Source organism: Elaeis guineensis, chromosome 9, assembly GCF_000442705.2.
Source record: "Elaeis guineensis isolate ETL-2024a chromosome 9, EG11, whole genome shotgun sequence".
Taxonomy (NCBI): domain Eukaryota; kingdom Viridiplantae; phylum Streptophyta; class Magnoliopsida; order Arecales; family Arecaceae; genus Elaeis; species Elaeis guineensis.
This window is the reverse complement of record NC_026001.2, coordinates 53,254,580-53,326,668: the sequence shown is the minus strand read 5'-3', so window position 1 is coordinate 53,326,668 and position 72,089 is coordinate 53,254,580. Positions and strand designations below refer to the sequence as shown.

At 35.4% G+C, this 72,089-nt stretch overlaps 1 protein-coding gene across 1 annotated transcript; it reads right to left on the bottom strand.

The window, feature by feature from the left end:
• Nucleotides 1–44,012: 44,012 nt before the first annotated feature.
• LOC105035207 (probable protein phosphatase 2C 33) lies at nt 44,013–68,523 on the bottom strand. The gene is made up of 5 exons (XM_010910667.4): nt 67,254–68,523; nt 65,862–66,251; nt 65,519–65,636; nt 44,973–45,196; nt 44,013–44,816 (listed from the first exon to the last, which is right to left on the bottom strand). Exons 1-5 carry the CDS (start codon nt 67,515–67,517, stop codon nt 44,328–44,330), a joined length of 1,485 nt encoding a protein of 494 aa, XP_010908969.1. The 5' UTR covers nt 67,518–68,523; the 3' UTR covers nt 44,013–44,327.
• Nucleotides 68,524–72,089: the final 3,566 nt, after the last annotated feature.

The following is a 72,089-nucleotide window of genomic DNA, read 5'->3' as shown; positions in this document are numbered from 1 at the left end:
GTGAAACCAAGCGGCTGTTCCATATAGATATCTTCCTTAAGATGTCCATTTAAGAATGCCATTTTCACGTCTATCTACTATATTTTATAATCGAAATAGGTTGCAACAGCAAGCAATGTGCGGATGGATTTTAGCATGGCTACGGGCGAGAAGGTATCCTGATAGTCAATGCCTTCGCTCTGACTATAACCTTTCGCTACGAGCCTAGCCTTGAATGTCTCAATATTTCTATCTGCACCTATCTTTCTCTTGAAGATCCATTTACACCCAATAGGTACAATACCTTCAGGTGGATCTACCAAGGTCCAGACTTGGTTTGAGTGCATCGAGTCAATTTCTGATCTCATTGCCTCTAACCATTTCTCGGAGTCGATATCTGATATCGCCTCATCATAGGTCTTGGGATCATCACCATGAGCCCCATTTTCTGTGAGGAATATTTTATGTGCATCCTCTTGTATAGTACCTAAGTACCTTTCAGGAGGATAAAAAATCCTAGTCGATCTACGAGGTGGAAGAGGTTGTGTTAGGACTACTTCTGATTGATTTGGTTCTTCAGGTTCTTGAGCTCATTGCTCTTGGGAGATATTCTCCTTGAGCTTAATTATTCTCCCGATGCCACCATCTTGAATAAACTATTTTTCAAAAAAAATAGTATTTCGACTCACAATCACATTGTGGTCTTCCGAAATATAAAAATAGTATCCTAATGACTCTTTAGGATATCCCATGAACCGAGCTCTAAAAGACCTGAACTCTAACTTGTCCGCCTGCTGTCTCTTGACATGAGCCGGACAACCCCAAATTCTGAGATGATTCAGACTTGGCTTCTTACCATGCCATATCTCATATGGTGTGGTAGGAACGATTTTAGAGGGAACCCTATTCAATACATAAATTGCTGTCATGAGATAATATCCCCAAAAAAATTTCGGGAGGTCTGTGAAGCTCATCATGGAATGGACCATATCTAATAGGGTCCGATTTCTCCGTTCTAAAATTTCGTTGAGTTGAGGCGTTCCAGGTGGAGTCTATTGAGAGAATATACCATTATCCTTAAGATAGTCTAGGAACTCCTGACTAAGGTATTCACCTCCTCGATCTGATCGAAGAACCTTAATGGGCTTTTCTGTTTGTTTTTCTACTTCATGTCTGAATTCTTTGAACCTTTCAAAAGCTTCAGACTTGTATTTCATTAGAAACATATATCCATACCTAGATATATCATCGGTAAAGATAATGAAGTAAATGTAGTTGCCTCTAGCCGGCACATCAAATGGGCCGCACACATCCATATGTACTAGAAAAAGTAGGTCTATGGCCCTTTCCCCATGTCCCACAAAAGAAAACTTGGTCATTTTGCCTTGAAGGCATGATTCACAAACTGGATATGACTTGAAAGTCAACGAGCTCAATAGCCTGAATTTCTCCAATTTGTTAACTCTGTCTTCCGCTATATGACCTAGCCGTAGGTACCACAGATACCTATTATTTAGACTATCTCTAGGCCTTTTAATTCTTATGGCATTCATATTTTGTTCAATATTAAATACAGATACATCAACATGTAACTGATAGAGACCGTTAATGACAAATCCATTTGCAACTTTATTATTTTCATAAAAAATATTACAATGGTCCTTATGAAAGCTAATCACATAGCCTTCTTGTGCTAAACATGAAATAGAAATTAAATTCTTGCTTGCTGCAGGCACATAATAACAGTCTCTTAAAACTAAATATAATCCGAATGGTAATCACAGAGAGTAGGTTCTCACGGCCACAGCAGCAACTCTTGCTCCGTTCCCAATGCGTAGGATCATCTCCCCATCCCTCAGCCTCCTGCTCTCCTCAAGACCCTGCATAGAAGTGCATAAATGAGCACTAGAATCAGAGTCAAGCACCCAACTAGATACAGAAGAAATTGTAAGATTAGATTGAAGGAACCAGATCTAGGGTTTGAGGGTTAGATCTTGAAACTTTTTCAAGATCATACAGCGGAAGACTAAAATAAATCAAAATTTATTTTCTAAAATCAGAAAATCTCTAGATCTAAGATCCTATTACATGATTATTACATAGCATTAAATCAAAAATTAAAATATATAAATATAGCATGAACTACATGTTGATCATATCAACATGTTTCTATACTACATCTAATGTATGTATTAAACAATAGATCAGATCTATTACCTTGCAAGTTAGATGTTCTAACATTGTTTATCTAGGCTTGAGGATGATGTTGCAAGCCGCACATGCGTCCGGCCTCTAGGAGTCATCCACACGAGCCCACGAATCTCGATCAGAAGTCCTGCTTCAGAAAATCAGCACAGTATGCTAGTACTGCACTGATCCTTCTTTGATGGTTGATCAGGTGCCTCCTTCTTCTTGATTTGGACTCTTCCAAAGATGGAAAGTAGAAGGAGGAGTTTCAGATCTGAGACACTCTCAGGAAACTCAAGATGGAAGGAGGAAAGATATGAAAACAAAAACCCTAGAAGAAGACCCTCTTCTTCTTCACATTTTTCTCTCTAAACATCCAAACTTGCATCTTTTATATCTCCACGACCCAAAGGTATTTCTCTCTAATTTTTGGATGGCACAAAGGACTCTCAAATCTCTAATTTTTTCTAAAATTTCATGAAGAAACTCATCTTATATAGAGAGATATGATAGAGTCCTTATCTAGGTCAAACACCTAGTCAAGGCTTATCCAAACATGGCAAGTTAAGGGACGCCCAACTCTTGAGCACCTCCTTCATATTTTTGTGCATGGATCACCAAAAAAGGGTGCACAATGTATACCCTAAAAGCCATGAAAATTCCAAAAAAAATTTGGATAAATTCGGTGCAAAATTGAAAGAGTTTTGGATTTCTAAAACTCTATCTCATAGAATTCAAAATCCAAACTTATTCCTTTTAGATTTGATCCAAACCACCTTCCATGTAAGAAGAGAGGAGACCTTTTGTGAACGTGGGAGAGATCTGGGAGAGGGCTTTTGTCACACAAAATAAGTGGAGATTGGCGTTGAATAAGAGAGAGGGCGTGGAGAAGGCTTATGTAGTGCAAGGTGGAATCCTAGTCTTACTAGGATTCTGTCTTATGACTTGTTTTAATTTGGTTTCTCAAACCAAATCAAATCAAAATTAGATCAATATAATTAAAATAAGTCTTAACCCAATTAAGAACCTAATTTAATCAGATTAAATTAGATTTAAATCTGATTTAATTTTCTAATCAAATTAGAAATTAGATTGATCCAAGTCCTAGTTGAACTAGGACTAGTTTTTCCTTGCACTTGGCTTATCCAATAAACCAATTGGACTTGATCCAATCAAGCCCAAACTAAATCTAATTAAATCATATTTAATTAAACTTAATCTCAGCTGATTGGCTTAATCAAATTAAGCCAATTAGCAATCAAATTGCTAATCGATCCTCCTGTAACACTTGTACTGGGTTAAATGTCAATCGTATTGATCATTTAACCCTAGAACGATTCTTAATCGTTGATCAACCATCCGATCGGATCATGAACTCTAATGTGTGTGACCTCATAGGTTTGAACCTAAGTCGGTAGCATAGGAATAAATTTTTATACCAATCGAAGTGACCATCTAGCAACGGTACCCGACGATCGGATAGGTCGAATGTGTAGAACAACATCCGTAGAACCCATGCGGATATAATTTTCATATAATTCATCCCCTTGACCAAAATGATCATAGGACATCCCAGAGTTTAACTGTCAACTCTGATCAAGTTATCCACATTGTATTTCAAAATATCAAATCCATCTGATGGATTACCCTGGCCAAGGTTTTGCTAAATTGAAATACAGTGACTCATTCTTCTCCAACTCTTGGAGTGGTCAATCCCATCTCGATCACACTCTGACTTCGCAAGTACTTGACTGTGCCCAGAATCCTTCCGTCCCTAAATTAGAAATTTAGTTAGTCCAGTACCAAAGCACAGTGAGTTGCTTGCAAGTCACTGAGGCGATCTCAGGTCTAAGGGACACTTATACCTATATCCCATCAGAGACATTCTCGACAGCAGAATACTCTGAAGTTGGTCACGTTCAATGATGATGTACCCTTATATCTCACTTGTATGCCATACCAGTATCTCCACACTCCTTGGTTAAGAGGATAACCAACCCATATAGCCTACAGCGACCTATGCTCGATAGAAGCTATCGTCCTTATTAACAGCCTATCATTTGGTAGTGAACAGTTTTAAGGACTAATCGATAAATCCTCTCTTTATCGAACTTAAATAGTCCTAAGGACTTCATCATAACAACGGAGTTCATTAGAAGATGAAAGCTTATGATAAAAATGCCAAATATATTTTATTTATTAACAAATCAATTACAATACTTGGTTGCTCAACCATCAACAGCTTGACGATTGCTTTTTGGGACACATTTCCCAACATAGATTCGATAATGAGCATACCTCCAGAAGGACCATCCTTCTTATTCTTCAGGGTGGTCAGGTACTGTGGACAGTTCCGCTTCCAATGGCCGTCTGATTGGCAATAGAAATATTTTTTCTTATCAGCAGTCTTCTTCTTCGGTTCTATCCTTTTCCTTTTCCCATCCACCTGCTTCTTCACAGACTTCTTCTTCATCCCAAAAGACTTTCTCTTGGTAGAAGTCCACTCCACAGTAAGAACTGAGCCTTTTGAACCTTTTATTGAAAGCTCAGTTATAACCAACATGTTCATTAACTCGGCCAAGGTACACTGCATCTTATGCATATAGAAGTTCATGATGAACTGACCATATGCATCGGACAAGGACTGAAGGATCACATCAATCTAAAAATCTTTGTCTAAGATGATACCCAGCTTCTCAAGCTCCTCAAGGTCCTTGATCATTGTCAAACAATGATCTTGGACTGACTGCCCATCATGCATCTTGACCTTAAAAAGTCCTTGACAGACTTGATACTTGGCCGCGCGACTCTATTCACCAAACAACTCTTGTAGGTGAGCCAACATTTGGCGGGTAGTCAAAATATTTTCATGTTGGTGCTACAAGTCATCAGACATTGCACCCAACATGTAGTACCTTGCTTTGTTATCATCATCCATCCATTTTTTTAGAGACGCTCTCTGTTCAGCAGTTGGACATGCTGGCATAGCAGGTGGGTCCTGGTCCAAGACATGAGTCAATTTTTTAAAATCTAGAATAATTCTGTAGTTCCTTAACCAGTCCTTGAAATTTGGTCTAGTCAGTCTATGGGTGTCTAGAATTTTGGTCTGGGGGTTTGAGGCGGACATGTTTCCTATAGAGAGTCAAAAGTTTCTAGTTAGATTTTACAATCAGACTCAACCAATTTGTTTAGGATTTTCATTTTTAAACAAATTAGGCTTCCACTATTTTCTCAGATCCCTACACTCCCTTGGTAGAGATGTGAAAATCTCTGTGATTAGTGATTTCTAGTAGGTGGTGCGGTCTCATCGACTGGCTCATCACCTCACCTAACAGTTATTGATGATGGATCAACCGATGAGTGGACAACTCTTGTCCAATGATTCTCTAATCATGGTGCACCTAAAACTTGATCTCTAATTCATAAAGCTCACCGTGTCTGAGATATTACTCCAATCTTTAGTTAAGCCAAACCCACCATTTGCACGAACTAGATTTCTGATTGGGCCCCTCACCGTATCTGGAATATTGAGCCCAACTCATCCTCTAATCCATAGCATCCAATGCCTAATAGACATGGTTGCATCTTTTCGGTGCAACTGAGCCACTGTAACCAGTCGAGAACAATCAACCTCGGGAAGGGCCCGCACATCCACAATGGTGGAAGACCTAGACTTAAAATTTTCTTAGGAAGATTTGATTTAGGTCTCTTTAAACTAGACTTGACATAGTCATAACAATTATGACTAACCTAGTGGCATGGGTCAGCTCGAATTGTTAGCCACCTCAAATCAGAATTGGGTCGACACATATGGTCAGGTAAGTGAGACCGGTGGAAGGGATATGTCATTAACTCGACAAGAACGTATTTGAGTCGAGTAGCTGTCAATTAAAAATATTCGGTTGCATCTACCCAACTTACCTTAGACACCAAATTGTTGAACCAGAACTAATTGGGTTAGCTTACAATCCAGGCTCTAACCATTGAGCTATATTAGGTCTTAACTTGATCGAGTCACATCTAAATGTGATTCGACTTTGACCCAGACTTAATCCTATTAGGCTGGTCAATTATTAGCTTTCATAATCTCACCTAACCAACTCTTGATTCGATTTGATCAACCGCTAGACCTAATTGAGCTACCCAAGCTCGAACCCAATTTTATGAAAATATCTTAGATTTGAAATTCTCAATTTTAAACCTAATTTAATTTCATAAGCTTAATTCATTAATTAAGTTTGGGTTCATAAACAAAGTATGTAAAATAAATCCTAGGGTTTCAGGATCTAAGATTTTGCAAAAAAGTAAGTTTTGATTTCTGATTAAGGATGAACGTACGGCACCCCTACACATCATATGAATATCCCATTGAATGGGAAGAGAGAGTTTGAAAATCCTACTTCATTCTTATGATCGGACGGCCATGAGGAATATAAATTTAACTACAAAACTAGTTAGATCTAAATTAACATATCACATATACAATTTAAGATCTAACTAATACATACATCTCATGTATCAAAAATTGATCTAATTAACATGCTTTCAGATCTGATACATCACATGTAATATCTAAAAAATAAAATTTAAATTGAACTATTCAAAATTTAATCTATTCTAGACAAGTTACTAGAACAGTTCTACAACTAGTCTAGGAATGCATCAGATCAATTTTATGTAACAATTAAAAATTTATTTTTTATTTTTTGATCTGATTATAACATTTATAATATCAAAAAAATAAAAAATAAATTAGATCTAATTCATATTTTAATCTCATTAAAATATAAAACTATGAAACTAGTTATAGATCAAACTATTCCTAGTCTAGTCATGCATCTCATGCATGTTAGATCTTCTTAGATTTAATTTTAAATATTTTGATTTCAGATCCTATCACATCTGATGTGACATCTAAAATTTTTAATATTAGATAAATAAAAATTAAAATCAGATCCAAATTAGATCTGAAATAGAGCCAACAACCTGGCTCTAATATCGGTTGAAGGAAAAACTGCCTTTTTCCTTTGTAGGATCTTCCAGATTTCATCAAATCTGGGATGGAATAATTTAAAAAAAAAAATATTCTATATTTATTTTAGATTTAAGTCTCTAAATTTAATCTTCATATCTGATATTTAAAATCTAAAATTAAATCTAAAACTATGATGAAAGAAGAAGTACCTCGAGGGTAATCTGATTACCCTGTAGATGATCTCAGCACAGCCCGAGGTTCTGAAGTAGCCACACAAGTGCCTGGCCTCTACTGATATCCACTCAGGTAGGATCTAGAACAACTTCTCCTTGTGAATCTATGCTCCAAAAATCAGATCTAAATCTGATTAGGAAGATCTTCAAAAGCCTTCCTGAAGTTAAAGCAGCAGCCTGTCGAAGAAGTCCTGCAGCCTTTTGTTCTAGGCGTCACCACGCCTTTTCCTTGCACCAGATGAACGTCCAACTCCTTGGACATGAAGAGGGGAGAGAGGACAGCAGGGAGGACATGGAGAAGAGGGGAGGGGGTGACAGCTATTGGGTTTTTTGCATAAAATAATTTCTTCCTCGAAACCCTAGGCGCAGCAGGGTTTATATAGACCCTGTATGCTGCGCAATGCCACATCATTCAACCAATCAAAAAATTCCAATAAATTCTAAAAAAATTTTGATTGATGGAGTGATGTCATCTGATCATATTAGATAAGAATCCCATCTTATCTCTAAAAGATGGTGCCAACATTGGATAAGCACAAATAGGGTGGCGCCAAAGAGTCCATGTTTATCAGGACTCTTTGGTTCTTATCCATTTGGGACATCCACTTTAATCCAATTGGGCTCATGACATAATCTAATTATGACACCTAATTTAATTAGATTTTGATATGTGGACACTCCATAAAAATCCTCCAATGAGCCCTCTTCAGTTTAAGACCCATATGTCAACTTTTGACAGATGTCCTAAAATAAAAATGGTAGGTGCTAGGAATTAGCAGGTGTTGTCTTAAATTCATCTCATGAATTAAGATAAGCCTGAGTTGGACAAGCTTCATTTAGACTGAGAGAAACCTTCTCAAGGTTCTCTGGATGAGTCAAATCATATTTGACTCAGTAGAGACAGAAAAGATTACACGAGGAGAAAGTTAGGCTCAATCGTGTGCTAGCACGATTTCCTTGAACCTAATTGGATCTTATCCAAATCAATTGGACTAGCCTAATTGATGACATCCAGACCCTAACCCTTGTTTGTGTGATCCAGTTAGGTTCAATTCTGTATAATAATGAGATATGTCGTGATCTCATCATCGACATCATTGAAGCTCCTTTCGATGGACCAGAACTCTTCTGATTCAGATAATTAGAATGATCGATCATCAATATCATTCTAATTTCTTCCAAAATCCATCAGTGACACCTAGCAGTATGTGGTGGCAACCCATCTGAACTGAAGATGACCCTCTCGGTGCAGCTACCTGTGTGATTGAGTTCTTTTATCATGAGTCCCAACTGAATTAGGGTTAAGGTGAACTCGTCAAACCCAACATCAGTCATATGAATCAATCGATCGATCTGAGTCCGATGTGAAACCTTAATGAAAAAATCTTTTCCATTATTTCACTCTACCATGGCCATAGGCTTAAGGACTCGATCTTTTGATCATCATAGGACTACTCCTCTCATCTACCGAGGTTGATAGATCCCATCTTGGTGCGATCTAGTTCCTACAATGAACATGCTACAGCCAACATACACTCAGGGTTTCGAATGGCTAGGAGACCGAGTTATGGTGTAGTCAAACTATAAGACACTCAAGGTGAACCGTCGATGCACCTCAGGTCAAAGAACTAGACACACAACTGCAGCATCGAGCTAGTCATCGACGAGAAGGTAGCTTCCTTATGACTGCTTGATGTGGTCACGCTCAGTACTCTCATTCTCAACGAATACCTGTACTCTCACTCTGGTGTCTCCACACCGTAGACTCAAGATACATCTACCCTAAGAAAGCGATCGTACACTAACTTTTCGGATCGATCATCATCCTCATGATGATCCTATGGTCAGAAGCAGTTTATGAGTTAGTTATGTAAATTCATGTCTTAAATTTTCAACTCTTGAAAATATGAATTAACATTCTCACTAACTCAAAGGATGTATCACAGACACAATGTACATAATGTGATAGAAGAATAACCCTTTTATTCATTTATGATCAAAATTATAAATTTACCCTTAGATTTGTACAAGAATGTGTCAACCAATCTGGCATCTAGGGCACACATCTAACATGATGATCATTGAAGGCCCAAAGGTCTAATGCTTATCTGCTATTGAAATTATCATTCATAATATGATGACTTAGTCGAGTCTCTTTGTCAAGTGGTCAGATTAGCCGATCGAAGTTGGGCCTGATTATTTGCTAATTAGATTTATAAGTATGATCATGTTAATGGTTGGACTTAATCGGGACTTTTAGTGGAGGCCCATCGCCTACTGAAATGAAACTTGAGGTGAAACTTATTACGAGAAATTATTTACTAAAATAATTGGTTAAGAACCTACCCAGAGATGTACATGAGTGAGCCAGTCAAAGTCGGGCTCGTGTGCAGATTGTGTGGATTCTAGTGTCTGCTAAAGAATTAGAGTAATTCTTTGGATTGAAGGTAGAGGCTACCAATTCGATTAAAATAGTGAGAGAACTTTTAGACTAAAGTCTAAGTCTTTAGACTTAATCAATTTATAAACATAGAGATCTTGTATTTTTCTTTCAGTTATGACTAGATATCTATTGCTCCATTCACTGTTTGACAATGACTTATTTATAGGATCCAACTTCGATAATTGGTATCAGAAGTTGCAAATAGTTCTAGAGCATGAATAGATCCTAAATATGATTATGGATCTAGCACCTAAAGTTTTCACATCCAACACACATGATACAATCAAAGACACTTATTAGAAGTGTCCAAATGATCATATCACCATGTGATATTTTTTGAGAGTAGCAAAGAACATGAATTTAGTTGTAAATTTAATGATACTCAGTGAAAGAAAATTCTTCAAAAATTGAAGGAGTTCTTTCTCACCTCTGAAGATGTATCTTTAATGAGGCAACAATCTTTTGAGAAAAAAAAAAAAAAGGTGTAAGAGAGTCGTGCTTGAACTGATGAGCCCGAACTGACAAAAGAGTCTAAGGTTAATGTGGTTTGACAGAGTTTCTTGATCTGAACAGGCTAAGAAAGAGAAATCAACAAAAGATTGATAGACAAAGTACTTATATGATAACATCTTGTAATTTTTCTATTATGACACTACTACCTGGGTATTAGATATCAAAAGTTCATGCAAGTTGTTGCAATGACTTCAGATTAGTAGAAAGATTGGAAACAGTAAGAGGTTTCTGAATATTGGAGATGAAAGTTATGTTCCAATCTTAGTTTTAGGAATCATCGAACCTATTTCAATTCTAACAATATTGTTTTAGTGATTATCATAATTGTCTAATAATTTTTGTGATATCATTATGAATGATGTCAAAATCATGGTGGACAACTAAGAAATGACATTTGCATAACCTGTTAGTGTATTGTACATGACATATAAACTCCTTAAAGTAGATAATATCATGAAAGCCTACCTTCGGTAAGTTAGACTTGATCATTTAACAAGAATAAGATCAACAGGAGAAAATTCTCAAAGTCAATAATTATGAATCATTGTCAACCTATCAATCCTATCTTCTTAGTAAGATGACCGAATCACCTTTTATTGAAAAAGATGAAAGAGCCAATAATATTTTGAGTCTGATATATATTGATGTGTCAGATCTACGAACATGTTTGCCATAAATTTAGATTATTTGAAATATCCAAACAATTTCATAATAGGATAGAAAAATGAACTGAAAAGAGTATTAAAATTCTTCGATCAGACCAAAGAGGAGAATGCCTTTTCGGTGAGTTTTTGATATATTTAGAAGAGAATAGGATTCTCTTATTGTAATCGACTTCGTTAGATATAGTTTGATCCATGATAGGATTTATAAATCTGTCAGTCGCTTTTTAAGGTTATGCTCTTAAGACTATTTATCATGTTCTAAACTGAATTTCAAATTAATCAATCGCAAAGACTCCATATGAGATATGGACTTGACGTAAGCCGATACTTTCTTATCTTAGGGTTTGGAAGTGTTTGTTTAATGTAGAGTATTTGCAGATCGATTAGCTTGGATCTCGATCCTATATGTATTATTTTGTAGGATAATCTCAAAGAATCAAGGGGATATAACTTCTACCTTACTAAAGAATAAAAGTTGTTCAGTATTCCTTTTAGAAAAGTACCTTGGTAAAGATACTGATGCCTTTAATGTGAAACTTATGAAGTTCGACAAGTAGAAGAACCGACACAATCTAATGAACCCATAGAATTGGATTTGATTAGATCAAATCTAGAATCCATTATAAAGGCACCATTAAGGAGATCCGGTAGAGTATTGCATCCGTTGGATAGACACTTCGATATCTAGATCCAGGATGTGATCTTATTGAACTCGATGAGAACAGCAGGGATCTGATTACCTACATGGATGCCATACAGAGGTCCAACTCCGATTAGTGGTTTGGAGCCATAAAGTCCGAAATGGAGTCCATAATGGTTAATGGTGTATGGATACTCATTGATCCACTCGAAAGGATAAAATTCATAGGATATAAGTAGATCTCCAATAGGATCAAAGGCCGCAGATGAGAAGGTGGAGACCTACAATGCCCGTTTGGTTGCCTAAAGATATTGTCAACGTTATGGTATTGACCATAACAAGATATTTTCTCCTGTGGTAATGCTAAATATTTCAGAGTTGGAACATATATTTTAATAAATGATTAAAATACATAGCTTCATTGAGAACGAAGATAAACCCTATAAATACAAATAGGTTAATAGTTCTATGAGTATATTTTTTATTTTATATATAAATAAAATTCTCTTAATCAGGAATGACATTCCTTACATTATAGAGAATAAGGGTTTCGATGTTATCATAGTTCTCCATAAAGGACTTTGAAAAAGCATCTCTCATCCTAAGGATGAAGATATATAGAGAGAGATCTAAGAGGCTGCTTGGATTTTTCCAATCCAACATATATAGAATGTTTATGAGTAGAATTTATTCTATCATGTATACCATGTATGAGATTGGATATGGTATACTCACTAGGGTAGTGAGTGGATACGTGCAAGATTCGAGTGAGAATCACTGGAAGGTCATCCTTAAATATTTGAGCAATACTAAGGACTAGTGACTCGATTATGGAGAATCTGACTTTAAAAATTTATAGAGTATGACTCTAGTTTTTAATTGGATATAATAATAGCAAGAATATGTTGGAATACATCCTTACCCTAAATAATAGTGCAATCAACTGAAAAAGTTCCAAGCAAAATAATATAGTAAATTTAAATTATGAGGCTGAATGCATTGTAGCATCCGATGCTTGCAAAGAAGCTATATGATTGTAGAGATCTATTGGCAAGCTAAGAGTGGCACCCTTCAATGATGGTTCTACTGTATTGTACAGCACCAAGCCATAGCTTATATCTTAGAACCGAATTCTCATTAGCTTACTAAGTATTTTGCATCGCTATCACCTTATTCAAAAAATCTGTTAAGATAACGTCAAACTTTAGAAGATCAATAAAAGGAGAACGTGACCAACCCATTTACTAAAGTCTCAATATCTAGGAGTTCTGAGATGATAAATCAAAGATGGGTATATGATACTATACTAATTGGCTTTAGTCCAAGTGGGAGTTGTTGGGAATTATGTCCTAAAGTCAATCGTTTGATGATTGTGCTAATTATAAATCTATATGAATTGATCAATAATAAAAATTATTTAGCCTTTTTCATCATAAGGTTATATCATCTAACAAACTCTGATGTTGTGATGCAGTGATGGAAGGCTATTGGGTATAGTCAAGTACTTACGAAGTTGGTGTGTGAGTCAAAATAGGATTGATCTCCTCCAGATTATAGGAGTTAATGCATCACTGTGTTTCAATTGAGTAAAATTTTGGCCAGGATAATCCATATAAGGAGTCACAGGACTGATGAGGTTGAAACATAATATGGATAAACTGATCCAGATTGACAGTTTTATCTTAAGTTATCTTAAGCATTGAGGGTCAAAGGGATGAATTATGCAGTAACCATATCCTAAGTTCTTGAACATTGCTTTGCAATTATCGACACTATCCGGACATCGGTTATCATTGCTAGATGGTCACTTCGATTAGTATAAAAATTTATTTTCATACTACTAACTTAGTATTTAAACCTATGAGATCATACATAATAGAAGTTTCAGTCCAATCTGATGACTGATCGATGATTATGAATTATTGAAGGATATAATCATCAATATGATTGATGATTAACCTTATGTAAAGGATACAATAAATAATTTGCTAAAGATTAGTAAATTATAAGAAGATTGATTAATAATGAGATTGTTAATTAGCTCAATTTGATTGAGCAATAAAGTTTGGATAAAGTCTAATTGAATTAGATTCAATTAGATTTGAATCGATTAAGTTATGAGGTGACCTAATTGCTAAGGGAGATTAGTTCGTGATTTGATCAGGACTTAGGTTCAATCAATTTTTAATTTGATTAAAATTTAATTGAGGTGGTTTAGTACTTAATTAGATTAGGTTCTCATATTTAATTGGATTTAACCAAATGAGATTTGGTTTGGCTAAATTAGAACCAACTATAGAGTCCAAATCAGATTGGACTTCTCCCCATGCTCCACACCCTAAATGACGCCTCTTTTTCCCTCAATGCAAATCTGATTTTGTGTGAGATTTCTCCACATAAATATTGGTTCTACCTCTTCCTTTCTAACATCCAAAGATGGGATAAAATCTGGTTCATATGGTAAGTTCAAATTAGATTTGAAATTTGATTCCATATAAGGATGAGTTTTGATCTCATCCAAATTCTATGGATGCCAAACCAAGTAATGCCATTCTTTTTGTGCGACAAAAGGAGAGCATTCACCATGAAAAACCAAAGATGGATGTGAGGCTTTGTTGGAAAGGATTAATTAGTTTTTTGGAAATCAAAATCATTTTGAATTTGAACTAAGATTGATCCTTATCTAACCTCGCGGACACCCACCTTTATTTTGGCCTTTCTTTTGTGTGACAAAGTGAGAGGATTCACCGAGAGTTCTATCAAGAAAAATTGAGAGAAAGAGAGGTCTTTCTTTTGGAAAGAAAAGAAAAAAAAAGGTTGAGGGCATTGCACTTAGGCATGGGTTTTATGCTTGGCGCTAGCATTTTTGGGAGAAAGGAAAAGCAAAGAGAGAAAGGAGTTTCTCCCCTCATCTTCCACTCCCTATTCTTCTTCCTCTTAGATCAACCAACAACAGGAAGCTAGCACTCTTGAGAGATCGATCAGATCGGGCTTCATGTCGATTTCTATAGGGGCCGAATGCGTGTGTGGCTAGAAGAACCTGGAGACCTCAGTATTCAGCTACGGTAATCTTCGATCCGTACACAAGTATAGAGATCAAATCTCTATCATCTAGTAGATTAGATCTATTATTTTAGATGTTACTTTCAGATTATGCATGCATATTTTATATCATAAGGTCCATGCTTAGACAGTTGTAGATTAGATCTAGTGTATGGTAGATTAAATAGTTTAATCTATTTGCTTCCGCTGTAAGAAAATTTTTGAAAACCATGCATGAACTGCTCTAGCTTTCTTCACATATGAATAAGATTGATTGCACTTTGCCCAAATTGTTGGACATGTTAGTAAATACTAAAGGGGTCTTGAAAGGTTCAAGGGGTATGATTCTCGTTATAGAGCAGGCTGCTTCTACCAATAGAAAGTCTAATTGAAAGAAGAAGAAGCCCGTGAAGAAGCAGAAGATAGAGAGCAAGCCAAGAAGGAAAGTTCCCAATAAGAAGATCACTGGGCAAGTGTTTCCACTGCAGTAACCATTGGATAGCGAATTATCCTATATACCTAAAGTTTCTAAAGAATAAGGAGAACACATCTTTAGAAGGTGTGTTAGACCTGCTCATGAAACTATCACTTGTATATAGATGTATCTGTAAATATTTCTATGTAAGTAGTGAGTGCCATAGGATCTAAAAGATCCAAAGATGAGATGAACCTAAAGTATATGTGGCACATTAGGCCTGATCATATTGGAGAGGATAAGACGAACAGATTGGAGAAAGAGTCCATTTATGTGGGACACCAATACAAGGATGTGGCTGCTCATTTGAGAAATGAGTCCACTGAATTGACTCGATGAAAGAGAACATCTTATGGAAGCCTTACTTGCATGTCAAAGATGATTTTCTAAGTGGGAGTTGTGCAAGTGATCTTTAGACCTGAGACACCATGAAATCTTGTGCATATGAATTCATATTTTGGTTCATACTCAAATATGATTTTAAGACATGTACGTGTTCTGGATATAGTACAAGTGTGTATGAAGGTTGTAAGTAGGTCAACATGGAATCAATCACTCCTAGTAAGAGGAGATCGCATCCTGTGTATTCTCATTCATAGATGACTCAGAAAAAAGTTTTTTGGCCAAAAGTAGGAAGGAGATTAGAAAGAGTTTCTAATGCTTCTTCATTAGAGTCATCATTGATTAATTGAGAATCGATATGAATATATGTTTAAGTTTGACATGATTCCATACTCATGAACATATTCAGAGTGCTGGGATGATCGAAGGATTGTATTGCATGGTAACTTACCACTGAAGGGCATATTTGATATTTTCATTAAATTTTTATATCTTTTAGATAGTCATGATATGTTGCTAGACGTTAATCTTGACTTATAGGTTTTTAATCGAATTAAAGAGTTTAATTCGAATGTCAATTAGAAAGAGTTCTAATTACTGAAATCAGATTAGCTCGATTAAACCTAAATCGCTTAGATTAAATTCTAATCAAATTAGGTCAACTTGCACCCAGACCTACTACTAACTAGATGTGGAACCCAATGAGTCACACGCATATAAAAATTAGCCAAGGACCCTTTTTAAAAAAGGTTGATTGGAATTTTGGATTCAATCGGGATTTCGGTAAGCATGCTAGCACATATGGAATCCCTAGCTCTTTTAAAGATCAATTTGGTCTCATGCCTTGCTCATTTGCTAGCCCAACTTGGTAGACATTTGGGTCAGGTCAAGCCACCTAGAAGTAGCTAAAAAGAGGCACCATATCTGGTCTACATGCCAAATATAACTAAGAGTCCAACTTAAGGACTCTTGGCGCTAATAAGCAAAATGCATGCGCACTTTATTTGTGGCATAGAGAAGGACTAAGAATCCTTCTGTTTTGGGCCTCTATTTTTTATGGCAAGCAGATTAGATAATGAGCCACCTAGCACACCTTTTGAAGTATAAAAAATCTATTAGATTGTGCATGAAAACATTGCTCGAAACATTGCTACACACGTGATAGGTTTTTCTAGATGCGTGAAGGGATGCGAAGACTCCTTCTATTTAGGGAGTCTTAAGTGACTTTTTATCTAATAATTTTTGTGATAAGGATCAGTTTTAAGTATGATCATGTGGTAAAAATTTAAAAAATTATCAGATTAAGAAAGGTTGCTTTTCACACCCTTTTCTCAGCATGCATGCGCACGACAGGGAGAAGGTGCTCGCACGTCTCTTTGGTGAAGAGTCCTTCTCACATATGAACTCTTATCCAAATAATGTGTCATTTGGGGATGGCCTTCCTATTTGAAAGATTTATGTGGCAAAATTTTATGCTAATCTAATGTGTGAAGAGATACAAAAAGCATCTCATTCTGGATGTACATGCATGAGAAGGCAGGAATCGACGTATCACCCCCTGAAGAGTCCTTCTGTTTAAGGACTCTTAGATAAGTAATATGAAGACTTGATATACCTTTTCAGATGAGACATGCCTTCTCTGTTAGTGCTCCATTTGGGGCTATAAATAGGGGATGACAGATGGGGTGATCATTCAATTCTTACATCCCCTATCCACTCCCTCTCTTATAACTCTAGGTTTTAGGACAAGGCTTGTTCTTTTAAGACAAGCCTAATCCTAATAGCTCTAAGGGTTTAAGAGGTCTAAAAAAAGGTGATCAAATCTAGTAGATGGTTCAGAAAGGTTCAGACTCAGATCTAGAGGAAGATCTGATCGATTGATGGTTAGTTGAGTTCTAGGGGCTAGAACTCTTGAAGCAAGGTGAAGAAGGAGTGCTATCCTTGGTTCAATTTTCATGTGGATCACCATTGGAGGGCAGACACTTGGATGCCTCGTAAAAATTGGATTAGCATTATAGGTATTCTTCTGATCCAAATTTATTTTATCGTACCTTGATTGATATAGTCAAGAGTTTCTGGGCATTAGGATTTTCGGTGCATCGGGTGTTTTTAATAAAAATTTTAAACACCTAATCCTTCCGCTGCATCATCGAAATCCTACAGTAGTATCAGAGCCTACCTTGATCTATATAATCAAAAGTTAAATTATTATCTTGATTGTGATAAGCATGGGTTTTTAGTTTGGTTCAAGTCGGCTCAAGGGTTGAACCCGATTGAACGTCCAAACCCTAGTATGTCTTAGAGATGTTTTAAATATAAAATACATGATGTATGTGTAGAATTTTTTTAGTAGCTTAGTACTCTAATTGAGGTTCATCACCAGGCCATCTGGTCATAAGAGAAAGTAGGGTTCAGAGACCCTCTCTTCCTATTCAATAGGGTACTCTTATGGCATGTAGGAGTGTCACTGTGATGTCCCAAGAAGAAGAACTGAAAAAAGAGTATTTTATATTCATGCATTTATTAGACTTTCATACATATATGATTTGCTTAAAATGCTAGTTATAGTCATATTATATGATTATATTTTTTATATCTTAGAGATATGACTGGATGCTATGTTTAGTTGTTATGGTTTTTAAGATACAACTATATTTGTGCATCATTGTGATTGATTGATTTAAGATGTGCTTGAAACCATTAAATCTCTCATAAAAATTATATTAAGTCATAGTGTTGTGAACCAGTAGCTGACCTATTTTCTTGAATCGATTATTAATTAATTAGTGTCTAAGGAGTGTTTCAAGTATGGTGGTTATTTAATTGATTCCATTGCTGGCTTTGCCAATTTTATTAGTGTCTAAGAAAAGCAACGGGGGGACCCCCACCAATCTTAACACTTTTTTAGCCAATTGAATTAGTTTGAATCTTGAATGATGGTAGCTTAGTATTTTGAACACTACATATGCCTTCCTTCATACCTAGTCAATATCCTATCAAAAACCATAGTAGGTTTGTTGTGATATCCATAAGGCTTGCTATGAGGATTGATGTGGGTTTGTCCTGGTGCATATTAGATGCTTTACAATATATTTTGGATATGTTGCTTTGTTGTGATATCCACAAGGATAGTATTTTTTAGATATGACTGTATGGAAATGAAAAATCTGACTTAACTATAAAATACTATAGTTTGTTGTGATATCCACAATGCTATGAGTATTTTTAGAGGCAAGATTTATATTGAGAGTTGCATGAGATGCAATTGGATAGGTTTTCATATTTTTGAACTTATTGAGGTTTGTTGTGATATCCACAAGGCTTCAATGAGGGATTAGGACCTCAACCCCATTAAGAAACCAGATTAGGATTTCTCATTTGCCATAGGAGAGGGCTATGGTATCCAATAAAATAGTGGGAGACATAACTAATTTTTAAAAGTCCTCAACTAGTTATGCATATCAAACTTGAGTGGTTTGCTTATACTGTTATTCTTTTTTTATGCAGATTTAAGTCTGCATTATAGCTTTTTTATTTTCACTACATAACACTATCGATAAAAATATATTGACCGATCCTAACTATGTAGATGGATTGAGAAACTTGCAAATTAGGTTCTTATCGGAGAAGAACTCCAATGTTCTGGATATTTCTGACCTTGGGATGGTCAGTAATAATGAGAAGGCAAAAGATGTCCATATGGATATTAGCTATTTATTTTGTGGCAAGTTTGGACATTGGGAGTATAATTACAAGAATAATCTTACAAGTTTGAAGCAGGGTGCAAGTATAGCACCAAAAGGTATGTATATGATATAAATCTTTTTTTCATTGAGTGACTCAGACTCTAATACTTGGATATTAGATACTACCTATGGATCGTATATTTGTAATTCATTAAAACGACTACAGAATATCAAAGGTCTGAAAAGAGGTGACCTCGAGCTTTATGGCACAAATGGAGAGTCCATTAGTGCAGAGGCTGTGAAAACCTGTATGCTTGATTTACCTTCAGACAAAACTTTAGTATTGAAAAACTATTATTATATGCCAAAAGATATTAAAAATATTATTTCTATACCTTTGTTATTAAAACAAGGTTATGAAATAAGGCTAATGAAAAATGGATACTCCATTTTTTTTCTAATAAATTTTATGATAGTGGTTATATTGATAACAATCTTTTAATTCTTGCACTCAATAAAAATATTTTTTATATTGAAAGAAAAAAGAAAAGAAAGAGAGAAGATGTGAATATCACATATCTCTGGCATTGCTGTTTTGGTCATATTAATGAGTCAAGGATAAACAAATTATACAAAGAAGAATTCTTTAACCCGTGTGATTATGAACATTTGAAACTTGTGAATCTTGTCTCATGGGTAAGATGACCAAGACTCCATTTTCTGGACATGGAGAGAGGGCAAGTGAGTTGTTAGCTCTAGCACATACGGATGTATGTGGACCAATGACAACTCAGGCTAGAGGTGGATACTCCTATTTTATTACCTTTACAGATGATTTATCAAGATTCGGATATATGTATCTTATGAAATATAAATCCAAAGCCTTTGATAAGTTCAAGGAGTATCAATGTATGGTTGAGAAACAAACTGAAAAAAGTATCAAGGTTCTTCGATCTGATCGAGGAGGAGATTACTTATCCAGTAAATTTCTTGATTATCTTAAAAGTAAAGGTATTCTCTTTGAATGGACCCCTCATTATACACCTCAATTAAATGGTGTAGCAAAAAAGAGGAATCTCACTTTAATGCATAAACTGAACCAACAATTGGGATAAGCACGAAAATGAAAGCTTCGATAAATACAGATACACCCAATACATCGAAACTCATTGCCCACGGATAAAGAAAGATCGTTTCAACATCAAAAATAACAAAAACTAGAGCAAACATGTAATAGCAGATTCGGAATTGTAACCAAGCCCCCATGGGTTCTATACCCGATTCATAGCTCAAAAGCTTCTCTGGTCCTTCACTAACCGGTGCTAAAACTCTAAAAATTATAAATGTCAAGATAGGAATAACGGATATGGTGCAGTCCATGATGTGCTTCATTGATCTCCCAATATCTTTTTGAGGATATGCCCTAGAGACTGCCGTATATATATTAAATAGAGTACCTTCAAAGTCTGTTGCAAGCACACCATATAAGATATGGAAGGGAAGGAAGCCTAATCTTAAACATCTTAAGATTTGGGGCTATCCAGCTTATGTCAAAAATATTTTTGGACATAAGCTTGGTGCTAGATCAGACAAGTATAGATTTGTAGGGTATCTTAAGAAAACTAATGGATACTATTTCTACTATCCTACTGATCAAAAAGTATTTGTTAGTAGGCACGCCACTTTCTTGAAGAATAATTTCATCCAAGAAGAAAGCAGTGGGAGAAATATTGAACTTACTGAAGTTCATGATCTACAAATCGATCCAGAAATATCAGTGGTTGGACTACAAGAAGATCCTCAATCAGAAGTACTTAAAGATAAGGTACATCCATAATACACACCTCCTCTCCAAAGATCAGATAGAGTGCGTCAAGCACCTCTAAGATATGATTTTGTCGTTGAGAATGACAATTCGATTAATATCATTCAAGATAATGATCCACTGACCTATTTAGAAGCTATCATGAGTAGAGACTCGATAGATGGCTGGAAGCCATGAAATCTAAGATGGACTCGATGTACACCAACCAAGTGTGGACCTTGGTTGATGCAGCTGAGGGTGTGACCCCAATAGGGTACAAGAAGGTCTTCAAAAAGAAGATCGAAATAGATGGCCAAGTAGAAACCTACAAAGCTAGGTTGGTGGTGAAGGATTTCAGACAAAAGCAAGGAGTTGACTATAATGAAACCTTCTCACCAGTGGCTATGCTCAAGTCCATCAGGATTTTGCTTGTGCTGATACTATGATTATGAGATCTGACAGATAGATGTCAAGACTACATTCCTCAATGATAATCTAGAGGAAGAAGTCTATATGACTCAGTCGGAGGGCAAATCAAGTATGCAAGCTAATGAGATCCATCTATGGATTGAAGCAGGCTTCAAGGAGTTGGTACATCCGATTTGATATAATAGTTAAATAGTTTGGCTTTATCAAAATAAGGATGAACCATATGTGTATAAGAAGATAAGTGGGAGTGCTGTTGTCTTCTTAGTTCTGTATGTCAATGACATACTACTCATTGAGAATGATATCCCAATGATGCAATCGATCTCATATTAAAGAGGATTAATATGGAGGTAAATAAAAGAGGTTACTTGCCTACAAGTCATGGTATACGTCTCTCCAAGAAAATATGTTCTAAGACACTAGAGGAGAGAAAGAGAATGAATGAAATCCCTTATGCCATGCTATGTACCAGGCCTGATGTGGCTTATGCTTTGAGCATAGCTAGCAGATTTTAGGCTGATCCAGGAGAGGATCATAGGAAAGCAGATGATAGTAAGTTGATATCAGGATATATATTTATCCTAAATGATGGGGCAGTGAGTTGGAAGAGTTTCAAGCAGTGGATAGTATTTGACTCAATTATTGAGGCAGAGTACGTCGCTACTAGTGAAGCCATTAAGAAAACTATCTGGATGAAAAAATTTATTATGGATTTAGGAGTCATTCCTAAGAATGAATGACCGATGTCACTCTATTGTGATAATACTGGGGCCATTATTCAAGTTAAGAAATCTAGGTCTCATTATAGATCCAAGCACATCCTCAGATGCTTTCATCTCGTTAGAGACAAGATGTTATCTTGGAGTGAGTAGACAAAAAGAATAATATAGCAGACCCATTCATTAAGGCTATACCACAGCAGCTAAATGATCGCCATCTTGATTGTATGAGATACAAAGGCGATTGGCTTTAGTGAATGTGGGAGATTGAAAGAAGAGTGCCCTATAAGCCAATAGCAAGTGTATTGCGATGGGACTTTTCTTTATAATTTTTCAACTCATGTAATAATATTTATTATTTGAGGCATTGATTCATCATATTAGCTGCTTCTTATTATGATTAAGCTTATGATGAACCCAAAGATCAGGATAATGATTTTAAAAGATATGAATGGGTCATGCTAGTGAGACCTAAAATCTTAAAACCATAATCTTAAATATTCTTGATTGTAGGAACATTAAGTCAGGGATCAATGTTACGGATAGACTGGCACATCCTATGTATGCTCGATAAAAAGGATGGCAGATCTCACGAGCCACTTGTGTGGGATACTAATACAAGAATGTGGAAGCTCATTTGAGAAATGAGTCCACTGAATTGACTCGATGAAAGAGAACATCTTATGAAAGCCTTACTTGCATGTCAAAGATGATTTTCTAAGTGAAAGTTGTGCAAGTGATCCTATATTTATTATTTGAGGCATGATTCATCATATTAGCTGCTTCTTATTATGATTAAGATTATGATGAACCCCAAAAATTAGGACAATAATTTTAAAAGATATGAATGGATCATGCTAGTGAGATCTAAAATCCTAAAATCATAATCTTAAATATTTCTAATCGTAGGAACATTGAGTCAGGGATCAATGTTACGGATAGACTGGCATATCCTATGTATGCTCGATGGAAAAGATGGCAGATCTCACTAGCCACTTGTGTGGGATACTAATACAATAATGTGGGTGCTCATTTGAGAAATGAGTCCACTGAATTGACTTGATGAAAGAGAACATCTTATGGAAGCCTTACTTGCATGTCAAAGATGGTTCTCTACGTGAAAGTTGTGCAAGTGATCCTTAGACCTGAGATCACCATGAAATCTTATGCACATGAATCTATATTTTGGTTCATACTCAAGCATGGCTTTAAGATATGTACGAAGTGTTCTGGATATGATAGGAGTGTGTACGAAGGTTGTGAGTAGGTCAACATGGAATCAATCACTCCTAGTAAGAAGAGATCGCATCCTGTGTATTCTCATTCGTAGATGACTCAGAAAAAAATCTTTTGGCCAAAAGTAGGAAGGAGATTAGAAAGAGTTTATAATACTTCTTCATTGGAGTCATCATTGATTAACTGAGAATCAATATGAATATATGTTTGAGTTTGATATAATTCCATACTCATGAACATATTCAGGGTCCTGGGATGATCGAAGGATTGTATTGCATGGTAACTTGCCACTGAAGGATATATTTGGTATTTTCATCAAATTTTTACATCTTCTGGGTAGTCATGATACGTTGCTAGACATCAATCTTGACTTATAGATTTTTGATCAAATTAAAGAGTTTAATTCAAACGCCAATTAGAAAGAGTTCTAATTACTGAAATCGGGTTAACTCGATTGGACCTAAATAAATTAGATTAAATTCTAATAAAATTAGATCAACCTGCACCCAGACCTACTACTAGCAAGATGTAAAACCTAATGGGTCACACGTATATAAAAATTAGCCAAGGATCCTTTTTAAAAAAGGTTGATTGAAATTTTGGATTAAATCGGAATTTTGGTAAGCATGCTAGCACGTGTGGAATCCCTAGCTCTTTTAGAGATCAATCTTGTCTCATGCCTTGCTCATTTGCTAGCTCAACTTGGTGGGCATTTGGGTCAGGTCAAGCCACTTGGAAGCAACTAAAAAGAGGCACCATATCTGGTGTACACGCCAAATAACTAAGAGTCCAACTTAAGAAGGACTTTTGGCGCTCATATGCAGAATGCATGCGCACTTTATTTGTGGCATGGAGAAAGACTAAGAATCCTTCTATTTTGGGCCTCTATTTTTTATGGCAAGTAGATTAGATGATGTGCCACCTATAACACCTTTTGAAGTATAAAAAATCTATTATATTGTGCATAGAAAAATTGCTCTAATAATTGCTGCATGCGCGACAGATTTTTCTAGACGCATGAAGGGATGCGAAGACTCCTTCTATTTAGGGAGTCTTAAGTGACTTTTTATCTGATAATTTTTGTGATAAAGATTAGTTTTAAGTGCTAATCATTTGATAAAAATTTAAAAAATTATCAGATTAAGAAAGGTTGCTTTTCATATCCTTTTTTGGGCATGCACATGCGCAACAGGGAGAAGGTGCTCACGCGTCTCTTTGGTGAAGAGTCCTTCTCACATATGAAATCTTATCCAAATAATGTTTCATTTGGTGATGGCCTTTCTATTTGAATAAAAATTTATGTGGCAAAATTTCACCCTAATCTGATATGTGAAGAGATGCAAAAAGCATCTCGTTCTGGGCATGCGTGCATGAGAAGGCAGGAATCGACGTATCACCCCCTGAAGAGTCCTTCTGTTTCAGGACTCTCAGATAAGTGATATGAGGACTTGATATACCTTTCTAGATAAGGCATGCCTTCTCTATTAGCACCCCATCTAGTGCTATAAATAGGGGATGGCAGATGGGGTGATCATTCAATTCTTACATCCCCTATCCACTCCCTCTCTCCCTCTCTTACAACTCTAGGTTTTAGGACAAGGCTTGTTCTTTTAAGACAAGCCTAATCCTAATAGCTCTAAGGATTTAACAGGTCTAGAAAATGATGGTCAAGTTCAGTGGATGGTTCAGAAAAGTTCAGACTCAGGTCTGGAGGAAGATCTGATCGATTGGTGGCTGGTTGAGTTCTAGGAGCTAGAACTCTTGTAGCAAGGTGAAGAAGGAGCACTATCCTTGGTTCAATTTTCATGTGGATCATCGTTGGAGGGCGGACACTTGAACGCCTCATAGAAATTGGATTAGTGTTATAGGTATTCTTCTGATCCAAATTTATTTTATGTACTTTGATTGATATAGTTAAGAGTTTTTGGGCATTAGGATTTTCGTGCATCAGGTATTTTTAATAAAAATTTTAAATACCTAATCCTTCCACTATGCCACCAGAACCCTACACAGATGGAAAGATAAAGACCTATAAAGCAAAGCTCATGGTGAAAGGTTATAGTCAATACGAAGGCATTGACTATTAGGAGATCTTTTCACCTGTAGCCATGCTAAAGTCCATTCGAACACTGCTTGCTATTACAGCTTTTTTTGATTATGAGATCTGATAGATGGATGCAAAAACTACTTTCATAAATGGATATCTTGAGAAAGATATCTATATGGAGTAGCCTTTGGATTTTCACTTTCGATATATTTAGGTTTTCACTTTCGATAATGAAAGTCACAAGGTCTGCAAGCTGCAAAAGTCTATATATGGACTAAAGCAAGCATCTCAAAGTTGAAAAACTCATTTTAATGATATGATCAAATCATTTGATTTCATCAGAAATGAAAAAGAGCCATATGTTTGTAAGAAGGTCAGTGAGAGTACTGTTATATTTTTAGTATTATATATGGATGACATCCTCCTGATAGGGAATAATATTCTCATGTTGATTTCGATTAAGATTTGATTACCTAAAAACTTTTCTATGAAGGACCTTGGAGAAGCATCCTATATTTTGAGAATAAAGATCTATAGAGATAGATTTAAAATAATGCTAGATCTCTCACAAAAAATATACGTAGAGGATGTGCTAAAGAGGTTCTGCATGAAAAACTCCAAGAGAGAATTGCTACCCCTCAAGCATGGAATTCATCTCTCCAAGAAGATGTGCCCTAGCGCACCTGAAGAGATTTAGCGCATAAGTAAGATCTCTTATGCTTCGACTATAGAGAGCTTCATGTATGCTATACTATATACACGACCTGATATAGCTCTTACTGTGAGTGTCATAAGTAAATATTAGTCAAATCCAGATGAAGAATACTGCATTGCTGTGAAAAATATTCTTAAGTACTTGAGAAAGATTAAAGATATATTCTTGATTTTGGAGTAGAAAGAGAGCTGAAAATATAAGGATTCACAGATTCAGACTTTATATTTGATGTTGATGATAGAAAGTCTACATCAGGATATATTTTCTTATGCAATAAAGATTCAATAAATTGAAAGAGTTCTAACAACTGATCATTATGGATTCCATCATAGAAGCTAAGTACATTACTGCTTTTGAGGATGCTAAGGAACTCTTCTGGTTTAAAAAGATTCATTGTAGAACTTGGTGTAATCTCATCAGATACCATAACACTGTATTACAGCAACAATGGCACCATAGCTCTAGCTAAGGAGCTTAGTTCTCCTCAAAAATTCTAACATGTAGAGCGATGATTTTACATTATTAATGACTACCTTGAGATGTAGAGAGTAGACCCCATGGATAATATGGTAGATCCACTGACTAATCACCTAGGCAGCAGAAGACTGAGGTACATCTTGAGAAGATGGGGCTTAGGTACATAGCTGATGGATTTTAGTGTAAATGAGAGATTATTAAATATATGTCCGAGAAGCCAATCAGACTGAGACATATTTTTGCTCTCAAACATAATTTTATATTTGATATTTATTATTATTAATAAAATTATATTATTTATTCCATTCATGTTGTGTATGTATCTATGAATTATTCAAGAAATTAATGAGATGATGACATATATTCTCAAGAGTTGAGAATTTGAAGCATGTGTCATTGGTGATTAATTCTTAAATATTTTTGATCGATGGATCATTATGGAAATAGTGATTGATGCAGATAGATTGGTACATAGATTATTTTTCTTTTAGATTAGATGAGTCTCGAGTCTAAAGTATGATAATACAAGAGTGAGAGTACAAATATTTGTAAGAGAATAAAAATACTGTGTGATCAATACGAAAAGTCACTTGGATGTCTACTCATTCGTTAGTGACTTGCTCGATGCTGCAGTAGTGTGACTAATCCTTTGATCTATAATACCTTAGCTATTCACAATGGGATTGCTATAGTTTGACTGCATATACACTTAGTCTCCTAACCATATGGGTCCTTGCGGTACATGTTGGCTACAGTAGGTTTATTGTAATAATAAGGTGCATACCTATAAGGAATCTATCACTTTTGGTAGATAAAAAAGTTAGTCCTATGTGATTATGAGATCGAGTTCAAAAGACCTTAGCCGGAACAAAATGAATAATGGAAAGAAGTTTTCATATTTTTTATGACAAGAACTTGAGTCAAATAAATTTGACATATGACAGACGATGGGGTTTAATGAGAAATTTTATATCCTTCATCTTGTCGGAACTTGCGATAGAAGAACTATATCATACGATAACTGCATCTAGAGATTTACCTATTTTATTCTGCTGGAATGCCACTACATACTGCTAGGTATGATTGATAGATTGTGAGACTCTTGAGAATTATTTTGATGATCAATAATTCTAATAAAGCAAGTTAGAATTGTTTCAATCCATTGAAAAGAGTTTTGATGATATTCATGATGAAGATCATAATATATCTTACTACCAGATAAAATAGAACCAATGAGGTCACACATAAAAGAAAATAGGTTAAGAATTTATAATTGGGCTTGAAAAGTCCTAATCGGATTAGGATTTATAAAATCCTAAAGGATTTTAGAATCCCATGCTAGCACATGGTTAAACTCTATATTCTCCATATCACTAGGAGTCCTTATTCGATAAGGATTTTATTTTTGATTTTATTTTGAGCATGCATCCAATTATTAATTGTATCAAGAGATAGAGAGAGGGTGCCTTGAGCCTGAGTCCTCTTCAAATAAGGATTTGAGGAATTATAAGGATTTGACTAAGTCAAAAGATTTGATTTGGTCAAAGTCTTGTGGGACTTGGACTCCTTGTTGTTATGAGATTAGATCTCATAATTAAAGCCCAACATCCTATCTAATTTTGAGCCTTGGGTCATCACACCAAGAGGGGATTTCATGTGGAAAAAAGGGAAGAGAGCGCTAGGTAGTTAAGGAGTAGAAGGACTCTTGTGCACCTTAAGTCCTTTACACCCCTTATGCTCACGCAAAGAAACATATGGCACCATCCTTTTCTCACGCCCCTATATCCATGTTAGGAAAGGTTCCAATGCCCACTTGGAAGAGTCCCTTGCAGCCCCAAGTCCTCTTGTAATCTAAGATTTAATTGATTAAACTCTTGGATTCCAAGGAGTCCTAGGCATAAGGGATTCATGCCTATAAATCAAGGGCTCTACAATTTGTTGGTGGTAAGAAAGAAAAGATCTGGTTTTCAGATTATTCAGCACCTCCTCCTCTCCTCTCCCTCTCACATGCCTAAAGAAAGGATGCCCAAGGTATTGGGTGGGTTGGTGATTTTTTTATCTCTTTCTTTCTTGCATCGGGTGATCAAGAGTTAGAGTACGATCAAAGACTGCGAAAAAAAAATTTACATGTTAATTTTCTTATGAAGAAAATCAAATCATGGAGAGAATCCTTGATCTTTCCTTTGTGAATACCTATAGAAGTCAGATGTATGTGCGGCTTCAAAAGAACCGAGAAGATATCTACGATCATCAAGTTATAGTGAAAAACTACCTATGCAAAGGTGAAGATCCGATCTTCTTTCTCTTGATCTTAATCTTAACAACTATGAGGGATCCGAAATTGATTCAAGATGAGATTTTGCATCATATTGATTTGAAAATATATTTTTTTGATGTATTTATGTTCATAAGATTTTTAAATTCTGCTGTGCCAATCAACCCCAGTTTCTAACACAAACTATAGAAATATATGGCTTATCATTTTTTATATATTTATGAAATTTTATTCATTTGTTTATATATGTAAATTATAATTAGTTCTTTTTATCTGTTCCATTAAAATGTTTCTTATATTAGTATGTAGAATTAATGCCATGATAGATTATTTTATGTATTTTTTAAAATGCTATCTTATATGTTATATACTTTTTTATCTAAAAGATACAATAAAATTGGTATAAATATTTACATAAAATAGAATAAGAATAATGGACATCATTGCTGAGAAGAAAGCTAAGAGGATGGTAAGGATGAAGATTCATTCAAGTAATATCACTAAAAAATAAAAACTGCATGTATAGTTTCCCTTTCCATCATCAACAATGAAGGAAATGTGGATATTGTTAGTTATGAAAATTTTTTAGCTGTAGATTTAGCTGAAATGTTTGATACCAAAAAAATATCTATACATCCATAATTGAACCAAATATTCTTCGACATGCTATTGTTGAATGTGGGGATATAGATGAAGGTGCAATTTAATGAATTTTAACCTAAACAAATTTTGCAAATTTATAGTGGCTTCTTTTACTTTTCTTGGAATTAATGAAAGATTGAACAATCTTTTGTCTCGGCTAACATTCAATTGATTCATCGACAAATTTTTGCAACATCTTGGCCCAAATACTTTGGCAAGTAATTAAATAATAATAATTTTTTTGTCACTTATAACTTTACTTAGTTTGAGATATCTTTAATTGTTCTTCTCTTACCATGTAGGCAGATATAATCAACAATCAGATATTGGAGAACTTGAATATGAATGTCAATATTATGGAGCTTTATTTTGGTATAAAAAAAATGTAAACAAAACACACAATACATCTAAATCTATATTTAGCTTATATTATCGAAAAAGAAGAGTATACATTCCATTGCTTGTGATGATAACCTAGCCATTTGAAGCCAACAAAGAATTTGGCCTAGTCCATTTGACCAGCCTAGTTGCTTGATTCAGGCCCAAAAAATAGGAAAATAATATGATGGAAGAAGAAGACCCCCAATTTTGTCGAAGAAAAGCCAATACAGATAGGGATTTCAGCCTTCCCATTGCTCTATTTAAGCATTCCCACCTTTCCCTTCCATCCCACATCAAAGAGTGAAGCTCACCAAAGATCGATGGAGTTTTCCTTCTCTTTTCTTCTTCTTCCTAGAAATCCTTCACCATGCTTGCTAGAATCATAGCGAAACACTATCTGAATGAAGTAAGGATCCTCAATCCTTTACAAAATCTTTCTCCCCATTATTTTGAGTCCATGGAACTTGGATTTGAATCAGCTATTGCCAGAATTCTTGGAAAAATCGAGCCTCCAATTTTCTCCTATTTTTTCATAATTTATTTTGGATCTTTCTAGTGTCGATTATCATTGCTGATTATCAATTTGGGAACCCCAGTTGCACCACCATGGCCTACATCGTGTTGGGTTCCGGTGGCATAGCGAAAGAGCTAGGTATTTAAAATTTTTCATTCAAAATACCTGACGCACCAGAAATCCTAATGCCCAGAAATCCTTGACTATAACAATCAAAGTATAATTAAATTAAACTAGGATAAGAAGAATACATGTAGTGCTAATCCCAATTTTCATGAGGTGTCCAAGTATTTGCCCTTCAATGGTGATCCATATAAAAATTAGATCAAAGGTAGCGCTCCTCCTTCACCTTGCTTCAAGAGTTCTAGCCCCTAGAACTCGACTAGCCATCAGTCTATCAGACCTTCATTCAGATCTAAGTCTGAACCTCTTAGAACCACCCACTAGACCTAACCACCTACTTCTAGATCTTTTAAACCCTTAGAGCTATTAGGAATAAGCTTGTCTTAAAAGAACAAGCCTTTGTCCTAAACCCTAGAGTTGTAAGAGAGGAAGTGGATAAAGGATGTAAGAATTGAATGATCAACTCATCTGCCGTCCCCTATTTATAGCACCTAATGGAGTGCCAATAGAGAAGACATGGCTTATCTAAAAAGTGATATCAGGTTCTCATATTACTTATCTGAGAGTCTTCAAATAGAAGGACTCATCAGGGTGTGATACGTCGAGTACTTCCCTCTCATGCATGCACGCCCAGAAAGAGAAGCAATTGGCATCTCTTCTATTTTCGGATTAGTGTAAAATGTTGCCACATATTTTGATTCAAATGGGAAGGCAATCAGCAAGGGACACCCCATTTGGATAGGAATTTAAACAACAAAAGGACTCTTCGTCACAGAGAGACGTGCGAGTCCTATCTCTGTCCCACATGCACATGCCTAGTAAAAGGGCATCAAAAGCAATGCTCCATTACCTGATAATTTTTCATACTTACCATATATAATCAGCATTTAAATCTGATCTTTATTAAAAAAAAATCAAATAATAGTGTCGCCTAAGACTCCTTAAAACAGAAGGAGTCTTCGCATCTCTTCGCGCATCCAAAAGACCTCTCCCACATGCGGCATGGTTCCAGATAAAATTCCATGCACAATCCAAAGGATTTTTCATACTATAAAAGGCATGCAAGGTGGTTAAGGCTCTGAACTAATGCCATATGAGTCAAAGACTCAAAGTAGAAGGACTGTTGGTCCTTCTGCATGCCAAAACCAAAGAGCGCGTGCGCTCTTCTTAAAATTGTGCTAAGAGTCCGTAACAAAAAAGACTCTTGATTTTTGGCGTTAACATGAAATGTGCCACCCCTTTTTGGGCTGCCCCCAAGTGGCATGACCTAACCCAATTGCTCACCAAATTAGATTAGCAAATTACCAAGGTATGAGATCAAATTGATCTTCCAAGGAGCTAGGGTTTCCACATATGCTAGCATGCTTACTGGAAACCCTGAATAGATCCAAAATTTCAATCAACCTTATCAAAAGGGTCCTTGGCCAATTTTCATATATGTGTAACCTATTGGATTCCATATCTAGCTAGCAGTAGGTCTAGATGTAAGTTGATCGAATTTAATTAGATTCTAATCTAACCGATTTAGGTCTAATCGAGCTAACCCAAGTTCAACAATTAGAATCTTTTCTAATTGATGATCGAATTTAACTCTTTAATTTGATTAAACTTATAAGTCAAGATTGACGTCTAGCAACATATCAAAACTATCCAGAAGATATAGAATTTAATAAAAATATCAAATATATCCTTCAGTGACAAGTTACCATACAATTCAATCCTTCGATCATCCCTACATCCTGAATATGTTCATGAATATGAAATTATGTAAAACTCAAATATGTATTCATATTGATTCTTCATTAATCAATGATGACTCTGATGATGAAGCATTAGAAACTCTTTCTAATCTTCATCCTATTTTTGGCCAAAAGATTTTTTTCGAGTCATCCTAGATATGAAAATTCACAAGATGCGATCTTCTCTTACTAACAGTAATCGATTCTATGTTGACCTACTTATAACCTTCATACATACTCCACCACATCCAGAATATCCTGTACATGTCTTAATGCTATGTCTGGATATGAACTAAAATATAAATTCATGTGCACAAGATTCTATGATGATCTCAGATCTAAGAATCACATGCACAACTCTCACTTAGAGAACCATCTTTGACATGCAAGTAAGACTTTCATAAAATATTTTCTATTGTCGAGTCAATTCAAAAGACTCATTTCTAAATGAGCACCCACATCCTTATATTAGTATCTCACACACAAGTGGCTAGTGAGATCTGCCACCCTCTCCATCAAGCATACAAAGGATATACCCGTCTATCCAAAATATTGATCTCTAACTCAATATTTTATGATCAAAAATATTTAAGATTAGGATTTTAAGATTTTAGGTCTCACTGGCATGACCCATTTATATTTTCTAAAACCATTGTCCTAATCTTTGGGGTTCATCATAATCTTAGACATAATAAGATGCAGCTAAAATGATGAATCAATATCTCATTTTATTATCAAATAATAAATATCATTACATGAGTTAAAAAATTATAAAGAAAAGTCCTATCGCAATATACTTGGAATTGACTTTTAGGGCACTCTTCTTTCAATCTCCCACTTGCACTAAAGCCAATCGCCTTTGTATTCCAATCCCATACAATCAAGATGGCAATCAAATAACTGCTGTGGTATGGCCTTAGTGAATGAGTCTGCTATATTATTCTTTGTGTCAACTCATTCAAGGACAACATCTTATTCTTTTACAATTTTTCAAATAAGGTAGAAGCATCTGAGGATGTGCTTGGATCTTTGATGAGACCTAGATTTCTTAGCTTGAATTACAGCTCTAGTGTTATCACAATAGAGTGGCATCGATCCTTTACTCTTAGGAATGACTCCTAATTCTATGATGAACTTCTTCATCCGGACAACTTCACTAGCAGCGATGTACTCTACCTCAGTAGTTGAGTCACCTACTGTCTGTTGCTTATAACTCTTCCAACTCACTACTCCATCATTTAGGATAAACACGTACCCTAATATTGGCTTGCTATCATCCGAATCAGATTGAAAACTAAAATCTGTATATCCCTCTAATTTCAACTCTGATCCTCCTCTATATATGAGAAAAATATCTTTAATCCTTCTTAAGTACTTCAGAATATTTTTCACAGTTTTTCAATGATCCTCCCCTGGATCAGCCTGAAATCTGCCAGCTATGCCTAAAGCATAGGCTACATCAGGTCTAATACATAGCATGACATACATAATTGATCCCATAACCGAAGCATAAGGGATTTCATTCATCCTCTCTTCTTTGGTGTCTTAGGATATATTTTCTTAGAGAGACATATACCATGACTTGCAAGCAGGTAACCTCTCTTACTTTTCTTCATATTAAATCTCTTTAATATGAGATCTATGTATCGTGATTGGGATAAGCCTAACATTCTGTTAGATCTATTTTTATAGATCTTTATACCCAATATATAGGATGCTTCACCCAAGTTTTTCATGAAAAACTTATTCAATAGCCAAGTCTTGACCAATTGCATCATTGGGATATCATTCCTAGTGAGTAGTATGTCATCCACATAAAGAATCAAGTAGATAATAGCACTCTCACTTGTCTTCTTATACATACATGGTTCATCTTCATTTTTGATAAAGCCAAACTCTTTGACTATCATATCAAATCGGATGTTCTAGCTCCTCAAATCCTGCTTCAATTCATAGATGGATTTTTTTAGCTTACATACTTGATTTGCCCTCCCATTTGAGAAAAATCCCTGTGACTAAGTCATATAACCTCTTTCTCAAGATTACCATTGAAGAAAGCGGTCTTAACATCCATCTGTTAGATCTCATAGTCGTAGTATGCCACGATAGCAAGTAAAATTTGGATAGACTTGAGCATAGCCACTGGTGAGAAGATTTCATCATAGTCAATTCTTTGTCTTTATCTGAAATCTTTCACCACTAACCTAGCTTTATAGGTTTTTACTTGTTCATCTACTCCGATCTTCTTCTTAAAGATCCACTTAGATCTTATTGGGGTCACACCCTCAGGCGCATCAATCAAGATCCACATTTGATTGGTGTACATCAAACCCATCTCAGATTTCATGGCTTCCAGCCATCTGTCTGAGTCTCTACTCATGATAGCTTTCGAATAGGTAAATGGATCATCATCCTAAATGATGTTGATCGAATTGTCGCTCTCAATAATAAAACTATATCTCAGAGATACTTGACATACTCTATTTAATCTTCAAAGAGGAGGTATGTATTGTGAATGTACCTCATCCTTGGGTACTTCTGATTGAGGATCTTCTTGTGGTTCAACCACAGATATTTCTAGATTGGTTTGTAGATTCTAAACTTTCATAAGTTCAATATTTCTCCCACTACCTTCTTTTTGGATGAATTCATTTTTTAAGAAAGTGGCATGCCTACTAACAAATACCTTTTATTTATAGAGTGATAGAAATAGTATCTATTAGTTTCTTTAGGATATCCTATAAATCTACACCTGTTTGATCTAGCACTAAGCTTATGTCCAAAAATATTTTTGACATAAGTAGGATAGCCTCAAATCTTAAGATGTTTAAGATTAGACTTCCTTTCCTTTCATATTTCATATGGTGTGCTTGCAACAGACTTTGAAGGCACCCTGTTTAAAATATATGCGATAGTCTCTAGGGCATGTTCCAAAAAAGATATTGAAAGATTAGTGAAGCACATCATGGACTGCACCATATCCATCAAAGTATGATTTCTTCTTTCTGTTATATCATTTAATTGGAGTGTATAAGGAGGAGTCCATTCAGAGAGAATATCTTTACTTTTAAGATGATCAAAAAATTCACTGGATAAGTATTATCCTCCTCGATCAGATCAAAGAGCCTTGATATTTTTTTTAGTTTGTTTCTCGATCATACTTTGATAATCTTTGAACTTATCAAAGGCTTCAAATTTATTTTTCATAAGATCACATATCCGAACCTTGATAGATCATCAGTAAAGATGATAAAATAGGAGTATCCTCCTCTAATCTGAGTTGTCATCGGTCCACATACATCTATATGTACTAGGACTAATAATTCATTTGTCCTCTCTCCATGTCCAGATAATGGAGTCTTGATCAGCTTACCCATGAGATAAGATTCATAAGTTTTCAATGATTTATAATCATATAGTCAAAGAATTCTTTTTTGTATAACTTGTTTATCCTTGACTCACTAATATAACCAAGACGGTAATGCCACAGATATGTGATATTCACATCTTCTCTCTTTTTTTAATATTTTTTTTAATATAAAAAATATTTTTATTGAGTGCAAGAATTAAAATATTGTTATCAATATAACCATTGTTATAAAATTCATTAGAAAAAAAAATGAAGCATCCATTTTCCATTAGCCTTATTTTATAATCTTATTTTAATAACAAAGGCATAGAAATAATATTTCTAATGACCTTTGACATATAATAATAGTCTTTTAATTCTAAAGTTTTGCCTAAAGATAAATCAAGCATACAAATTTTCATAGCCTCTGTGCTAATGAACTCTCCACTTATGCCATAAAGCTCAAGGTTACCTCTTTTCAGACCTGTGATATTCTGTAACCACTGTAATAAATTATAAATATGTGATCCACAGGCGGTATCCCATACCCAAATATCAGAGTCTGAGCTACTTAATAAAAAATAGATCTGCATCATATACACACCTTTTGGTGCTATACTTGCACCCTGCTTCAATCTTGCAAGATAATTCTTGCAATTATTCTCTCAATGTCTAAATTTATCACAAAATAAAAAGATAATATCCATGGGGACTTCTTTTGCCTTCTTATTTTTGTAAACATAATTGCTAACCGATCCAGGATCAGAAATATCTAGAACATTGGAGTTCTTCTCCGGTACGAATCTAATTTGCAAGTTCCTCAACCAATCCACATAGTTTAGATCGATCAATATTTTTTTATTTATAGTTTCATGCAGTAAAAATAAAGAAGCCATAATGCAGATTTAAATCTACATAAATAAAGAATAATAGTATAAGCAGATTATTTATGTTTGACATGCATAACTAGATGAGATCTTTTAACTAATTATGTCTCTCACTATTTTATCGGATACCATAGCTCTCTCCTATGGTAAACAAAAAATCCTAATCTAATTTCTTAATGGGGTTGAGATCTTAATTACTCAATGAAGCCTTGTGGATATCATAACAAACCTCAATGAGTTCAAAGATATAAAAACCTATTCAATTGCATCTCATGCAATTCTCAACATAATTCTTGCCTCTAAAAATACTTATAGCCTTATGGATATCACAACATGCTATAGTATTTTCTAGTTAAGTCAGATCCTTCATTTTCATATAGCCATATTTGAAAAATACTGTTCTTGTAGATATCACAACAAAGCAATATATTCAAATATGTCATAAAGTATATAATATGCACTAAGACAATCCCACATCAATTCTCATAGCAAACTTTGTGGATATCATAATAAATCTACTATGATCTTTGACAGGATATTGACTAGACATGAAGAAAGGTATATGTAGTGTTCAAGCAATCTTTATTCAAGATTCAAACTAATTCAATTGGTCAGGAAAGTCTGAAGATTAGTGGGGGTCCTCCCGTTGCTTTTTTTAGACACCAATAAAATTGACTAGGCTAGCAAATGAAACCAATTAAAGAACCACCACACTTGAAACACTCCTTAGATATCAATTGATTAATTAATTCAAAAAATAGGTCAGTTACTGATTCACAACACTACGACTTAATATGATTTTTATGAGGACTTTAATGGTCTCATGCACATCCTAATTCAATCAATCATAATGATGCACTATTATAGTTGTATCTTTATAAATATAACAACTAATCATGGCACGTTATCACATCTCTAAGATATGAAATCATAATCATACAACATGATTATAATATAGCAACTTAAGCATATCATATGCATGAAGTACTAATAACATATATCAATATGAAATACTCTTTTTGCAGTTTTTCTTCTTGAGACATCATAATGGCACCCCTGCACGCCATAAGAGTACCCCATAGAATGGGAAGAGAGGATCTTTGAACTCTACTTGCTCTTATGATTGGACGGCCAGTGATGAACCCCAATTCAAGTAATAGGCTACTAAAAAAAATTCTATACATATATCATGCATATATCTAAAACATATCTTTAAGATATGCTAGAGTTTGAATATTCAATTGGGTTCAACCATTGACCCGACTTGAACCAAACCAAAAATTCAAGCTTGATCATAATCAAGATAATATTCTAACTTTTGATTCTATAAATCAAGATAGGTTCTGATACCACTATTGGGTTCCAATGGTATAGTGGAAGGGCTAGGTATTTAAAATTTTTCATTCAAAATACCTAACGCACCAGAAATCCTAATGCTCAGAAACTCTTGACTATAATAATTAAAGTATAATTAAATTAAACTTAGATAAGAAGAATACCTATAGTGCTAATCTTAATTTTTATGAGGCATCCAAGTGTCCACCCATCAATGGTGATCCACACAAAAATAGGACAAAAAATAATGCTCATCCTTCACCTTGCTTCAAAAATTCTAGCCCCTAAAACTCGACTAGCCACCAGTAGATCAAACATTCATTCAAACCTAAGTCTGAACCTCTCAGAATCACCCACTGGACCTGACCACCTTCTTCTGGACCTCTTAAACCCTTAGAGCTATTAGGAATAGGCTTGTCTTAAAAGAACAAGCCTTTGTCCTAAACCCTAGAGTTGTAAGAGAGGGAGAGAAGGAGTGGATAAGGGATGTAAGAATTGAATGATCAATTCATCTGCCATCCCCTATTTATAGCACTAGATGGGGCACTAATAGAGAAGACATGGCTTACCTAGAAAGCCATATCAAGTTCTCATATCACTTATCTGAGAGTCTTCAAATAGAAGGACTCATCAGGGTGTGATACGTCAAGTATTTCCCTCTCACGCGCGCATGTCCAGAAAGAGATGTGATTGGCATCTCTTCTATTTCCAGATTAGTATGAAACTTTGCCACGTATTCCTTGATTCAAATGGGAAGGCAATCAGCAAGGGACACCCCATTTGGATAGGAATTTAAATAACAGAAGGACTCTTCATCGCGAAGAGACGCACAAGTCCTATCTCTGTCGCGCACGCGCACACCCAGTAAAAGGGCATCAAAAGCAATGCTCCATTAGCTGATAATTTTTCATACTTATCACATGTAATCAGCATTTAAATTTGATCTTTATCAAAAAAAATACCAAATAATAGTGTCGCCTAAGACTCCTTAAAATAAGAGTCTTTGCATCTCTTCGTACGTCCAAAAGACCTCTCGCGCGTGCGGCATGGTTCCAGGAAAAATTCCACATGCAATCCAAAGGATTTTTCATACTATAAAAGATGTGAAAGGTGGTTAAGGCTCTGATCTAATGCCATATGAGTCAAAAACCCAAAGCAGAAGGACTCTTGGTCCTTCTGCATGCCAAAATCAAAGAGCACGTGCACTCTTCTTAAAATTGCACCACGAGTCCTTAACAAAAAGGACTCTTGATTTTTGGCATTAATATGAAATGTGGCACCTCTTTTTAGGCTGTCCCAGATGGCACGATCTAACCCAATTGCTCACCAAATTGAGTTAGCAAATTAGCAAGATATGAGACCAAATTGATCTCTCAAAGAGCTAGGGTTTCCACACGTGCTAGCATGCTTACCAGGAACCCTGCTTGAATCCAAAATTCCAATCAACCTTATCAAAAGGGTTCTTGATCAATTTTCATATGTGTGTGACCCATTGGATTCTACATCTAGTCAGCAGTAGATCAAAATGTAAGTTGACCGAATTTGATTAGATTCCAATCTAACTGATTTAGGTCCAATCGAGCTAACCCAAGTTCAACAATTAAAATCTTTTCTAATTAATGATCGAATTAAACTCTTTAATTTGATCAAACCTACAAGCCAAGATTGACATTTATCAACATATCATGACTATTCAGAAGATGTAAAATTTAATAAAAATATCAAATATACCTTTCAGTGGTAAGTTACCGTATAATTCAATCCTTCGATCATCCCTGCATCCTGAATATGTTCATGAGTATGAAATTATATCAAACTTAAACACATATTCATATTAATTCTTCATTAATCAATGATGACTCCGATGATGAAGTATTAGAAACTCTTTCTAATCTTTATCCTGCTTTTGACCAAAAGACTTTTTTCGAGTCATCTAGAGATGAGAATTCATAGGATATGATCTCCTCTTACTAAGAGTGATCGATTTCATGTTGATCTACTTATAACCTTCATACACACTCCATTATATCCTGAACATCCCGTACATATCTTAATGCCATACCTGGGTATAAACCAAAATATAGATTCACATACACAAGATTCTATGGTGATCTCAGGTCTAAAGATCACATGCACAACTCCTACTTAGAGAATCATCTTTGATATATAAGTAAGATTTTCATAAGATGTTTCCTGTCGTCGAGTCAATTCAGTGGACTCATTTTCAAATGAACACCCATATCCTTGTATTAATATCCCACACACAAGTGGCTAGTGAGATCTACCACCCTCTCCATCGAGCATATAAAGGATGTACTAGTCTATCCGGAATATTGATCTCCGACTCAATGCTCCTACGATCAGAAATATTTAAGACTGGCATGACCCATTCATGTCTCCTAAAATCATTATCCTAATCTTTGAGATTTATGATAATCTTAGACATGATAAGATGTAGCTAAAATGATGAATCAATGTCTCATTTTATTATCAAATAATAAATATCATTAATGAGTTAAAAAATTATAAAAAAAAATTTCATCACAACATACTTGCGATTGACTTTTAAGGCACTCTTCTGTCACACCACTGGCCAAAGTCATCACCAATGGGAAGACACCTTGTAATGGAAAGGGGCAATTCAATGAATCCCCCATTTCACTTAGGGGAAGAAGAAAGTGAAAAAGAAAAAGAGAAAAAGAGATAAGGAAAACATAGGAATAAAAAGAGAGTTCTCTTCTCTCTCTTCCCTTTTTTTCTCTCTAGTTTCTCTCTCCATTTTATCTCTCTAGTTTCTCTCTCTAGATAGTTTCTCTCCACTATCTTATTAGGGTTGTTTGATCTATTAAAGTCTTCCTTCAATAACCTTGATGGACCTTCATAAAGGGGTTTTGATCCATGACTACTTGACAGCATATGCGGGCCCCATCCTAGTGGGTTCAGGCACCACTAGATTTCATCATTTATTGTACTATGATATTTTAGTATGATTCTAGATTTGTAATTGATCAATTAGATGCTCTAGATCGAATTGACTGGGACGTCAGGTGCTACCACATGGCCAACCCCATAAAGGTGTTGGAATTGAGGATTTTTATTCTTAAATATAATCTGGATTAAATTTTGATGAAAATAAAATCTCGGATATTAAACTTTAAAGAGAACCTCAAGATTAGTTAGATTATCTGCTTGTTGTTCGTGCAAGTCTAAAATGCCTTCATATTGGATGAAAAGGATGGCCAGAAATACTCCTAGGGAGGCATCGAATTAGTAGATTCATGATACTCCTCGGTAGCTTGGTGGCATTTTCTAACATGAGGGAGTCATTGATCCTGCTAGGAACTATCAGATAGAGCAATCTAAACTTAATAATGTCCAACTAATATAGACATTAGTTGAATTGATGCAAATGCAATAACAATTACAGCAATAGTTATTGCAACAATAATAAGTGCAATAGTAGATGCAAACACCACTACCATAAGGACGTAAAGAGTAGCGAAGTAATATTGAAGAGTTTAAGAAGCTAGCTCCACCGACTTTTAAAGGGACTATAAAATCTTTAGAAGCTGAAAATTAGCTTATAAAGATGAAGAAAGTATTTGCTCTTCAAAGATATCATAACAATTAGAAGATCCTTTATACGTCCTACATATTGCAAGATGAGACATTTAATTCGTGGTGAATGCTAGAACATAAATATGAACAAGACAAAAGCACAACTCACATGGAAAAGATTTTGACTATTTTATGATAAGTATTTCTCCCAAAGTGTAAGAATCCGGAAAGAATAGGATTTTATTTGACTAAAATAAACAAATATGACAAGTATGGAATATGAAACTAAATTTATGGAGTTGGCCAAATTTGTTTTGAGGTTGGTTGAGGAGCATGATCGATTACATAAATTTTAGATGGCACTAAGGCCCAAAACTAGAAAGCATGTAGTGCCATATAAACTGACTACCTATGTAGCTATGATAAATAAAGCATTAATAATTGAAAGGAAGAAATCAAAAGAAGAGAAATAGGTGAAATAAATCTCAAGAGCAGAGTAATAGAAACATCAAGAGTGCATACAAGATATTAGCAAGTGATAACTTTGGATCGACTAATAGTATCAAGTATTTCAAATGTGGCAAAGCTTATACTGAGAATGATTATTGCTTGAATATTGATGCATGCTTTGATTGTGGTTAGAAAGGTTATAAAATAGTTGAAAATGTCCATAAAGAAAGGACAATCAAGCTGCCTAGTTAGTAGAGCAAAATAAGGATGGAAGTTAGAAGCTCTGAATCCAAAAAAGGGTCTATGCCCTTATACAACAAGATGGAAAACTTCTGATGCAATGGATAGGCTTTGAGAAAGATTTTTAGCATTAGTTGGATTTGTCGGTTGGTCTTGCTCACAAGATAAGTAATGCTTCATTTTTTTAGATTTATCAATAAATTAAAATATATTTTGTATATTGAATTATTCTTGATTTATGAATTTGATGTATGGCATATTTAATTCTTAAATATATCCTTTTTTGATATGGATTATGTCCGATTTATTTTGATGCCACATGGCTTTATGAATTTTTTGATTTAGATTATGAAATATATTTTTGAAAAAAATATTTTGATTTAAGATGGATTTTAACTCGTAGCGAAGCTATGTTTCAATATCGTGCTATGGAGGTTACATGTTGACATTTTACTATCCTGTCGGTGGAGATGATACACTAGTATTTTTATACCTTGCTAGTAAAGATTGTGTTGGTATTTTGTTACTCTATCAATAAGGATTATGCATTAGTATTTCAATGCTCTATCAGTGAGGGTTATACATTAGCACTCCAATATCCTACCAAAAAGAGTGATGCACTGGTATCTCGATACCCCCTACCAGTGGGGTGGTACATTGGCATTTTGATACCCTAATATTGGGGGTTATGTAGTAGCACTTTGACTAAGCTAATATTCTGGCCCAACCACACTATAAATGTGGTTATGGTTCATAGTTGGCAAGATGAATATGATGTTTTAAAATATTAATTTATAAATAAATTATGAAATTTGAAACAACTAAATTTGCATGCATATTATTTTGATAGTGCTGTATATTTAGATTTAGTTTAAATCAAAATAATTTATATGCTTATTTTTAGTATATTATTATTTATCTTATTATTTGATTAGTCTAGTTAAAGTATTCATTGCTTATTAAGTTGTCTAATTTATTATTCTATATCTTATTATTTTTATAGATCTTAGGAGTTAAGATGATATGGAAATATGTTTCAACAAAGTGATTAGAAGCAGAATTTTATATTTTTTATAAAATTTAGATTTTAGACGGTTAAATTTTATACTTTATGTATTGATTATTTAATTCATTATTTGTATTAAGATATCATGTTAAAATGTCTCGTATACTTATAAAAAAAATTTTCTACGAGTACGTAAGATGATAGAGCAAAAGATAAGCTTCCACACGTCTATCCTGGCCCAACATTGCTGAAACAAGGTCACATGAGGTGAGTAGCCCAAGCTCTCAATCTAATTGAAGTGCATTAAGTATTAAATATCTTTATTCGCATTAATTTTACCAACGTGGGACTAAAGTCTATTGAACTAGTTAAGAAATAAATGCCTTAGTGATGGAACCCTTCCAACCAAAAATCAGAAGAAAAAAGCATAATTAATTATTATCTAGCACCGACTCTCTGGTATCCGAAACATAAATCTTCTTGAGCCAACGATTCATATTGAGCGTAGCTTTCATGTCATTCCAACCTCTTTCCAATTGTTCACTACTTCCAATCATGCTGGCGTCAAATTTCCCCTCCTAAACTCTTATCAAAGGCCTATATAATCAGACTACAAGAGTAAATACCACAATTTGCATAGTAGTTTTCCTTGTCAAAACTACATTTACAAAACAAAAAATTCTTCGTGATTTAATATTTGCAAATATGTAAATTTTTTTTCATTTGAGTATTTTTTAACATGGATTTATAGGAAATGTGAATCATTGCTTAAAAATGGAAAAAGAACTCAAAATATGATATTTTTCTAGGAGCAGATTTCTTAGTAGGCGTAACATATAAAATCTTGATAGACAATATGCAATTTAAATAACACTTGTTTACGTTGATTAAGTATACCACAAGCAATAAAATAATTTAATAAATAAATAAACCATTAAGGAGCAGTATTTTTGACATGAAAAGATCAAAGAATACAGCGCAGGAGAGACCTCCTTAATGACAAAATTATTATGAAGACTAATTATAACAAATAACAATAACCGAGTTGGGATTTTACAAAAACAGCAATCCTACTCACGTTGGCATGTGGAATTCATGGAGAGAACCGGAACGCTAATAAAGCCAGCACTGCCCTCCTTTCAAAACAAATAGATGATAGGAGCGTCCACTGCCGACAGCTTCAGTTCGCCCACAGCGACTTGCTCAGCCCATCAGTCAAGCTCATTTTCGAGTCTTGGTGCTTGCAGGCTGCTTCTCCACTGCAACAAACCTTGGCAGGGTAATCAGGGTGTTCACTCGAGATACACCCTCTAGAGCAGACCATTCATTACTGTCCATTACCGTGGCATTACCATCGGAGGGTAGTTGCTTCCTTGGGCTTTCCATATCATCATCACGGAGGATCTCAGAGCTAGAATGGGTGGTGCCAGAACGATCCGTGCTACTTTGAGTAGATAGCTCTTCTTTGCCACTGTGAGTTCCTGGAGCAGCCGGTGATCCACTCACTTTGGTCTTGACGTTGAAGGAATTAATGGATGCATCTGCATCAAGGAATAGGCAGACCACCGCACAATCATCAATTTTGGAGGTCGGATATTTGAGCCTCCAGGCTTGGACTGCTGACTCAACAAGGGAACGAGCGGCAGAGGACCGAGCAGGTGCAGAGGAGACGATGTCTACCACTTCTTTGTTAGACAAGACATCCCACACCTGAGAGAAGAAGGAAGCATAAATGGCAAATAAGCATTGCAGTTTGGGAAAAGACATCACAGTTAATGTAGCTCTTCAGTTTCGGCCGAGGGACGGTATAAAGACCATACAAGTAAAAACAAGATGGCAGTAACAAATTTATGTTTCAAGCCTCACCCCATCAGTAGCCAGCACAATGAACTCATCCTTTTTAGTGATGCGTAGATAAGAAATTTCAGGGACAGAAATTAAACCAAAATCCTTCAGACAAAAATCTCCAAAAGCCCGTGCCATCGCCAAGCCCGGGGAGTCATTGTTTGGCAGCCAAACGCGAGCCACCTCTGGCTCACTCTGAAGAGCAAAAACACGGCCCCTGCACTTCCTGATTCTCTCTGCTTCCCCTGCAAAACAACTCTTCAGATTCTTAAGACATGCAGCATTTGAAGGTTTCCTCTTAAGTCTGTCGAGACATAACAAGCTTCCAGAAACAGAACATTCAGATGAATAAGCATTTGCAATCCTTGACAGTGACCATAAATCCACTGTCACTCAAAGATAAGTGCTTCTAATTAAAAAATTGGAGAAGTATGAATTACCTCCTTTTCTCTACTATCCTGCATCTACATATCCATCAGCATAAATATACTATTATTAATTATTAACAAATAAAAATTCAATTCTCCTTGAGGTAAAGAGTTATGAACCAGTAAGACATGGGGATCCATCAACAGAATTTTTATAATATATTCTAGTTTTACCTAAAATATATAATACATTATTAAAGCTGCCATCTGGTTCTCCTTAGCAGGGAATGATGGAATTTTGAAGCAGATAAAGGAAAGGGGTGTTAACAGACTATAGTTTACTCAGAGTAAATACATATACATAAAGACATGCATAAACATAAAAAGATAGATACAGACATAAAGAATCTTATTGGTAAATTAGGAAATATGACAACTAAATTAGGAATACCTATTAGCTAGAAATATGAGTAGTAGAATTGAAGTTTACCATACCAAATGCACACTCAGCAAACTTCCCATGTATTTGGTATGAGCCTAATGGATCACAGATCTCCATTGGCTCCAATTCAAGGCCAAATCTACCAAATGGGAAATTTCCATACTCCTATGCACAACCACAAGGTGAGTATTCTATTGTCCACCTGTACCTTTTGGCCTCTGAATAAAGACTGAGAGCCCATGACAGCAAATCAGGCAGTATTTTACTGAGTGCAACAAACAGTCCTGTATTAGGGAACTCAAAATCAATCTAGCGGGACCAGACAAATAGTCATCACAAAAACAATAGGATAAATAATTTACCAAAATATTTGGCAAATTCATACATGCAAACTCTTTTTAAAAAATAGATATTACAAGTTACAGAATACTCAAAAATTCCTTTACTTAAACCAGTTATAATGCAGGCTGAACTCCACTTTAGAATACAAGCTTTTGTGTAGATCACAATTCGAGGAAAAACCATCAAAACAGACCAACAGAGTACTAACATGAAGTTACTTGGGTTATATGGAGGTTGACTCTATGCATCACACAGCCTTACCAATGATAACATGGAGACTAAATTCCTGACTGTGATTGCTAACATGATCTTTGCCTTCCTCCAATGATGAATCTAATTAAATTCTTGAAGATCACATTGAATGATATATGGTGGGAGATCTATAAGAAAAGAAACTAAGGAGTCTTCGAAACCAGTCTCAAGATTAAACAATTGTTCTTAAGATGTTGCCACATTATCAGTATCCTTTCCATGAAGGGATTTCATTATTGGATGTGAGAACAGGTGATTTTCTCCTTGATGAAGACTTACCCTGCTTTAGGCCATTGAAACTCATCATCTCATGAAGTGACTTCTGTCTTATTTTTCTGCTCAACCTACTATTTTGATCCCTGAAAGTAAGCTTAGCCAAAGGAACTATGAAAAGCTCTCAGACAAAACGGTAGCTATTACAAGATGTATTTAGCTATTCTAACAAGCACAACCAAAATATAACTGAACAAAATTGAAGTGACTGAGCAGAACATTCCTGTTTCATTGATTCGAACATTTCATAACATGAAGCTATGAAGAACAGATAATCATCTAGATTATTTTAATAATCCAGAAACATTTGCAAACAAAATGGGCAAGGCTAATCCATCAATTTTGTGCTAGAATTAGATAATTTAATCAGAAATCATTGATAAAGTGATATTCCAAAAATCCTAGCTTCATCTTACCTATTTCTATTGTGTCCAATCCTGTCAAGTGTCAACCATTAGTCTATAAGTCCGCCCTTCATTCAGAACCAATTAAACCATGCCCACCTCACAAAAACTTTGGACCCTCCCCATAACCAACCACCTTCTATTCTTTTTTGAGAATCGATGGAAACAAATGAAATCAAATGAAAAAGGAGAGGGAAAAGTAAAGAAAGAATGTCAAAATAGGCTAATTCCAAATCTGTTTTCTCCTTGTCCAGATGTATCATCACAAGTGAAGAGGCATTATTTAGCAAATGAAGTGATCTATGCAACTATCCATTCCAAAGCATGTCTAAGATGTGCACTAGCATGGTACAAGGATGTTGACCTATGTGTCATATGTGCAATCCATATGGATGTGTGTCAGCTCACATCAATGCATATCTCTTTAATACTCACTAGTACAGCTATATGAGCTTGTATGCTCCATATAAACTTGTATGAAATCATCCTAATCAGCCTCTATTTATACTTAACACAGTACAAATATCTTCTATTGATTTTCTCTTTAATGGTAATATGATAAGGTTGTATAGACTGATTATCACAATGATAAAATACCATATATCAAAGACAGTTTGATAGATTGGTTTGTAATTTCTATAATATTAATGCCTCCACTTAGTTTCCCCACCAAAAACAAAAATGCTACAAGTGTTGAAAAATAGTTACTTATCCCCATATATTTTTTCCTATGGACTTTGAGCTCGTTTGTTTGCTAATAGTTTTGACATTTATTTTGTAAGAGATATTCTAGAATTTGTGCAATGTGCATATTAAATTGCAATAACTCAAAACACCTAAGATGAATTATGATCCTAAATTTCTATGAATTAGTCAAAAAGTATGACCATTCAATTGAAATATGACTGTAAATTAATATGAACAATCAAAGGTTTTTTTTTCTTTTAAATAACATGAATAGCTTGGAACATTTTGGTATGTTAACTGCAAAAATTTGATCATGCTTGGCTCTTTGGCATGAGTTCATCATCATCGCCATCATCACCACCACCACCACCACCATCATCATCATCATTATCATCCATCAAAAATACAGGGTCAGTTACAAAACCAGCTCCAAATATACAAGGCTTCATTGAGGGATGGAGCAGATTCTACAACCACCAATATGTTAGTCTTACATGACTCCAAAATTTGTAGCTAAATCCTAAGCAAGGAAAATCTAGAGAAAAGTGGGCCTACCATGACCTATGGTCCATTTATAGATAAGAAGTCTACAATACTTTTTGCAGTTTAAGATTATGCAATCAACAGGTAACTCTCCAAAATTCCCTTGGACTAGTAAAGAGTTATAAAAAGTCAAGGAATGCAATCCTATGGACCCAAGGATTGATTTGGATGAGTACAAAATATTTGAGTATGATATTTATGATTGTGTGTCCTGTAATAGTTAATCCGTTTGGTAGGGAACACAATGAGCTTGAAAGGCTAGAGAAGCATGAAAAAGCCTAGAAGAACAAATCCCAAAATTGGATAAGTATTTGAAGTGTTTTAGAAGCTTTTTCAATAGAGTCAAATCCAGATAAAGAAAAGTCAACTCTAGAATATCACAGACAAAAAAATAATAATAATTTGTAGGCACTTCAGAAGTCAACCCCTAAAGTGACGAGTCGACCCCAAAATGACCAAAGGCACAAGACACAGGACAACGAAAATCACAATGCTTCAAGAGTCGACCACCAATAGTGTCGAGTCGACCCCTCTGCAACTGTAACCTAATGGCTTGTTTTTTCTGAAAGCTTCCAATGGGCAAATCTGACTTCCAATAGCTAGTACACTTCATCCAACTAAATGTAAATATATCTAAAGCTTGAAATCAATTGAGGAAGTGATTCAAGAGGAAAGAAAAGAGAAAAATATAAATTCTTGATGAAAGCATTGGATATCCTTAAGTCAAAGTGAGAGAAGTTAAGTACTTTAATAGAGTGAGCTGCCAAGAGAACACCTACACCAATTATTAATAGGCCTCTCATTCATCGAAGAGAAGAAGTCAAAGCTTCAACAAGCAATCAATATCGACTTCACTGCGCTTCGATGAGTTATTGTTTCTTGAACTTTGGCTTATTTGGTATTTCTTCCAGTGTACTTATTTGCTTTCTTTGCAAGTTTACTAGGATAGAAACTTATAGGATATGCTTGTCCAAGCTTATAATTAGATATTGTATTGACTAAGTCTAGAAACACTTGGTTAGAAAATATTTTGGTCGATTGCCCTTGGTAAAATCGATTCAATTGATGGAGTCCACAAACAATCAGATTTGAAGATTGTGATTAGTGAGCCTGTGCAAAACCAATTAGATTTGGTTGTGAACCCGCTAAAATAATTGGTTGAATTGATTATTGGTCTGGTTAAAACAATCAAACTATCATCCACAGGATCATAATGAAATTTCTAAGTAAAAAGATTTAGGAAGTGGACATAGATGCTAAGTTTGGTACGAACTACTATAAATTATTGTATTTGTGCTACTTATGCTTGTTTCTGTCTTGTCATTGATTTATCATTTATTTTGTTGGACACATTTATTTCATTCTTACATTGTACCATTGAGTTTAAATTAGTTTCACTTAAGAATTGTTTAAGTTTGTAAAAATTTTTGAAAATCCAATTCACTCTCCCTCTTTGGTTGCTACATCTGAGTAACAATTAGAATCAGAGCAAGTGCTCTTTTATCTTTTGTAGACTTAACCATCTAGAGCTTAAAATCACTAGCAATCTTTGGAATGTCTTTTGATGAAGAATACTCTCTTGTAAGACCATCTCTTCTCAGTGGTTTTAATTAAAATTATTGGAAGACCCAAATAAAAATCTTTATTCAAGCCTAAGGTCGTAATTTATTGAATATTATTATATATGGTGTACACACACCAACTAAAATTGTAAATGGAATGAAGATTCATATACATGACAGTGAATGGGACAATAAAGAAAAAAATTAGCTTAACTAAATGCAAAAATAATGAATATATTTTATTGTGTTCTCGATGAAAATGAATTTAAAAGAATATATACATGTTCTTTTGCTAAAAAAATTAAAAATAATTCATCAAGGCACTAATAAAGTTAAAGAACCAAAACTTAATATCCTAACACCAAAAAATGAAATGCTTAAAATGAAATCATATGAATCTATTTCTAAAATATTTTCAAGATTTATAAATATTATAAATGATTTGAAATCATTTGAAAAATCATATACTAATGTTAATCTTGTGAGAAAGATTCTAAGATCTTTGCCTGGATCTTGGAAAACAAAGGTAATAGCTATTCAAGAGACAAAGGATCTAAATCAACTATCTTTGGAGGAGCTGTTGGATTCTCTCATAACCCATTAGCTAACCATGATGAATCAAAAAGAGAACAGCAATGAGAGGAACAAAATATGAGCATTTAGGTCCTCAAATCAAGAAAACAATATAGAAAGTTAAGAATCTGATAATAAAGATAAAGACTTATCATTTACAGAAAATTCCGAAGCTTCCTAAAGATAAAGAAGAAGCAAAAAAGAAGAAAGAAAGTTTTAACTAAGAGGGAACAAAGCAAGAAAAGAAAGAGGAAAACCTAGAGCGACAAGAAGATTTTTGCTCGAAAGAAGAAAAACAAAAGATAAACAAATTGTACTCAAAAGGATGAAGTATACTCTAAAAACCTGACTAATTTTACTGTTCATGAATTATAAGAAGCATTTTATAAGTCAGCAAATGCTTTGAAAAAGCTAGGAAAAAAAAACAAAGAGATTAAAAGGATAAATCAAACCCAAGTTGAAGAGAAACAAAAATTCCAAAAAGAAAAGGAAGATTTTCTCAAAGAAAAGAAGTATTTAATTCATGAAAACTCTAAAATAAAGAAAGAAGATGAAAAATTGAAATCTATAGTGAAAAAATTCACATTAAGTTTCGAAAAACTTCAAATGATTTTGAATAATCAAAAAGCCATTTTTAATAAAGTTGGACTTAGATTTAATCCTTTAAGAAATTAGAAATTAAAAAAAAAATATTTGCCAAAGCTTTTTCTGAAAATTCTTCAATAACTTATTTCAAATGCAATTAATTAGGCCATAAAGCTTATGACCGTAATATCAAGAAAATAGGCTATACCATAATTAAAAAAATTTGGATTCCAAAAAGAACCATGCCTACTAATATCAAAGGATCCAAGAAAGCTTAAATATCAAAATTAAAAATATATATATATTTTGCAGGTGTACCTACCATTCCATGCATCAAAGAGGAGATAGTACTTGGACAGTGGATGGTCGAGGCTCATAATGGAGGATGAATTTCAATTCATCACTCTTGTAGTTAAAGATGGAGGGATGATAACATTTGGTGATAATGAAAAAGAAAAATCATTAGCATTGATAATATTAGAATCACCTCTTCTGCATTTATTGAAAATGTTATACTTCTATATAGTCTAAAATATAATTCAACCTAAATTGGAACAAAATGAATTCCGGAAAGTGAATGAAAATATAAATAAATTAATTAAAACTAAAAGTATGTAATACTCTTACATATTGTGATGGATTGATTTTGATCAATTTCTTTATGATACCTTATTCGCTCTTTATATTTAGTGCTTCAATACATGTTGTAATGCTATGATACTTATTAAAATTCATCAATATTGTCCCTATATCTAGTTTTGATTTTATTTTTATAAAATTTCTAATATTTTCTGAAAAAATATACTCTTATACTTTGAAATATATATTTTCATATTTTGCTATTTTAGTATATCATGACTCAATTTGCAATAAAGAATGAGATAAAGAATAAAAGAGAGAGAATAAAAAAATTAAGTGCCACATATAAAGAGGGAGCATTAATTATAATGATAAAGAGGGAGTAATTAAAAATTTTATTGATGTGGAGTACTAGAACGAAAAAAATTCTGTGTTATATTACAACAAAACCAAATTAAAAGAGTCATGATCATGAAACTTATTATTTCAATTTTGATGCATAATTGATATTTTGTTACATCAAATTATATCTAAAATTTAAATTTGAAATTTGCTCTGATACACTTTATAAATTTGAAGCTTGTTATTTGCTTGATTTACTTGATAAATTATGTGCTTCAATACTTACTATTACTTACTATAATTTTTGCCATGATCATATCATAAATCAAATTGCAACTCTAATATTTAATGTTTTCAGCACCAACACAATTCATCTTGAATGGCTTTAATTTAATAAATATGGGGAAGAAAGAGTCAGTATATAGCTATAGTGACCAAGTCTATAATTCCTGAAGAAAATTGACTCTTGAACCTAAGGTTCTCTAATTCATTAATTTTGGAATAATTAAATGCTTTGAATTTGATCTTTCATGCTTGTATCCTTAAGCTCTCTAATTGATCTGAAATTTTGATTAGGACAAACATAATTTGCTGTAATTTTCTAGACATTTTAAATATTAAAATATAACTTTTTGATGCTGTCGAAAAAAGGGAGAGGATAAGTTAAGAATATGCTTGAGCTAAATTGAATATTTTGTGATGTATTCATGAAGTATGTTCCTAATGCGTTTATTTGTTTACTTCATATTTTATAAATAAATTAATCCTAGAAACACACTATACTTTATTTTGCATAAGCTCAAAATTTTATCACCACCAAAAAATAGGAGATTGCTAAATCAAGGATTGATTTTAATGAATATAAAACGTTTGAATATGATACTAATGCTTGCATGTTCTTAAAGCAGTTAATTTGTTTTAAGGGAGCATAATGAATTTAAAAGGCTAGAGAAGCATCTAAAAGAACAAATCTCAAAGTTGGAGAAATATTTGAAGTGTTTTGGAAGCCTTTTCAGTGGAATGGACCCTAAGTGAAGAAGAGTCGATCCTAGAAAATCACAAACTAAAAATAGAAGATAACAATTTTCAAGTACTTTAGAGTCGACCCCTAATAGTGATGAGTCGATCCTTAACAATGACGAGTCCATCCCCAACAATGACAAGTCAACCCATAATGACAATAAGTACAAGTAATAGGGCAATGAAAATCACAGTACTTCAACAATCAACTCCTAATAGTGACAAGTTGACCCCCAATAGTGATGGATCAACCCCTTTGAGATTGACAGCCTAACAACTAGCTTTTCTGAGAGTTTCCAATGAATAAATCTGACTTTCAATAGCTAGTTTAACCCCTCCAACGGCTAGTACACTTCCTCCAACCAAATTCAAGTATATTTAAAGCTTGAAATCAATTAAAACAATGATCCAAGAGGAAAGAAAAGACAAAAATATAAGTTTTTAGTGAGAGCATTGGATAACCTTGAGCAATTCAAAGTGAGAGGAGTTAAGTGATTTAATAGAGTAAGCTACCAAGAGAACATCCACACCAATCATTGAAGGGCCTCTTGTTCATCGAAGAGAAGTCAAAGCTTTGACAAATTATTAGTTCTTGAGCTTTGGCTCATTTGGTATTTATTCCGTTATACTTATTTGCTTTCTTTGTAAGTTTCTTAGCACAGAAACTTGTGGGATAGTTTGTCCAAGCCTATAATTGGACGTTATACTGGTTAAGTCTAAGAGACTTGGTTGGAAAATGTTTTGGTCGATTGCCCTTAGTATTATCAACTGAATTGATTGTGAGCCCACTTAAAATAATTAGATTGAAAGCTTGTGGTTGGTCAGCCTATGCAAAACCAAATGGATTTAGTTGTGAATCTACTAAAACAATCGGTTGGATTGATTGTGAACCCAGTTAAAACAATCATATTGTAATCAAGAGGATTATAGTAAAATTTTCAAATATAGAGACTTGAAGAGTGGACATAGATGCTAGATTTGGCACCAAACCACTAAATTATTGTGTTTCTATTTCTTATGCTTATTATTATCTTGTGCATTGATTTATCATTTGTTTTGCTATGCATATTTATTTCACATTACACAATTGAATTTAGATTAGTTTCACCTATAAATTATTTAAATTTTTAAAAATTTTTGAAAATCCAATTCATCCCCCTCTCCCCTTTAGGTTGCTACATTTGGGCAACAAATCCCATTAAGATTATAAAAAGAAATGCAATAGATGATTAGTATTGTAAACTCAATCGTATCATGAGCAAAAAGAAGAGAAGTTTAAGTTTTGATTTCAGTTATAAGAAAGGGAGGGTTGGCCTTGGGGCAATGTTTAAGGTTCCTCCATGATGATCTAAGTGTCATGGGCTCAAAACATGGAAACAATTTATCTACAAGAAGTGTAGCCACGTAATCCACTAAAATTTATCCTTTTTTTGCATATTTACCCTATCGAACCTAAGGTTTTGATTATAGTGATTTGTTCCAAACCAAGACATAAATAGAGATAGGAAATCTTCCTAAAAAAAACTTTCTTTTCTAAAGGGAGGGCCTGTGTAAGAATAAAAGATCTATTTTAACATAAAATGGAAATCTCTATATCTCTTCTTTTTATATATTTCTAACTCATATTTATGAGATGATAAAATAAAATAATAATTAAAAAATTCAAACGATTAACTTAACAACTTTTTGGCTTCCAAATATCCAATTGATCCATTAATTTCTTATAACGGACTCAATATTCTTTGACAAATAAGCCAGGAGCTATTGATATTTTTCCCGAATTATTCGTAGACCTCTTTGGGATAAAAAATCTCTTTTGTGCAATTTCTAGGAGGGAGAAATTCACTTTATTATCTTTTTTATAGAGGTTTTGTGATTATGAAGCATGAACAAAGTTAGGATAAGAAAATAGATATGGAGAAAAAAATATAAAGCAATTATCCAAAACTTCTAACTCTAATTACAGTAAAACTTATGTCATCAAAGAAAGCTCCATTCTTTTTAGTTTGCCACTATTGTGCATAAGGCTACTTTTTTTTATTTAAGTTGTGAGACAGGTGTCCTTCATGTCATTCCTCCTCTTAAAAAATTAATGAAAACTTGTAGCTACCCTAGATAACCTAGATATAAAAAGCTATTAATCATACACAATATACATGGTTGACAACCTTCATAAAATCAAACTAGTTTGTTTCGCATTGCTAATCAAATCTCAAATAGATTTGACACAAGCAACTACATAAATTTGACAAACACTTTTTCATGTGCTATGTAACAAAATCTATAATTTTATTCCCCTTCTCGCAAAATCCACCTTCAATTGATGCTTTTCCAAAAGCCTTGGTATTTCTCTCTCTCCACCTAAACCACATTTCTATTGATCAATCTGCATTTGATTTCTCTTTCCACTTCATCCAATTAACTTGTAAACTTTTCTGTCAAACCATTTGTTGCTTTACCCTGATAAGTTCCATTTAACAAATATCATATACACTAGTCCAGATGGGTGCAAGAATATCTCCTACCTCTAAGTATTTGACATCATATTTGTTCTAATTTTCATACACAATATTGTCCACAATTGATGTGTAAGGGCCCAGTCCATTGAATAGCCCTTAAGATTGCATAGGCCCGGAAGTTCTGACATGAATTTTAAAGGAAAAAAGGAAAAAAAAAACCTCACACGTGCTTTGCATGTGGGGCAGAGGGGGGAAAAGACTCCCGATAGGAGTCCTACTCTTCTCTGATTTTGACCGAGAAGAGAAGTCTTAGAGCTCACTGGAATCCAATGAAAGCCCTAGTATTTCATTTATAAAAGGAGATTCCCTACTTCCTCTAGTGTTCCACCCTTGAAACCATCCTCCATCACTGTCGATTTGAAGGATTTTTCTAAGTTTTCCATCGAGAGTTCATCAGAACCTTTGTTGGCACCTCAACAAAGCCAAGGTACAATCTCTAATCCTTTCTTCCCCCTTTCTTTCCGATCTCAAAGCTGTTCTCACCGGCTAATTTGCAGCGGCAAGTCAAGCTTTCAAAGAACAAGGTTTCCCATATTTTCTTTTCTTTTCTTCTTTTGCCAAGCCAAATGCCATCACCAAACATGGCCACGATTTGGACGCCACCGTGGCTACCGCTCTCAGGCCATGGCAGATGCTCAACCATTCTCTGCTTCCCTTCCACTATTTTGAGGGAAAGCTTCCATGGCTCTCCTCTTTCTTCTCTCTCTTCTCTTCTTACCCTCTCTCTCTAAAACTCTCTTTTCCTCACTCTGATTCTCTCCCTTTACATGCGTTAGTGGACTAGTAGCTGGTCCAAGATTCCTTCTCTACGGACCTTAAGTTGATTCTAATAAGGTTCTTCAATCAACATTGCTATGATCATCCACCATGCCAATATCCACTTCAGCTTCCATCAAGCACCGCTAGACTCTATGGTTGATGATTTTTGTCGTATGACTCTAAACTAATCGGATTCCTTCTATGTGATCCATCACTTAAGTCATCCATAACTAATCCATCCGAACTATCAGATACTACTAGCTAACGACCCATGTTCTTTTATACCTCCATAATTTTCCACCATTAATCGTGGTTACTTTGAGGTTTTTATGATGCTTGGTATTGGTTCTGTAGGAGAACAATCTTTTGAACATGAAAACATTGAGTAGGGTTCTTGACCCTACGGTTCATAGAATAGGAAGTGGGCTAATATCTAGTATGTGGAGTTTGTCATTAATAGAAGGGAAGAATTTTCGGATTTTGATCACCTACGTATATACATTATTTTCATGCATCAATAATTTTCACTTTTTATGGTATATAATAATTGTTATTACATCTATTTGAGGATTTACGGTTCTAGATGTACATATGTAGAGCATATGTTGCCGGTTTTGGTTGGTTTGGATTGCGATACTCTTGTGCATTGCATTTTGCAAAAACTATGGCTTTGATTTCTATTTACCTAATAAGCATAAAAACAAATGGTATTTGGATAGTTGCTTATGATGCCCTGAGCCACATTGTTAACACCCCACCATAGGCTAGAAATGTGGTATGTTGATGCCCCCCCACGGGCCAAAATAGTACTATTGATGCCCTGCCATGGACCGAAAATGTACTACTATTGATGCCCCATCATAGGCTGAAAACATGATTATGATAGTCTAGAGCTAAGAATCAAAATATTATCAAATCCGATATATGCTAATCTGAGATAATTATTTGATATGATTTATTGCACAAAAAGATGAGTATGTTACATACATTTTAATGATTGTCGTATTTTTGGCATGAAATTTATGCAAGTAACAATCATTGATAATGTCTCATTATTATTATATTGTTATGAGTGTGTGAGGATTATTAGCTGTAAAGCTCAAACCTCTCCTTTTTCCTTTTAGGGATGTAGGCCATTTAGTATTTGGCTATATTGGGATAAGGTGGAGGAATAGATAGAGCATCATCGATACTGGTTGGATGATTGAATTTTATAATTATACAGTATATATTTTGTTAATTGTTATGAACTGGGATAATTAGTGTTCACTGATATTGAGATTTTACAAATTTTCAGATCTTGCATATTCTCTAGGGCCTTGCCTTAAAAAGAGAGTATGGCTGCATTATGATCAACTCGGGCTAGATTTTAAATCTCGTGGGATAGAGCTATCCTGATTTTTTCATCGAACAGGACGCGATGCCATCCCACTCCATCCCAATACTTGAAACAAAAGATGTCCCGATCGAAATGTTGGGATGCTAATAGGACGGCCTTGTCCTAACACATGGGATGGTACCCTATCCTGATATCCCACGAGATATCCCGCTAGGACCTGAATCTTTGGACTCAAGTGTTGGATTCGGGGTGTGATAGAAGCGGTCTGAAAGCTTAGGTTATGATCATAATGGATGTGATAGAAATAGATCGCTAGGGATTGCGATAGAAATAATCCATTGATTATAGCATGAGATGCGTGAGAAGGCTCAGACAATTTGTCTCTAGTATGACCAGTGAAGTTTGACCAAAATTTTGGGCCTTTTCAATTTCAATGTTGAGCAATATTCTGGTCAAAATTTATTTATTGAAACTAGAAAATTTTGCTGGTTTTAGATCTGGATAACATGAAAGTGTGGGTTGAATCACTAACTCTAATTTGGAAGGTGTTATGATAGAGGACTTGATTTAGTTTCCTAATTAAGAGACAACTTAAGAGCTCAAGGATGAGATAAGGGTTAAGTGTCCTCAAAAGTTAGAAAGCCTTAGATAAGATAATTTCGAGGATGAAATTGTTTTGGGGGTAAAATGTAAGGACCTGATTCATTGACCGACCCTTGAGATTGCACAGGCCCGAAAGTTCCTACATGAATTGTAATGCAAGCCGGAGAAAAGGAAAAAACTCACATGTGCTGTGCACATGAGGTGGAGGGGGGAAGACTCCCGATGGGAGCATTCCTCTTCTCTAATTCTAATAGAGAAGAAATGTCCAAGGGCTCGCCGAAATCCAATGAAAATACTAAGATTTCATCTATAAAAGGAAATTCCCTACTTCCTCTAGTGTTCCACCATCGAGACCATCCACATTTGCTGCTGATTTGAGGGATTTTTCCAGGTTTTCCATCGAGAGTTCGTCGGACCCACTAGTTGGTACCTCGTCAGACTCAATGTACGATCTCTAATCCTTTCTTTTGTCCTTTCTTTTCCATCTCAAAGCCATTTTCGCCAGCCGATTTGTAGTAGGAAGTCACCAGCTTTCAAAGAACAAGGCATCCCTTGTTTTCTTTTCTTTTCTTCTTCCATCGAGCTGGCTGCTATCATTGGACATGGCCACAATTTAGTTACCATTGTGGCTGCCACTCTCCAGTCATGGCAGATGCTCACCCATTCTCTCCTTCCCTTTCCTCTACTTTTTGAGAGAGAGAGAGCCATGGTTGAGAGAGAGAGAGAGCTTCCATGGCTCTCCTCTTTCTTCATTCTCCTGTTCTTACTCTCTTTTCTATCTCTCTTGAAAAAAAACTCTCTTTTCCTCACCCCAATTCTCTCTTTTTACATGCATTAGCAGACTAGTGGCTACTCCTAGAATCCTTCTCTGTGGACCTCGAGTTGATTCTCTCTCTTTACGTGCATTGTTATGATCGTCCACCTTGCTGATATCCACTCTGGCTTCCACCAAGCACCCCTAGACCCTACAATTGATGATCCTTGCCGTAGGACCCCAAACTAATCAAGTTCCTTCTATGTGACCCAACAGTTGAGTCACCCATAATGGATCTATCCAAGTTGGCAAACACTGTTAGCCAATGATCCATGTTCTTTTATATTTCCTCCATAATTTTCCACCATCGATCATGGTTACTTTAAGATTCTTATGATGCTTGGTATTGGTTTTGTAGGAGAACAATCTTTTGGACATGAGAACATCAAGCATGATTCTTGACATCCTAGTTCATAGAATTAGATATGGGCTGGTACTTGGTGTGTAGAGTTTGTTTTTAGTACATCTAAGAATTTCTGGACATTGATCACCTATGTATATATGCTATTTTTGTGCATTGCTAATTTTCACTTTGCATGGTATATGATAATTGTTATTACATAATTATCTATTTGAGGATTTATGGCTCTCAATAGATATATGTAACATATGTTACTGATTTTTGGTTTATTTGGATTTTGATACTCTTGTGCATCAAATTTTGCAAGGAATAAAGCTTTGAATTATATTTACCTAACAAGCATCAAAACAAATAGTATTTGGATGGCTGCTTGTGGTGCCTTGAACAAGCAACATTATTAATGCGTCGCCATAAACCAAAAATGTGGTACTGTTGATGCCCCACCACGGGCCAAAAATGTAGTACTATTGATGCCCCGCCATAGGCCAGAAACATAGTACCATTAATGCCCTGCCACAGGCCAAAAACATAGTACCTTTGATGCCCCACGCCACAAGTTGAAAATGTGGTTGTGATAGTCCAAATATAAAAACCAAAATATTATCAAATCCAATATCTGCTAATCTAAGATAATTATTTTATAATGTATTGCACAAAAAAATGTGTATGCTATGCATGTTTTAATGATCATGGTATTTTATGGCATAGAATTTATATAAACAACGATTATTGATAGTTTCTCATTTATTATTATTATTATTATTATTATTATTATTATTATTATTATTATTATATTGATGTGGATATGTAGGAATTCTTACTAAGCAATAAAGCTCACGTCACCTTTCCTTTTGCCTTTCAAGGATGCAAGATGCTTAGTGTTTAACTATTGCTAGAATCAAGGATCACCAACTCGGAATTGGACCTCGTGCCAGCTGATCAACGATACGAGTCGATATACCCCCATACCGAATCATACCTAGGCCTGCAAATGGGTCAGGTCAGACCGGGTCTTGAGTGATCCCGACCCGACCCGATTTCTTGATCGGGTCTTGATATTGGACCAATACCCATCCCAATAAAAAATCGGGTCGGGTCGGGTCCATGGCCGAATTTATTGACCCATTGGATCATTCGGGTCGGGTCCATATATAACCCAAACCCAATCCCAATCCATGAAATGCGGGTCCGGTTCAGATCTAATTCGGGTCGGATCGGATCATGAGTTTAAAAATCTACATAAAGTAGAATTAGAGGTCACATCGACAACAAAATAGCATGGCCATATCTATCTTTTCATATAGATATTCTCTCCTCTCCTCTCTTCCCACGTCTTCTCACTTCACCATTGATAGTGGATATTGCATACCATCCCTAAGACAATAATAATGTACAACAGTAAACAAGTAACTGGATATTTTAATTATGAACAACTGTTGGTATGTCCCCAGTTTACTTTGTGTTTGTGGAAGGACTTTTAGAAAAATTCCAAGATTAGCTGTAAGAATGGCATTTCTTGTGCAGTGCATTAATGATCTTGTGAGTGTGACAGTATTAAAGATTTTAGTAAGAGATTTAAAAAAGAATTTGAGTGAGTCACTCTTTTGGCCCAAGTCCAAATTCTTATTTGGATGAATCATTCTAATTGAGTTCGGATCTTATATTTGGATCCGATTCGGGTCGGATCGGATCAGGTCATATATCTTGAGATCCAAATTAACCCAAAAGTCTCCACGGATCGGGTCGGATCCAAATTCAGAAAATCCAGACCCGACCCAGAAAGATGAATGGGTCTAATTTTTGAACCCGATCCGGCTCCATGGGTCTTTTAAATGAATTCGAATCGGGTCTAACCGGGTCGGGTCGGGTCGGATCACGGATCAACCCGATCCGTTTGCAGCCTTAATCATACCGAACCCAAACCGACATTGAAACGAGAAATGAATTAGGGAGAAAGAGAGAGAAAAAGAGAAAGGAGGAGGGAGGGAGAGGGAGGAAGAAAAGGGAGGCTGGTGTAGACACCAGCGGTGGCCATCGGAGGGCTGTCGAAACCTTCCGAGCTCTGCGGTCCTCTAGGAGAGGAAATGAGAGCAGAGAGAGATAGAGGAGATGGGAAAGAAGAGAAGTGCGAGGAAGATAGCAAGGAGGCCGTCGAAGGACTGCCATGGCCGTCGAATTGCCCCAATCCATACTGCGGTCGTTGCAGGTTCAAAACAAAGATGACGCCTCTATTTCATTGTGTTTTTTTTTAAAAACACGATAAATAGTGAAGTCGACAATGGATTTTTAAAAAATGCAATAAAAATTCATTACCGACTTTACTATTTATCGCATTTTTAAAAAAATATAATGAAGTAAGAACGTTACCCCTGTTTTGAACCTGTGGCAATTGCGGAATGGATTTTTACCATCTAGCGGCCACCCAGCGAACTCCCCGCCATCTTTCCCTCACTCATCTTCTCTCCCTTCCCCTCTCTCTATCTCTCTCTTCTTGCATCTCGCAGAGGACCACGTGCCCCGAAGGCCTCAGCAAACCACCACCGGCCTTTCTCTCTCCTTCCCCCTCCTCTCTCTTCCTATTTCCTTCTCTCTGACTCTATTTTCATCAATGTTCTGGATCAAACACCCAAACTGCACCGGTTAGCCAACGGTACAGTTCGGTGTGGTTCAACGAACCATTATTGAGATCATATGGGTGAAAAGAAGAATAAATGAAGCATCATCGATATTAGTCACGTGATTGTATTTTGAATTGTACAAGTTTTATTAATTATTATGAATTGAGATCATTATTGTTCACAGATCTTGAGGTTTTAATAAATTTTTGAGCCATGCATATTCTCTTGTGCCTTGCCTTAGCATGTGGCCATGTCAATTGGTCAACCCGATTTTGGGTTTGGGGCATGACAAGATGTACCTCCCGCTATAGATCACTAAATCCACACCCCCCCTCCCCCACGGCCCAAACCAAAAAACAAAAAAAAAGAAAACTAATAATTCAACTCTCAAATAATTAACCCACTAATTCAAGTCATCCTAATTTTTTCCATCAAAATTTGACCAAGTAGATAAACTCCATCTAACTCATTTACATCCCCACCCTAATTTCCAAATTCCAGTAAATCTAATGTATTCTGTGCCTACTATTTCACACATGCGAAATGCAGATAAGGAAAAAATCAGATGCCTGTATATGAAGACCTAGATGCAAAAGATACATGTCCCCATGGATGCAACTTTGCAGAAATTGTGGACCTGCTGGAATCCATGATAATCTTCACATAAATCGTGATACTGCTGATTTGATTGATAACAAACTTCAGTGGGCAGACAAGAGTGTAAAGCAATCTAATAAAAAATTAAGAAAATGCTGAATCCAACATACACAAACTCAGCATTCTAGCATCATAAGATTCAGACCGAATATGAATCTGAAGCAAATTTACAGAGACAGGTTCAGATTTATTCTCTGTCAAAATTGATGAAGTACTGAACAACAATGCGCTTAGTATATGACACAACATTAGATATTTAAGCAATATTTACAAATGTGAAAAACAAACACAATGGTTGATAGTTACAGCATTACATACACTAATATTCATATTTCTAGAATCTCATTATCGCAATGTGTGAAGCAATTGGCAAATGCAATAAATATCTAACCCATCACATAGCTACAAAATCAACTCCCCAGATCAGAACAAAGGACAAAAGGTCATAAACAAATAAAATTACTTGAAACATCCATAATAAAATAAGTTACTGAAGTGAGAGGGTAAGAGTTTTGGCAAGATGTCAAAATCCATTCTAGAACATGCATGTTTTCGTTTCTGCAATTCTAACTAATGAGAATTGTCATATTTGTAATGGTGAAAGACTCTTACTCCTTGCCACATATATTAACCAGAAAATCACCACTCGAGCAGCTTTCTTAAAGGTGTAGTAGTCACTGTATAGCTTAATAACGGTCCATAGCAACTTGGAAGGCTGGTCTTCTTTGTTATCCCAAAAGCCATAAAAGCTACATGTACTTCAGCTAACTTAACTGATAACTTCATGTACATCAATTTATGAACAAATGATTATCTTTACAAAGACAGACAGCAATGCCACAAGCCCCATATGATGTTAGGATATGCACATGATGATGAGGATCAAATCTCCTCCTGTACATCAAGAGAACATGCTTTTCATTAGTACTACGATAACCATAACCATCAAGCATTATCCCAAGTATTTGGGTCAGGTCAGTTTCTAGATCCACGTTCACCAAAAATTCCTAGACCATCTCTGATGTAATTTCAAGCTTTTCCATATTTTTTGTCACAACCTCCATCTATGTCATCGAGGCCTTCCCCTCCTCCTACATCTTTTAACAGAAATTAAAGTACCTTTTCTTACTGGAGCCCTTTCAGATCTTGACCGCACATACCCAAACTATCTCAGTCCGTTCTCCAATATTTCGCCAGCACTTACACCCATTTAAGATTGTTATCTGGTTTGCACTTTAGTGACAGAGATTTTGCTCGAAAATTTTTTTCCTTACTATCCCCTTAACCTAAGTAAACATTGGTCCCTTTAAATACAGACTAGACTGCTTCAGAATATGGAGCAATAATACCATAATCCCCGTGCTAAGTCCAAAGGCTGAAGAAGAATTAGATTAAGTTTCCTTCTGTACCCATAAAGAACACACTTTCCTTTGGCATCAACACCTCTTTGTCAAATGTTATACAAAAATACTGGCCCAAAACTATTCAAGTCGTGTTTGGTGGAAATGGCTTCAATATTGCATGCTTCAAAACCCATACAAGTCCCTGCAACCAGGTCATAAAGACCTTATCATCTATCCAAGCAGCACCACATGCAAATTATATGATCTCATATTGTCTGAGATATCAAATTAATCACCACAAGAGAGGTGCTAGAACAAGTTGCTTATGACTCTTCTATGTTTAAGCTTCTCCAGAAGTAATGTTGCTGCACTTTTTTCACATGCATGCATCTAAAAGGAATTCAACCTGTTTACTTGTCCAACATGTACTCTAGTGAAAAGGCCCAGTTTGGATGATAAGAGCTATCCGTGGATGAAATCAGAGACTGATCTCCTCCATAGAGGAGATAGAAGGGAGAAAATTGGAGGAGCTTGGTGGCCAGCAATCCTAGTTTTTAAGGGAAATGTGTCACCTTGGAACTGAAATTTATTATTCCTGAAATTCAGGAATGAGAAGAACAATAAGCCAGCTGGATCCTTGTCTAACTATTACTTCTTTATATTGAAAAAGGGAGCCTCCATAGATCACAAGTTATCCCTGGACAAATCCTTCCACTGTGTCAATGAGGTATCATTCACATCCCATCCCAGAATAGATGGCACTGAAGCTAGCACTCCAGTACACACTCCGTCCATAAGGCATGCCTCTAACCTCATGTCTTCTCATCAGCTTCGACTCAATTTATGATCTCCAATGCCATAATTTTCATTTCCATGCCATGCCAACATCCCTCGCTTTCCTACTAAGAAACTCAACCCAATTCATAAGATCCAAGCCTTCCTGCATAACCCCTAAACTTCTCCACAGAAGTGTTGTTATTGTTACCATCAAGGTTCTCATCCTCTGAAGTGCTATTGCATTGGAACTCAGATATGAGCATATAAAACACCAGAGTTGGTTAGAAAAAAAAATTACAAATTTCCATGAATAAGGGCAGTTGACTCTCATACCCTGAAAAGATTTTAACACATGCGGTTTAGAAATTGTTAGTTCCAGATTAGCATTGGGAGACATAAAGACAAAAGAAACCCTACACTGGTAAGAAGAAACAAAGTTCCTAGTATCTAAAGCACAAATTAAATTATCACTAATAAAAGAACTTTTGCCATCGTGTTCCTACAGACGGTAGTCATGCAATAGAAGAAAAAAAGTGAGCATGTCAACAGTGATGTTTTCCTTGTCTTGGTACCACCAAAGAGCATTAGAAACAAAGCCATGTGAAACATTCACCATATTGTTTCCCCAGTTTAATCATAGCTCCAAACTAAAGGAAAACACTGTCATATATAGAGAAACAGCAGCAAGGTTTAGCACCACATAAAAGCAGATGCAGATAGATCTCTCAACAGAAACCAAAATATTGAAAATCTTAGATACAAGCATATAAGATTAAAAAAAATAAAAAGTGAGGGATAAACCTACTAGGTAGATTAGGTTTAAGGTCAACAGTCAATTGAACAGCAATCAAGCAGTCATTCTGATCTCTGGTACCCAGTACAGCTCTTGAGTCCCCCACATTCCCAATTACAAGATCTTGACCCTACATAAGCAGCAAAACATCTCCATTAAAGTCAGAAAACTCTATATTTATTTATTTATTTTTCAGCAAAGTGGCTTTTTCATTTCTTTTTTAATATGAAATACCTGTAAGAAGGAACATTCATTCGAATCCAAACAATATTTGCTTCCATGCAAAAATTATTAGTTTTCTTCCATGCAATATTTGCTTCAAGGCAACACTATTTTATTCAGAAACTATGCTTACCTGTTTGACAAGGGTGACTGCTGTTGTCCCACTACAAAAGCAATCAATGTTTGTATGCAGTTTCAGTTCTTTATCCATAACTTTGAAAGCCTTCAGGAATGACTCCTTCAGTGTCGTAAAGATCTCTGGATGCTTATCTTTCTCTTCAATGTCTGTGGAAACCCCAGGCTCCTCATCTAGGCATATAGATGAAGTTTCTTCAGAATTCATGCTTGCTGAATGGCTAATGATAGTACTTTCTCTACAATCATCACTTCCTACGTTTACTTCCCAAAGAGCACTCAGCTTCAGAGGCAGAGAATCTCTTACTCTCCTTGCAACCATATGGCCATACGGTCCATGACCATCAAAAACCCCACAAAAGACTGTGTCTGTTCTCGAACCAAAATTCTGCAAACAGAAGATCCGAAGTTAATGAAGCAACACTGGCATCACATATTCCCCAAGAAAATCATGCAGAATGGTCAAAAAGACAAGAAAGTGACTAGGTCATTCATTTGTATGGCATGTGCACATAAATTGCCAACAAGTGATGGAACAGAAGAAAATGCAACATCCATAGATAGGGAACCCTCTTCATCACAAAATAAATCAAAATTACCTATCCACACAATCAAAACATGATTACATTTCAAACCACCACTACTTAGAAAGTTCGAGATTGTTACATGTAGATTTTATAGCAATAAAGCCAAAAAAAATTGTTTTCCTAAAACGATCTGATTCTGGTAACTAAACAACGAGTCATATTCAGAAAAAGTGTGGAGATCAGAAGGTAGATTAGGTACAAAGAGCTAGCATGATATGAATCTCTTCTAATCTAAGAAGCTATAAATCAATCTCCATATATTTCAAGAAAGACTAATACTAATCGCCACAGCATAATCCAGTGGCTCAACAAGATAAAAGTGCTCCGCTGATAGCATTAAGGAGAAGAATCTCCATCATTCAACACTAAATAACGAAGAAGAGAGAAGAAAATGAGAGGAAATAAAGAAACTCCCCAAATTTATCAAATAGTATATGCAAAGGACCCTAATATAACACAATCTTAAAGTGAAGCGTCTCCAAAAATAATTTAAACAAAATAAGGGAGATGAAAACAGAAATCACATGATATTATAGCAGTGGTACGCAAAACCCAAGGAATGATTGGCTGGAAAGCTGGAACCAAATCTCTCACTTGGTCTTATCTTTGTCTAATGAAAGGAAATCATTCCCCAAGCCCAAAAAAGAAAACAATAAGCGACCACCATATAGCGGAAAAGCTTGTTAAGTATTGAAAGTTCTTCAAATCATAAATCAGCATCATCAATTGAGTTATTAGAATTCTTAACATGATAAGAATATTGCACAGAAGAACGATACAAATAAGATCTGAGGAAACCGAACCTCCCACACAATCATAGCATCCTGGTTGAGCCCTTTCTTTCCCTTCTGGGTAAAGAGTGAGGCAACGCTGCTAGCCCCGTTAAGGAACATCCTTCCGGGTATCCTGTGGAGTTGCTCCTCCCTCCGGGTGTCAAAGGAGGATCTCCTGGACCCCTGCCGCTTCCGCGACCCCTTGCGGGGCTGCTTGGCCTCCGACACGGGAGACGATGGGGACAACGGGCTGGACGAGCTACTCCGCCCGTCAGACGACAGGCAGGACCCCATCCGGAGGGCCCTGATTATATCCAATATGCACTCCAGACCAGCCAGGCAGCGGAGCCTCCCGTTTTCTCCCAGCGGATCCGTCGAAGCCCCCTCCCTTCGCCCGCTGCCGAGCCTTCTCCTCTCCGCCCGCCTCAGCCGACAGTCGCCCTACCCGATTCACCCCGTCCGATCAACGCCGGTGGAAGAGCCAGAAATTCTCAAAGGCGAATTGCTTTTCAAGAAAGAGAGAGAAAAAGCAGATTCTTTGGGACCTCTCCAAGCAATGAGACAAGAGGATTGGATGGAATCTTCTCTCCCTATTTATTTTCCCTTTATTTATTTTCCTCCACCACTGCTTTCTGATATCGTCAGAAAGCTCTAAAAATCTCCACGCAAGATAATCAGGCCAACCTCAAAAAACCATTAAAAAAAAAAAAAAACTAGCCGACCAAAATTAACGTTCAAGAAAGGGAAACATCATAACACTACATAGATCTTGGACCAAATCCAACCACATGAAGCTCTTACTAAAAAGAAAGAAGAACAAGAACAACGACAAGGAGGTATCTATCTACTTCTTCTCCTCTTACAAGTCATCTACCCATCCTTCATAAATATATACAGCCTTTAGTTGGAAGAAAAAATAAATTCTTGAGGATTACGCGACAAGCCAACAATGGAGGCTACCGAAAAATGAAAATATGGAATAGCATGGAGAACGAAAATTAGGGATCTAAAAAGCAGAGGATTTAACGGAGGGGAAGGAGGAGGAGAAGAAAGCGAGTTTCTTGGACTTTCCAATCCTCGTTCTCTCTTTCTGCGCTGCTGCTTGACCCGATCCACGAGATTCCATTCCACCTATCTGATCTCCTTTTCCCGGCTTCTCCAATCCCGTGGCGCCCTTCGCCTCCTTCCCCTCCCCTTTTTTTCGTTCCTTCCCCACTTCTCCTTCTCACCCCCCTCTTTTGTTCTCTTTCTCGCGCACGGCTATCTTCTGTTTGTCTATCCTGCTCTCTCTCCTCCGTCTCTCTTCCCCTCATATTCTTTTTTCCAGATGCTATTTGTTTATTTTGGTTTATCGATTAATTAATTGATTTTCTTTCTCCGCGCGCCTAATCGTAAACGAGCTGGTCCGATGTCCCCAATTTTACATCATTTTCCAATATTACCACGTAAATACTATTTTTATTTTCTCAGCGATCGCCCTTTGCGCACCTGGACCCCGTGGCAAATTTATCCTTAGATTTTATTTTTTTTTGGTAGAATTAGAATTTTTTTTTTTTTTAGAAAAAGAAAAGGACCGGGTTGGCCAACGGACCCGGTGACAGTGTAACCGGTTGGGCTGGGATATTCTTACCATACTTTTTGCCTAAAATCACACGCTAATGTTTTTAGCAGCATGATTTTAGACAAAAAGTACGGCAAAACTATCTGTTCTGTCTAAAATCTGCAAGTTGGGATAAGTTAAGTTGAGTTGATGTGGGCATGAAAAATGTTTTCTAGTCAAAAAATCCAGCACAAAATTCACTTTAAAATAATCATGAATTGCTATTTCTATATCAATGGATATGTGTTATATCTAATCTGGTTTTATATGGTAGTTATGCTTGTCCTTATTATATTATATTATTAATAATTAGTAGTTTCATCAATGTTGGAACGAGGAGGATGAAGGATCAATTTGACCTTGGATCAGTATTCTAAATTTAAAAGGTTTTTATTATGATATTTCAAAAGATTTTTATATCTTTTCATCATTTATTTTCTTTTTGATTATTCGATTCAATAAAAATAATATTGATTTATCCACCAGCAGCAACAGATTATATCCAATTATATTTATGGTTAGTGGATAAATTGTCGTGGCCTGGCCTGGCCCATGCAACAATCAGCCAAAGCCCAAAATAAAATAAAATAAAAAAAAGAAGGAAGAAAAACAGAGGAGAAGAACTCCCGAAGGGAGTCTTCTTCCTCCGTTCACCGGCACCTAATCAGAGTCGGAAACAAGTTCCCTCCGGTCCTATTTAAAGAGGATATCCCTCCTTTCTCCTTTCCACCGAAAATCCTAAGCTCAAACGACGGCAATCGTCGGAAAAATCCCGCAGAAGACCGTTCCTATGCCGTCCAATTTCTCGCCGGAAAAGTTTCGCCGGCGACGGAGGTAAGCCTCCTCCCCTTCCTCTCTTCTCCCTCTTCCTTCCCATGCCGATGTGCACGCTCGCCGGCGACCGGAGTCGCCGGATTTTATTGCGGAAGTAACTTTCATTTTTTTACCATTTTTCTTGGATTACCGATGCCGGTGGTCACCGCCGACCACCGATTTGGCCCTCTTCTTATCGGCGAGTCACCCCCCTTTTGCTGACGACCGCCCCATGCCGGCTGCGCCGCGGTCGGCCAACCAACGAGGGGACCTCACGGTCCCCTGTTTCGGCCCAAAAGGAACCCACGGGAGAAGAAAAAAAAAAAAAAGAAGAAGAAGGAGGAAAAGAAAAAGAAAAAGAAAAGAAGAAGAAGGAAAAGAAAAGAAAAAGAAAAGAAAAAAGAAGAAAAAGAAAAGAAAAAGGAAAAGAAAAAAAAATAGAGAGAGAAGAAAAAAATAAAATAATAATAATATAATAATAATAAATAGGATTTTCTCTCCTCTCTTTTTCGTGAAGAAAAAGAAAAAAAAAAGAGAGAAAGAAAGAAAAGAAGAAAGAGAAAAATAAAATTAATTAATAAATAATAAGATAAATAATAAATATGAGAAAGAGAGTTTCTCTCTCTTCCCTCTCTCCCTTCAGTCTGAACTAGTATTTTCTCTCTCTAGAATTGGACTTTCTCTCTCTACTTTCTCTCTCTAAAATCTTCTCTCTAAGTTATTTCTCTCTCCTAAGATTTTTAGAATTTTGAGAAGAATGATGATGAATTTAAATGATTCTCGTGATGGATTTTTGATTTGTGATCGTCGGACGGTATACCGACATCCACTTTGATCAGATCAAGTATTTTTAGATTTTATTTCTCATGATTTTATTGAATTGTCCACATGATAATTTCAGCATGATTTGATCTAATCGATCGGATTTGTTGAATCATATTGTCTGAAGAATCCAAGATGAATTTTCTCTCTCTAGAATTTTTTCTCTCTAAAATATTCTCTCTCTTGATTGATTCTCTCATTAAAAAGGTTAGTGAATGAAGGAATTTCTTTTAATAGTCTTGATCTAATTCTAATGAAGAACCCTGATCCATGATTGTCTGACAGCGTACTGGCACCCACCTTGATCAGAACATGAATCTTTAGATTTTAATCATCCATGATTTCGATCTAGTCATGACTTGATTTGATCATGTTGATTTCACCACTCGAGATATTGGACCAATTGTAATGTTGGATTGTGTCACCTGATCAATTCGAATTATACCTCATGAATTCTCTCTCCTCTGATTTTTTTCTCTCTACTTGATTTTATGAAATCGATGAAGAAATCTCGGTCCTATCACTTCGAATCCGATTTGATCTGATAGTCAAACTTTGGATCATTTTGGTCTTAATTAGATTTTGATTAGATGAAATTAGATGACCGGACCCAATCTAAACCGTTGAAATATGGTGTTCGTATTCTTTCTAATTATTGAAATTGATTCTGTATAGGATTGTGGATGTTTGATCATGGGATATCGCGATATGATCTACGAACAAAATTTTTGGAAGAAAATTTATAGAATTATGTGGATTTATTGGAATGCATTCGAGGTAAGTAATGTTTCACTTTTTCTAGATTTATCGACAAATTATAATATATTTTTCTGACATGATTTGCGAAACGATGCATGAATTGGATGAATGATATTTTGTTATGAAAATATCTTATTTGAAATATTATGATGAAGCATGATTGAACATATTGATTTCATGATGCATTATATTGATTGATTTCGATACTACGTGATTATATATTTTATTATCGAAATTAGAATATGAAATATGATTTATGAAGAATTGTGATATAAGAAATATTATGAATTGACAACCTGACTATGTAAAGGACCCCGCCAATGGGGGCATATACGTTGGCAATTGATTATCCTGAGGGTTTATGTCGCTAGCGAGACCAGCGACATGTCGCCAGAGAGACCAGCGACAAACCGCCAGCGAGACCAGCGGTTCCAAAGGAAATGGCTGTCAGATGATTCGCAGCCTACCGCAAGCAGATATGCGGTATTATGACCCTGCCACAGAGAAAATGTGGTCATAGCTCATAGTTGACGAAAAAAATTGAAGAACAAAAGAAATTGAAATCCCGAAAGAAACTTGAATTTTTGAAAAAGAAATGAACTTAACATGAATTATATTGCAAAATTGAAATTGATTTCGAATTGATGAACTCTATATGCTTATTTTCTATAAATGATTATTTACTTAAATGCCTGATGAAATCTGTTGAGAAGTAATCATTGCTTACTGGGCTGTCTAGTTCATTACCTTCTATTTTACTATTTTTACAGATATTGAGGAATTAAGATGATACAAGATATGAATGGAAGAGTGATCAGAAGCAGAATCCTTATACTTTTATTTTAGGTTGAAAGTCTTATTGAATTTGGTGT

What these genes read in the sequence shown, in the direction of transcription:
- LOC105035207 (XM_010910667.4), bottom strand. Translation starts at nt 67,517, where the DNA reads ATGGGGTCCTGCCTGTCGTCTGACGGGCGGAGTAGCTCGTCCAGCCCG. An exon ending in ATGCTATGATTGTGTGGGAG is followed by an intron (nt 66,252 to 67,253) that starts GTTCGGTTTCCT and finishes TTCTGTTTGCAG; the next exon opens with AATTTTGGTTCGAGAACAGA. An exon ending in CAGTCACCCTTGTCAAACAG is followed by an intron (nt 65,637 to 65,861) that starts GTAAGCATAGTT and finishes CTGCTTATGTAG; the next exon opens with GGTCAAGATCTTGTAATTGG.